Source organism: Magnolia sinica, chromosome 4 (genome assembly GCF_029962835.1).
Source record: "Magnolia sinica isolate HGM2019 chromosome 4, MsV1, whole genome shotgun sequence".
Classification (NCBI taxonomy): Eukaryota; Viridiplantae; Streptophyta; class Magnoliopsida; order Magnoliales; family Magnoliaceae; genus Magnolia; species Magnolia sinica.
Window position 1 is genome coordinate 92,937,876 of NC_080576.1, and position 72,089 is coordinate 93,009,964.

At 39.0% G+C, this 72,089-nt stretch overlaps 1 protein-coding gene across 1 annotated transcript; it reads left to right on the forward strand.

Annotated features, from left to right (window-relative positions):
- Nucleotides 1-9,200: 9,200 nt before the first annotated feature.
- LOC131243390 (protein FMP32, mitochondrial-like) lies at nucleotides 9,201-32,054 on the forward strand. The gene is made up of 7 exons (XM_058242727.1): nucleotides 9,201-9,731; nucleotides 10,149-10,280; nucleotides 10,519-10,578; nucleotides 30,516-30,592; nucleotides 30,714-30,770; nucleotides 31,527-31,593; nucleotides 31,683-32,054. Exons 1-7 carry the CDS (start codon nucleotides 9,495-9,497, stop codon nucleotides 31,800-31,802), a joined length of 750 nt encoding a protein of 249 aa, XP_058098710.1. The 5' UTR covers nucleotides 9,201-9,494; the 3' UTR covers nucleotides 31,803-32,054.
- Nucleotides 32,055-72,089: the final 40,035 nt, after the last annotated feature.

A 72,089-nucleotide genomic window follows, 5' to 3' on the forward strand; every position in this document is an offset into this window, starting at 1 on the left:
TAAGCTTCAAAATGTATGTGCGCTAGCGCGTTTTACTAATAGGCTTTTCAGCCTAAGCTCGCTAGCTTCAAAGCCCTAGTCCCCCCGTTGCAGCGCGAGAGCCTTCTATTGATAAGGCACCCCTATTAGAAAGGCTCTTCTAGATAGCTGCAAAGCAACTCCACTCGTTCATAAGCACGGAGCGAGGCTTTACGACACTCGCTTGGGGACTAGCTGCTTTACCTATGGTTTTCCCGATTTGTTCCAATGCTTCCTCCCTCCGGAAGGGAAATGGGAGAAATGGGAGCTTCACCCAGGGACACAGATTTCATTTTCCCTCCTTGGCTCGAAATCAGGTTCCCATTTCTTCCATGCAAGCCCACTGGACCCAGGGGTGAAAGGCTCTGGATGTGAAGCTTCTATGTTGTGGATGCTATTGTCATGATTGGAACCATTCAAACATGGGAAATATGGTCCATGATCATAATTGATTGAGACCCACATTTTTAATGGTACAACAACTAAGAAAGACCCCTTCATAGTGGCTAGGCTAGTATAACAGGCCAAATCGGGAGCTACTAGGAGGTTTTGGATCGACGGATGGGCTCTTGATCACCAGAGGGAATTGCCTCTATGTGCCCATGGTTAGAACCATCCATGGTATGGAATAGCTATGCGGGCCATGATAAAAAGAAAAGAAAAAAAAAAAGTTGAACAGGCGGTTTTGACCATCCACATCTACATTTTAATGGTAAGATGTTTAATTTGATATGCTAGTATATTAGTTGCAGGTGTTAACCTGATTAAACCCAAATTGGTTTGTTTCTTTTAAAAATTTGTTTTCATTTAGATAAGAAGCAGATCCTAATCATCTAACGTTGTATTTTAAAAAGTTTTACACTTAGATTTTTATTTTTATTTTTTTATCTCAACAACTTACCTGTCGGTTGAAAATGGCCAATTACAACCAATGGTTCACATCGGTTGGGAAAAAGGAGTAATGGACAATCCTCCACATAATTTTATACAGCTACCCTTTTCAGTTTCCCATAGGTGGACCTATAATTTCATTGGTCCAAACATTGATATGGACAAAAAAATCCAACACAGATAAATTGCACCCTTCAAATGGAGGTCAAAAAAGAAATGGACGAGAGAAGAGATATACTCAACAAATTCTTGTATTATAAGCTTATTCTACGAGGCTATTCACCTGCGCATAAAAAGCTACTCATCTGCATGTAATAGTCATTCAACTGTTTATTTACATCCTTATTCACTTGCTTGAAGACTTGCCTGACCTTGGCTTTCTTTGTTGTGAACATTTCATCTAACCCACGCATGACATACCCTCTGATGATGATTGTATACCCCAAAGCTAGGTCTATCTAATCATTAGGTGGGCCACATTGAATATAATGGATAACCACCCAACAAGCAACACCATACCACGCACCACACCACAGTGGACCCATAAGTAACAGTTAGAGTACAGCCAGGCCCAACTCATCCTCAAGAGCAGTCCACCCAAGGCCCAATGTAACATTAAATGCAAACCAAGCTACCCAACCCAAGGTATTAAATAGGGTTATTAACAAAGTAGACCTAAGGTCTACCTTAATTAGGTAATTGAGCAGTTTTTTTGAAAGCTTTTTCTTTTTAGACCTTGGATAACTTTTAGAAAAAAGCTATGGACCAAAATGCCCCTGCTTCTTTTTCTTTCTTTTTAATTTTTTGGTAAAAAATAAATTAGAAAAATATTGGTAATTATCTTCAATATTTTATTCTTTTATTCTTCTTCTTTAAAAGATAAAACAAAGTGAAAATAAAAATATCAAATAAATAAAACAATTTACCTTCTTTTATTCTTTTTTTTTTTTTTTTTTTGGAATAAGATATAAAAAAAAATCATAAAAATATACTTTCAATATCTTCTTCTTCTTCTTTTTTAGAGAATGAAAAGAGAACAAAAATAAAAATATTAAATAAATAAAACAACTTACCTATTTTTAATTTTTCTTTCTTTTTTCTGAAAAAAAAAATAAATAAGAAAATAAACTAATAAACAGAAAAAATATTTTTAATCTTCTTAAATAAAAAATAAAATAAAAATATCGAATAAATAAAACAATGTACCTTTGTCTTCTCGTTCTTCGTCTTTTTTTTTTTTTTTGAAAATTGAGACCCTAATAATTAATAGAGAACTAAGACCCTAATGGTTAACAAAGAACTTAGACATCGTGGATGCTGGATCACGAGCGGATTGCACTCATGTGTGCCTTTTTATAGGTGTGTACTTTGTTTGATATGCAGGGGTGTGGGGGTAATATGTTTGACTGGAGTCGCTATTAGCCAATTACTCCCTTCAATAGTCAACTAGACCTTGTAGAAATGTTAGGAGATATAATCTGAATATTCTTGATCCTTAAATGACTCCTTGATATGCAATTGGAAATTTAAGATAAGAAACTACAATTACAAAGAAAAAAGGTGTTAGACACCCTCTTTGGTTGTACAAATGTATAATTTTTACTTCACAACAGGATTAAACAAACTATTAGCAATTAAGATTAGTTTGTGTATTGATTATGTAAAGGTGTGTGTAATGCTGTGTTAATGCACCATCTTTGCTAAGCGGTAGCCTGAGTGTGATATGTCTACCTTGACTCACCTACTTGCTAAAGTGGTTATTCTATCGATCAACTCGAGTTTTTTATTAGTAGGATTTGATGACTTAGCAAGTTACAAAGCATACACTTGAGTGGACTATGTGTGAAAATACTATGTATGAAATGTAATGCTAAAGTATGTGGTAAGAATGGGGGTTGAGAAGGGAATTGATATTGTACAATACTAATGGCAGTATGAATGAAGATGATCACAGTTAGATGATTGGGTGGACGAGCTTGTCATAAGGGTAAACTTAAATAGCTGGATTGGTGTTTTAGTGGCTCAAATGTCTGAAGGCTAGGCTCGACTAAGTGGACCTGGGCTGGAACTCCTTTCATGCTAATCTTATTTTCCTTGGTGGAGGGATGGAAGGGGAGATGTAAAAAGCGGTGTGTGGAGGATTACCAAAGGTGATGAGATGTTAAAGGATGGTTTGAAATGAGAGAGAAGGGGGTTATTTATAGCATTTTGGGTTGTTTTTTTTTTTGTTTTGTTTTGTAATTGTTGGGGAGTCTATGGTTGAAAAGGTTTTAATGGCTTAGATCTGAGATCACCACGTGGCGGAATGTGAGGATTCCGTGGTCTTTTCCCTTGTCCACACGCTTGTTGCTAAGCCAGGAGAACCTCACATGTTGTCCACCCTCTCCTACCAAAGAAGGAGAGGTGCAACGTGGTGGCCGACACCCTAGGCGCTGCTCACCATATGGAAGTGTGCCAAAGTTTGAAGGAGTGACGTTGTCACTTCACCTAACCGCTCTATAAAATTTGGCAAGGTTCCACGTGGCGGGCGGCACTTTGGGCACCACCCACCTCATGAATGAGCCCCAAAATTTGCAGGGGTGCTCTTAGGGTAGTGTGTTATCTCTGGTTCATTCGGATTTGCTTTATTGTCAGCCTAAATACTAATGGGCTTAGGTTTGGGCTTGAATTGGGCCTGGACTGAGCTTGGTTTCGGGCTTGAAATCAGGCCTGGTTTTGAGCTGATTGGGGTTGGCTGAGTTGACTAGGTTTGGATGGGGTTTGACTAAGTTGACCAGATTTAACTAAGTTAGATTGCATGCTCTTATCAGCTTATCGACCCCTAGGTGGGGTGTTTATAGAACCTATCTTTAGAAGGTTAATTGCGAAAATGGCCTTAACAGTGGACAGAAAACCGAGTCCCTCAACAAAGAACTGAGATGTTGTCCTAATAAGGGAAATTGCGAACTACGACCCAAATAGTCAACAGAGAATTGAAATCCCATCGTTAGGACAACAACCGCCTTCAAAATGAGAACTAAGAACCTCTACCAATGGGTAGGGTCTCGGTTCTCACTTTGAATATAATTGTTGTCCTACGGATAGGGTCTTAGTTCTTTGTTGGGTATGGTCACAATTTGAACTTATTCCTTATTAGCGTTACGGTTCCCAAGGACATTGTTTTAGTTCTCTTTTTACTGTTAGGGTTGCAGTTTCATTGCAGTTGTAAGGGTCTCGATTCTTACTTTGAAGGTGGCTATTATCCCAAGGACAAGGGCTCAATTCTCTATTGATTTTTGGGGCCGCAATTCGCAATTGCCCTTATAAGGACAAGGTCTCAATTCTCTGTTAGCTAATAGGGTCGTAGTTCACAATTTCGCTTGTAAGGACAATGTCTCAATTCTCTGTTAACTATTAGGGTTGTATTTTGCAGTTACCCTTGTAAGGACACGGTCTCAGTTCTTCGTTGATTGTTAGGGTCGCAGTTCGCAATTACCCTTATAAGAATGTAGTCTTAGTTCTCTGTTGACTATTAAGGTCTTAGGTTTTTTGTTTTTTGTTTTTTTTTTTTTTTTTAATGAGAAAGAAGAGAAAGAAGAAGAATGAGAAGACAAATGCATGTTATCTTATTATTTGTTGTTTTTATTCTCATTCTCTTTTTTATTCTCTCTCTTTCGTTTTTCTTTAAGAAGATTAAGAATATTATTATTATTTTTTGCTTATTAGTTAAATTCTCTCTCTCTCTCTCTCTCTCTCTCTCTCTCTCTTCCAGAAAAAAGAGAGAATGAAAAGAAGAACGAAAAAAAGAAAGTGACTTATTTTACTTATTTGATATTTAAAGAAGAAGAAGAATAAGTTATTGAATGTAATTACTGGTATAGGGTTCTTACTCTTACTCTAGTGGTAGACTCTTAGGAGTTTCAACACGTGGTTGAGGGTTCGAGTACCCATAGGTGGTGAAATCCCACCATGGCGTGAGTGTGTGGTGGTGTGTGTGCGTGTGTAAAAAAAAAATGTAATTACCGGTATTTTTTTCTGATTTATTTGCCATTTTTTTCAAAAAGACAAAAAAGCGGAAAAAGAAAATGAAGAATGAGTACGAGAAGCATGGGCATTTTCATTTAGAACTTTAAAAAAAAAACATTAGACGTCTAAAAGAAAAAGATATTAAAAGGCTGCTCATTTACCTAATTTTGGCAGACCTTTGGTCTATTTTGTTTATAAAGTTTATTAAATACTTGACCCCATCAAAATTCAGGTTGGGTTAGGTTAGATTTAGTTTGGTTGGATTAGGTCAAGTTGATTGGATTCACACTTGTAGCTGGTAAATTAATACATAAAATAAAATATTTAACCATATCAAATTACATGATTAAAATAACACATGCAATACTTGAAATAACACCAGAAAAATAAAGTCCATAATTACCCCTTATAAAAATAAAATTAAAAAATGGATGAGATAGTTGACAGGTACATGACATGGTTAACCCCAATCTTAGGTGTTGGGTGGAGTGTGCTGTGGATGATTCCAGCCTTTCCAATATAATCATGGCCGATGAATGCTCAACAAAAAGCAAATGGACGAAATCAATAAGCATGCAATTCAAACTTGCATGAGCTCTATTTTCAATCTACATTTGCATTATGCATATTAATCATAACTCGCGTCTATATGCATATTATGTATAAGGTCGGAGTTTGGGTTGGGTCAAGATGTGGAAGGCCTCAACTAAGACTCAACCCAACCTAAGTCCGAGTTTAGGATTTTCGACTCAGGCTCAAAGGCATAATGTGGCTTTGGTGGATCCCTAATTAGAGTTGTACATGAGTCGAACCGAGTCGAGCTTGCCACAACTCGATTCAGCTTGGCCAATAGCTGACCCCAGCTTGAACTCGGCTCGGCTCGGTCAGTAGCTTGGGCCAATTCGAGTTTGTGTGACATTTTCTCAAACACATAGAGTGCACTTTTAATTTGTCGTAGTATGCAAAACAACAACAACAATTAACAGATATTTCATCAAACACTTGGTGAGCAGCATCAAAATCAAGATACGAGAGTAGTTTTATCATGTAAAGTTTTTTTTTTTTTTTTTCCAGTGATTTGCTTCGTATCCATACCTTCCTTGCCACCAGCTAATCCCATGGAGAATGTATAAACACGAAACAACACTTCGTTGAGTCATTTCATTAAACACTCAGTGAGTAGCGTTAGTATCAAAATAACCAAGTCACTGAACTGATTCGATCTAAGTCTGATTCGAGTTGAGGTTCGATTTGAGTTGATTCGAGCTCGGACAAGCTCAAACTTTGCTTGAAATTTTTTCAAGCTCCAAAAATCAGCTCAACTTGGCTCGAACTCATTTTCGAACCGAGTTGAATCGAGCTTTTTTGAGTCGAGTCGAGCGAGTTAACCGAGCTCACTCGGTTCGTGTACAGCTCTATCCCTAAGTATAGGCCAACCGGATGCATGTTCCGTAAATCCAAAGTGTTTATCCATTTTGAAAGTCCATTTTAGGGCATGATTCAAAACTGAAGCATATTCAAATCTCAGGTGAGCCGCACCACAGCAAGCTGTGGTTGTCCTTACCAAAAATGAAGCAGGATAGCTGCACCACAGCAAGCTGAAGCATTTTTAAATTTCAGGTGGCCTGCACCACAGAAAATTGTGGTTGACGTTAACAAAAATAAAGTATATTCAAATCTCAGGTGAACCGTACCACAGAAAACTATGGTTGACCTTATTAATGTGTTTGATAGCAAATAAACATTACAGTGGCTCTAAGAAGTTTTCAATGGTGAGTTTTCAATGACCATTGTTTTCTTTTGGCGTGGTCCACCTAAAATTTGAATCGGGAGCATACTACTGTGGGGTCCTATTGTGATTATGTCACACCATACATCCAAATTGAAAGCTCATTTTAGGACATGATCTAAAAAATAATCTGTTCCAAATACCAAGTCCCAAAGGGGCCATAGTACAGGAGCAATGGATCCATCTGATATTTGTGTGGTCTCTTTATCTAGGTATTTGTGTGACTTTATCAACATGTTGGATGACAAATAAACATTCCTGTGGAATCCCATAAGTTTAATGGTAGGGATTCAATCACGACTGTTTCTATGGTGTGGTCTACCTAAGATTTGACTCAGTTTCGTTTTTTGGTATCATGCCCTAAAATGAGGCTTCAAAATGGTTAGACGGTGCAGATTTAAGGCACATACATCACTATGAGCCTCACGATTCAGGGTCTCACCTAATCCGCTCCCATTCAGATCTGCTTCATTTTTTGGCCCATGCCTTAAAATGAGCTGTCAAAACTGATGAACGGCCTAGATTTAAGGCAAATATATCACAGTGGGCCCCACAATTAAAAATCCACCGATCTTGGTAGATCTCAATGGAACGTGGCTCAAAGTTCGGGTTGGGCCAATCAAACTCTGGTTGACCCAACCCAAGTCGCAACCCTAGCAGCACATGTAGATTACTGGTCTCAGGAGAGAAAATACAACGGTCTGTATTCAATTCAACCAGAAAGTGGCCAAAGATACGGTGATAAGATCACCCAATCTGAGGTCTCTTTGGTGCATGGGCCATCCACGGTGGGCACCACCTTAGCAATCATTCAGATCAATGAACCATAAGGCCTTTAGTTTTGGGTGGATCCAGACCATTGGTTCGGTGCCTCCGAGATCTACCCATCTATCTTAGACTTTTTTTTTTAAAAAAAAAAAAATTCCGTTGAACTAGAAATGTAGCTGTACTTTCCTTCTTAACCGTTGGAAGGGATAGTGTTTATTGTATTCTATTTTAGCTTATTATCACACGTTTAAGAATAGATGGCTGAGAAAATAAATCAGCAATGGTCCAGTCCACCTTTGACCGAAGAAAGGTGATGGCTAATAACTTAGGAATCATGGACGGTGGTGGCGTACAAATTAAAAAAAGCCGAGCATCTGGACGCGGCTTCGGTGTATCCCCACATCCACCGAGGTCGGTGGATACTTGACTGCGGGGCCACTGTGATGTATGTGACTTATATCCACGCCGTCCATCCGTTTTGAAACATTATGTTAGGATAATGTTAAAAAAATGAAGCAGATACAAATCTCATATGGACCACACCACATGAAAGAGTTTTGATTTAATGGCCACCATTAAAAACTTCTTGGGGGCCACTGGAATGTTTATTTACCATCCAAACTGTTGATAAGGTCACAGAGATATGAATGAAGTGACCACACAAATATCATCTTGATCGAAACCTTTTGTGTCCCAAAGAAGTTTTTAATGGTGAGTGTTCAATCAAAACTATTTACTATGGCGTGGTCCATCTGAGATATATATCTGTTCCATGTTCGGGCCCATGCCCTAAGATAATATGAAGAAACGGATGGACGGCGTGGATATAATAGAAATACATCAAAGTGGACCCACATTCGGGGATCCACCTACCCCAACTAAGCCGCGTGGAAGGATATTGCGTCCTTCCAGGAAATGCATGGTTTGTTATCGACACAGTACATGACACGCGAACCGAGGCTCTGATCAGTCTACGTGGCGTCTCATCTCTGACAAGTGTGGCCCATTTTTCAGAAATCCATGCCACTCTTCTGTCGTGTCCCACTCTGGATGGACCATTCCCAAAATTATACTTTCATAGAACACTCATAACCTTATAAATATGTCCTATAAATAGACGGTTAAGAAAATCCAACTGAATAAAATCCAACGGTTGGTGCCAAGGATCTTCCAATATCAGAAATCTTTCAGGACTAGATACCATCCACGGTGATCCACAGCAACACAATGGTCTGGATTACCGAACCATAGGCCCCACTTTTCAGAATTGAAAACCCGTATATACTGTCAAATCCTCGGGCCGCACAATATAAGGATGGGAAGGTATTTGATACTCCGTCTCCACAGACGATTGATACGCAGGCACTTAGAGATGACACATGTGGCATAAAATAACTCAAATTAAACCGTCTAAATTGTCGAATGTACTGTATATAACTTACAGTAAAAAATTCATACTGGGCTCAAGACTTCTAACCTCTGATCTTGGGCACTTCTTTTTTGAAATAAGACCCTTCCACATTTTCATTTTGAACCGTCCAATGAAAATCTATCAATCTAATATTGGAACCAGAAAAAAAAAATAAGTTTTAAATCAGCGATACATCTAAACCATCACCCATATTTTGGACAATTTATTTTGAAATTTACTAAAATTTCTTAGTAATTTCGAACTGCCTGTGTATCATCCATCAAACCATCCAGAGTATCGAAGTCCTTTTTAAAGAAATTCCTCGTGGTGGTTTTGGGCAAGCAACCGTATGCCGTGGGGTGAAGAAGAAGAAGAGAGGTCCTCTCCGTGTTAGAGCCGTTGAAATCCGCTCTGTATCTGTTCTCCGAGAGAGGGAGAGGTCCGTTATCAATTTCTTGCAACCCAAGCTTCCATAAAGAAGAGAGATTTCTCCCTATTTCTGGAGGGATTTTCTGGTCTTCGTTTTGAAAAATTTCGGAGCCGATTTCGAACATAGGATGCAGAAGATTAGTTAATTAGGGTATTTTTTTGGGGGAGATTTTCGTGCTGCAAATGGCTACATCGGTTAGTAGACGGGTTGCGATTTCGATGACACGATGGTCGGCATTGCGATGTAACAATGGCGGGTCGTCGTTGGCTGTTGTGGACAGAGTCGGGCTCGAATCGTCTTCTTCCATCTGCTTTTCGGGTTCGGGTTTCCGGCATCACAGCAGAACCGACTTCCGGCAGATTTCTCAGCTTGTGAAATCCAACGGAAAGCGTGCGTTTCTCGTCGATACGTTAGCGCTGGTATTCGATCTTTAAACCTCTCTCTCTCTCTCTCTCTCTCTCTCTCTCTTTAAATTCTTGATTGATATTATGATCAATGAATGGAGAATCAAGCTATTGCTCATGGTGTTTGTATGTGCGGGGCCCATGAGTCATTGATCTAGACCATTGATCTGATGGGCCGTCATGCCACGAAAATATCCCAGATTGGAAAATCCTAAGCGTTTGGCCATTTTGAAGTCGAATGTGGAATTTTTGTGTACTTCTTGTTTTTTTGGTTATCGTTGGCATCTATATTCTAACAATGTAAGGGTTAGGATTGTTCATACATATAGTGGACCATTTTATCGATGGTCTTAATTTCTGAACCATGTATACACAGTGGTTGTTGATTGGTTATGCTTGCTTGAGTTTGAATGAGATGGCCTTGGTTTCTAGGTCAGAAGGTTAGAAGCACAAGGCATACCGTCCAAACAAGCCGAGGCTATAACTGCAGCCATTACTGAAGTTTTAAATGATAGCTTGGAAAATTCAGCTCAGACGTTTGTATCGAGATCGGAGATGCAGAAGGTAAGCATTTCTTCCTCTTCTTTTTTGTTCATATCATTTGGAGGAAATTGATATGTTTCACTTTGTATGTGCAATATGCATGCTCTATAGGACATTTTTCGATGGCCATCATTATCCATTGACTGCATTCATAGAAACTTGTTTACAGAAAGTCAGATCATGTATGATCTTTTCACAGCTTCTTCCTATGTATAGAACTATCTTTCCCATTCTCTGATTGTACTTCTCATTGGTGTAGATTGAAATGACTCAAGACTCAAACCTCTCTAAGTTCAAATCTGAAGTAAAAGCCTCCCAGGTATTGTATCTCTTTTCTTCTTTTCTCATTTAGCATTCTTGATACATGATACATTGACCAGGGCTCAAGAAATTCTCTGAGATTGATATAATGCTATGGGGAACATCCATAACCTTCTAGCTTCCTCATGGATGTCTACCGTGTGATGAATGGTTTGTTTTCCATTTGTTTGGAGATTAAAAAAAAAGAGAGTAATCAAATTTATAAGATTGTTGAGGCATGAAATCTAGCATAATAAACACCCACCATGACACACTTTACAAAAAGAAAAAAACCCCATGACACCCACGTACTCACACTCATAGACATACACACAAAAGAAAAAATGGACATTTTGCCAATGAGGAAGCAACTCAAGGGTATGCCATGCCTTTGGTGAAACTTGTGCAATTTAGAGGCTGAAGGAAATATCATCATCATCATCATCTAAGCCTTATATCAATTAATTGGGGTCGGATACATGAATCTTGTTCTAGCATTCCCCTCTATGAAAGGCCATAACTTCGGTTAGACCATAGGTCATCAAGTTTTTTCTCACTACCTCCACCCATGTCTTTTTGGGCCTTCCCTTGCCCTTTTAGAGCCTTCAACTTGTACCTCCATTGCACATGACCAAACCATCTAAGTTTACTTTCCCTTATCTTATTACCTATTGTTGCAACTTGTACCTCCATTGCACATGACCAAACTATCTAAGTTTACTTTCCCTCATCTTTTAGAGCCTTGAATGCATTCATTTTTAATTCCATCATTCCTCCTCTTTCTACTTATCCATCCCAACATCCTCATTTCAGCTACACTCATCCTATGAATTGTATGACACTCATCCTAAAGGAAACACGTGGCAAGGAAGTTCTATTACCCAGCTCCAGGCCGGACATAAGTGCTGGAGGAAACAATTTAGAATGAAGAGATGCGGGTATTGTAGTGCGAACCTAAAGATCTGGCATGTGTGCTAAAGCCATGGGACTTCATCGCATGTGCATGGGGTATATACAGTGTGTTACCCTGCTACTAGGATTTTGCTTCTCCATGAAATGAGAGTTAATCAAGAAAAATACAATAGCATACAGTTGACTTAAGATCAGTAGGAGCACCTATCTGGTTGGCCTTGTTAGCAAAATGCTTGAAGTCTAATGTGGAAAAGAATAACAGTTCTTTGTGAATGTCTGGCACACATCAAAGAATATGTTGCACACCGGAGATGCAACTTTCAAGAATCAATTTTGAACTAAATGGCCTCGTTAACATGGATGAGAGATCGTCAAGTTTTTTTGGGTTGATCAATTTAACAACACTTCTCTACAAATTATGAAATAGGGGAAGAAAGTGGGTCTTCTATTTGAGTTGGGAATTCAAAATTGTGTTTAGGAGGAGGATGCTCTTTTGTTGTAAATTGAGCCCATACCAAGAAATCAATTGCAAATTTTTGCTTTAATTACCTTCCCTCCAAGAAAATACATGAGGCTTTTGGGCATGGTGTTAAAAATGGTTGCATTATGGCCATCATGTAACGATAATGGTGGTGCTTGTTATGCCAATGCATTCCATAATGGTAATGGTGATTGTAATGGCTTCTGCCGTCACCATTACGATATGGGTCATAATGGCTATTACGCTCTTAAAAAAAAATAAAAATAAATCTGTTTTGGCGTTGTAAGTTTTTTTTTTTTTTTTTTGGATTATTACAAGCCATTTTTTCTGTAACAGCCGTTATGGCTGTTTTGACCTAGTAAATAATGTCCGTTACGTAACCATTTTGGCATACCCTGTGTTATTTGATATGGGGCTGTAATGCTCAATTTGGAAAAAAAAAGTATGGGGCTGTGATGGACTCATATAGGCCTTTAACAGGCCACTACTGGGGAGATATGGGCTTATACATACTTTCGTTTGAGTTTTTTTGACCATTATGGCCCTTATTGTAACAGCTGGCTGTTACAGCCATTGTTACCATTTTTGAATCCCTTGTTTTTGGGGTCAGTCATGTGGAATTTAGTTTGTGCTCCCTGTCGGGTCCCTTCTTTGCCATCAACATATACAGACACACTGATTGTTCAGGTTGAAAAATGAGACAAATATTGAGTGGTCATTGAGCCTTGGACAAATTTCAGGTTGAAAATTATAGCACTAAATGTCAAGTTTCTTGCATGGTGCTTGCCTTAGACAATTACAATACGTCAACATTAGAAAACCCTCAAAGTTGGGGTTTGAGTCCATAGCTCAATGGTAGACAAATTTCTTTTCAACATTGAGGTCTTGGGTTTCAAGTTGAGCTTCATCATCATCTAAGGCTTATCCCAATTAATTGGGGTTGGCTACATGAATCTTGTTTCACGATTCCACTTGCCATAGCTTCAATTAGACCATAGGTCATCAAGTCTCTTTCTTACTACCTCCATTCACGTCCTTTGGGCCTTCTCCTTGTCCTTTTGGAGCCTTCAACTTGTACCAAGTCACTCCTAACTGGTGCGGTGCTTGGTCTCAACTACACATGACGAAACCATCTAAGTCTACTTCCCCTCATCTTATTACCTATCGGCAAGGTATTCAATAATGGTAATAGTGGCCGTAATGGTAGAATTTCTTTTAAAAGGAAAAAGTGTATCGGCCCGTTATGGGCTTGCATTGCTTCATTAATGGTAGAAATTGTATGGGCTCAATGCTGACCCCTTGGTGCAAGCCTATAATAATTGGAACTCACTTGTCTCTCCACTAGTGGTCCTCACATTTGCTATCAATCCCTATGCATATCCTTAATCATGTCATTAGATCCTCTTTAAACTCCTAACTCCTTTCCTTCCCAACACCCACCATATTAACTGTTTAAGGTCCCTATCGAGCTTGCATTTAAAAAAAAGGAAAGAAAGAGAAAAGAATCTCTCAAAGATTTTTAACTAGCTTTGGGGAATGTTTAATTATATTTAAGGAAGAACAAACACAATGAACACACACAATGGAGATAGTTACATGAATAAGTACTTGGCTAAAGTACAAGTGCTACGGTCAAGTACAAGTTTGCAGCTTTTGTGGTGTTGGGTTTGTATTCTTTCGCTTGTGCGCTTTTTTAATAAAATTATTGTTACCTCTCAAAAAAAAAAAAAAAAAGAAAAAAGAAAAGAAAAGAAGAAAAAAGAGAGACACCTGTAGACAATAAAAAGCTAAGCCGATTTTAGCTAAAAAGGCGATGAAGAGAATAACAAATTTCATTCGCATGATCAGTTGCTGATTTGATATCACTTGTACTCAATCTAAGAAGATGTTCAAAGCAAGTTTTTGAATATGGCGTCGGGGGGCATATAGGCTAGGCTAAAAAAATACGATATGGGGTGCATAAGACTTGTTTCAGACGAGCTTTTTGGCCTTAGAAATCTCAAAAATTATTGGAAAAATAGGGAAAAAAATGTAATACACTAAATTGATCATTTTCTTTGTGTTTTTAACATGTATTTGGTGTATTAGACCATTCTATGATAAGAGTGCTATCTGTCAGGTTGACCTACCGAAAGTCAACTAAATAGGCCCTAGTTAAACACAAGTCAAACATGATTTAGTTGATAAGGGCCCATTACATTGAAATACAACAAAAAGATTAGAAAGAAAACAAAAAACAGAGGTTTACCCATGTTTCCGAGTTTTTTTGAAAATGGTCTATATTCCATTTCGATTCATCAAATCCCATTCAAATATCATGTTTTGATCCTCAAAAGTCAGAATAGGCTTTGATGTAGTGATGCAACCAAATGACCTCACAAGCCGATTGATCATGATTTGAAGAAAAGGCCCACATCTCACGTGTGCACGGTTCAGATCTTGGCTAACTAGGAATTCTATTTATAGATTCGATAGTTTTTATTGCATATTGTAAGGATTGATTATTTCTTTTTGAAAGGTGAGAAACACATACTACCACCCCACGCATGCATGGGTTCTCGAACCCTTGATCTCAGATATGAGACACACGGTGTCTACCACTAAGCCAAGAGAAGAGACCCGTAAGGACTGATTATGAATAAGATAAGTTGAATGATGTTCTCTTTTATGAAAAATTTTCTTATTTTCTCTACGTTAGTTATTAAAGGGAGTGATCTCTAGTTCAAGACCAGAGGACTGTTCACGGTCTTGCATTTGTGATCTCTAGCATTTGGATAGAGGATTGTTGGGTCTTTTCTCACAATCTCTTTCTTCTTTTCTTTGATCTATTTGCTTCCCCTTTCGGGGTTTGCATTATATTGGTATCAGAGCCAGGTTTTGCTTTTGGGAAACTTAAAGAAAGTAATTTTCTCATCTCAATCCTCTACCCTTTCGTCTTTCCCCTTCCTCAATCCTTTATTTTTCATTTTCTTTTCCTTTTCCCTTTTCAAAATCACGAAACCCTAAACCATACCTTTTTCTTTTTTACCCCCCAAACCCTTCGAACCCTAACCCTACCAAAAAAAGAAAAAAAAAAAGAAAAAAAAAGAAATCCCTATTTATATTCTCTTCCAACCCTAGCATATCCTAATTCCATTACAATCAAGGTGTTCTGTAACGATAATGGTGCCGTAACGGCCACCCCCGTTACTACGATACGGGTCGTAACGGCCGTTACGGTCTCTCTCTCTCTCTCTCTCTCTCTCTCTCTCTCTTTTTAATTGAAAAAAAAAGCCCTGAAAAACCTGTATTTGCCCTGTAATGTTGATTAAAAAGTATAAAAAACCTGTATCTGCCCCATAACAGACAATTACAGGGCTGTTATGGCCTTTATAGTGGACGTAACGTACCGTTAACGGCAATTACGGGTCATTTTTTCCATAATGGCTGTTACAGCCATTACAATCCCATAACGTGTAACGGTTGCCACCGTTACCTTTACCTAATGGCCTTACGACCCCGTAACGGCCTTTACGGCACACCATGATTCCAATCCATCAATTCCTTGCCCTTTCTCTTTTCCTTACAAAAAAAAAAAATAAAAAAATAAAAAAATCCCAAATCCCATAACCCTCATAACCTTAGATCTAGAATCCAAGCCTATAGTTTAGCTCACATTCTTGTTTGAAGATGTCGTGAATAGAAAGATGTTCATACGCCTCGTACAATTATCCCCATCCAAATTGTCCTGCTCGTCCATATCTATCGCATCATTCTTATCCGGCTCATTCTGACTATCACGATCATCACCCCTATCATCTCAAGTCTCACCCATCTTCATATGGATCTTCTAGAGAATCCTTTTAATGACCCTCTAGATGTCATGAGCAACAACAACCACATGTCGGCTACTCAAAAGCATCCCATAGCACGGAAATATCATTGATGGCCAATAATGTTCAAGAGACACAGGAAGAAAGTTTGAAGGAAGTTAAGAAGGAGATTAGAGCATTCAAGGAAGATGTTGCAAAAGAATTCAAGGAACTCAAGGAGGTGGTGAGAGCATACTTTGAGCCCTTGATTGAACATGAAAAATGCTTTGGGTTTCAATCTATTTTATCCGAACTTCCTAGAGATGATGTGGTGATCCAAGAGGAATCCTTATTTGGATTGCTTGATGGATCCATGGATGGGGATGGATCAATGGCCAAATCAAAAGAAGTTCAAGTCAAGCCAAAAGATCAGTTGATGGATGACCCAATTGAAGAGACCGAAGGTTTAACATATATGCACGATCCAATGGTCGAAGAGATTAATGCTTTCATGACACCATAATGCTATCTCAATTTTAATCAAGGCTCACTGATCGAAAGCTGATTGTGACGAAGGGACCACAATTGACGTTTAGAATGTGGAGGACCAACAAGAAGCAAAAGAAAAGATGGTGTGTGTTTCAACACCATATTATGCACAAGCTACCCATCACGTGTGTAGGTGTCCACCATCAACTGCTAGCGAAGCTGAAGAACACACGCTACAAATGATGATCTTTGCAGGAGATTATGACTACTAATTTAAACTCGAGGATGGGTTTATTCGAAGCCATATGGAATTGATGCAACCAAATAGCCACACAAGCCGATTGATCAAGATTTGAAGAAAAGGCCCACATCTCACGCATGCACGCTCTACACGTATGTACAAGAAATTAACTAATTTCCCCTTTTCGCCCACCACTACTTTCCTTTTCTTTCAAATCTCTACATTAGGAAATTTCCTGTTTCTTTCATATCTTTATATTAGGCAAGAAGTAATTTTAGAGGATTGTTGAGCTTGCTCACAGTTTTGTATTTGTGATCTCTAGCATTCGGCTAGAGGATTGTTGGGTCTTTTCCCACAATCTCTTTCTTCTTTTCTTTGACTTATTTGCTTCCCCTTTCAGGGTTTGCATTATGTAGTCTAAAATGTGTTTCTAAGCTTCTTCAATGGTTGAAATGAAGAAGTGGAAAGACGAGAGAAAATTGAAAATAAAAGAAATTTTTAAATGGGTCTTTTATGGCCGTATCAGCTTGTATTGGCCTTGTATCTGCACCAATACAGCCATACCCTTTCCTTGTACTGGACATGTTCACCCCTGCAGGCGTAACAAGGAAGGCTGATACAACCATGTCATAATCGATATTCAAATCCATGGTTCAAGGCTATAAGAAAGTTCCACAAATGATGTTTGCATGTCTAAAACGGGAGTTTAGTGAGAAGGCACTTGCACAAGACAAGGTTAGCAACTACAACTAGTGAGTAGTGACAATGATGATGCATTGGGTGGTGATAGTAGAAGGCATGCAGGAGGCTACCATGAACAATGTAGATTTCAACTTTTTTTTTTTTGGAAGGCCATGCAAATTTATTATGGAATGACCATGGAGATTACGAAAGGGCTTGGATTAGTTTTAGTGAGTGATGCTCGTCACTCCCTCGAAAGCAACTTTGATTGCACAATCACTAATGCCTTTATGGATCATATAACATTTCTCTTCCAAAGTAAGAATAAGATTGCAATTTGTAGGTTCAACAATTTGTAGATTTCATGCATTTGGATGAGTTTCATTTTGTGGAAAACTCTTTTGGTGGGAGCCAAGTTACCCAAAAATGGGGAAGATGAAAATGAGGTGGGAAGCGTATGGTGCAAAGTTTCAAGTAAGACAACTTATTCAGTCGTACGTGTGTGTCTCTCAGATGAGAGTGCATTTTGTACTTCTCTCTCTCACCTATTGTAAACCCTAGCAGCCGCTCTCTCCACCACCCCAACTGGAAACGTATCTCCATCTCATCCATCTCTCTCCATCGCCACATGCTATTGTTATCTCTCCTTCTCTCCATTTCTCTCTATCAACCCTACCTGAAATAAATTGATTCGACTACTGCAATTTCTCCTCTGGAGCTTCTTGTCGTTTTTTTTCCCCCAATCTCAATTGCGGAGGGAATTAATTTTCATCAATTTACGTTGTTCTCATGTATATCTGAAAAAAAGCCAATTCTACTGAATGATGCTTTTGGATTGATTTGTTTCGATTTCTAAAAGCAGATTCCTTTGATTTGAGTGATTTAGATCACTTGGTTTTAAGCTCCCCCTTGTGGATAGACCTGATCTTGATCACGTAAACATTTCCCTATGGTCCAATGATGTTGATCATCTAAACATTGGCCTGTGGTCCAATGATCTGAACTGTTGATCTAATGGGTTATTTAGTTTTAGTGTTGATATATTGAACAGATCTTGTTTGTCAGCCTCTTCTCAGAGAATATCTCACAAGGGAGATGATCTTGTGCAACTTCTTATATTGTGGTGCTACTCACATTGACACATGGACAGTCTAATTTTTAATGTGGACTGTACATTTTGTGGGCATCATCTTAGACTGCCAACTTCGTGAATTCAGCCTACTTAGTTAATTACCTTAAGGATTATGATCTTTTGCTTTTAATTTCCTAGCTCTTGCTGCTATCTCAGCAGTCTTTCTTTGTATTTCCTTTTTCTTTTATATAATCCCGTTATCTTAAAAAAATAAATAAATGAATTCAGCCTACTTGAACAGAAATATGAGCGATATGATCCCTGATCTGCAAATGGTCAGTTATAAGTTATAACAAGAGAAAAAGCCTGTGTTTAAAACATCCATTCACAGAAAACTTTTGGGATGGTAAGGGACTTAGGGTGCATGTGTGGCCCACCTGATGGGTGGACCACTTAGATTTCAGAAAAGGGTATAATCACGTTGAGAACCACTTCTTTGTTGGTTTTAATGTCTTAAATGTGTTTCGCATCTTGCATGTGCACAAGCCAATCATCCATTTTTATGAGTTCCAGGTCATTGACATCCAAACACAAAATCTCAGGTTCCATGTAACTTTTGAGTAGTCATCCAAACAATATTAACCCAGCTTCCCAAGAGTCTTCCTCCATTAACCTGACTTAGTGTTCTGACTGCACTTGTAAGTAGTAAGTTGACTTCCTGGCATCCAAACAACACCTTAGTCTCCTGAACACAAGATTGGATCTTCACGACTCCTTTGATAACAGTTATATCAAGGTATGAACCTTGCACATGCTTCAATGTAATTTTTCCATAAGAGTCTTGGATTGACCTAGCACAACCTTTCTCTAAGTGCATAAGTGTGACTCCAACTGGGTCCTTTTCCTTGCAAGCGCTAGAGAAGGCCCAAATCATCTCACCTTCCTTGTCCTTGAAATTCCTCCAATACCTACTTGATCGGGTTGCGATGAGTAATGAGTGTGACAGTTCATTTCCTTCCTTGGAAAGCTTCGCTATAAATTTTACCATTCAAGAGGAAAAAAAAGATGTACTATAAATTTTAGTTACTTACAATTACTGTGTGCTTGATTGTAATTGACCTATGTAATAGTATATTACATTAGTGTTTTGTGCTCAATTGCCTGTCTCAAGCACAGATAAAGGAGGGTTGCGCCAAGTTGGTGGGTGGTGTCAAACTTATGCTACCATAACTTCCATCATGAATCTGAATAGAGTGGAACAGCAGGACATGTTTCATGTAGCCAATCCCAATTAGTTAGGATAAGGCTTAGATGATGACAATGATGATGATGATGATGGGTGCTTATGGAGTTTGAAACCCTGGCAATTATGAGTTTCAAGTGTTGGGTAAGGGGAACCCTTATCCAAGTCTCTAAACATTGGATTCAAGTACTCTAGTTTTTTGAAGGATCCAAAAATCGAAGTTTATTAATTATACAATTTTGCATATATGATTATCAAATTTATAAAGACTTGAAATCTTTAAAAAAAAGACTCGACATTCTTGACCATGGATATTCTATTTTCTGAATATCGAGATTGAGAATAAGTCATGAGTGAAGGGGATTCTGTTTTTGCAAATTTCTTTGTGAAAATGTGAAGCTCTTGATTCAAACCATGTTACATGAGTGTATGAGCATGACCCTGTCAAGATTATCTCATGTGTCTGACAAGATAGGGCCTGGATTTGTTAAGGCAGAAGTGCGAATAGGCTTTCACAAACTAGGTAAAAAAGTGAGCCCTAGTTGGAAGAATCTAGCTTTGGAGTTTTGATACTGTCACTCTATTTTTCTCTCTTGCTTTGTCTCCCCCCTCCTTCGTCTCCCTCACTCATGATTCCAAAACCTTCTTGATAAAAGGAGGGTTCAATGAGTATAAAAGCCCCTTAATCGAGGGACCTTTTGGTAGGCTCCCAATGCGTTTGGAGTGATGGAATCATGGAAGCCCTCTATACTGGGGTTTCAACTATTGATGAAATCCCCTGTTTCATATTCCCAAAGTTGTTGCAATAGAGACAGCAAGATTGGGCAGTGGGCTGTGATGGTGGTATTGGTGATGACAGGTAATAGTGGCTACTAGCAATAATTGAGTAGGTGGGAGACGTTTTTGGTTGCACAAGAACAGTGATAATAATCATGGCGGTCATAGGGCAGATGGTTGAAAACAACATGTCAGGAGATGGGTAACGAACACTCATGATTGTGGCGGCAGCAACAATGATGATGATAATCATGGAAATCATAGAGCAGATGGTTGAAATTTAAAGGGGATAAAGCAACAAATGCTGGAAATACAACCAAGACATGCTGTTGAATAGGTATTTAACTAAATAATCATCCATTGTTTCATAGATATGGACTGTAGGCCTTTGTATAGGCCATGAACCATCCTTTAGAACATTCCAGATCTTTTCCACCATGAGATATTTCCCCTTCCACCTGGATAGTCTGTCTCCAGTCTTTCTGGTATAAGGTCCTAGAAGGACACCACTTTAGCATTATCCCCAAGTGGATGTTCCATATAGGTGCATGGAAGATTGGACTTTTTAGTCCCATCCACTCTGCAAACTCACTCATTGTCTTGTTGCAACCCTTAGTTGCATAGAAGAAGACTTGCAGAAAATCTATGTAACATATATGAATTGGAGATGAAATATCACTAATTTTGGATTCCCAACACCTAAGCCTCAGATAAGATCGATATTAGAGGCCGTGAATAAGCCAAGAACAACTCTTTGCCCCCTATGAAAAGAGGAAGATTTATAATGGGTTATTCTGCCAGAGACCTCTCAAACTAGAGAAGAAGCCTACCAGGGATCCATTGATTAAAATAGAGAACAATGCTGAAGAAATGCATTAATCCGACTGATCCATTTTGAACAAAAAATCATTCTATCTAGCAAATGAAGCAACTCTCAATCGACATGATCATATACTTTTTCCACATCGACTTTGAACTCAACTACTATTTCCACCACCACTACTCTTGAACCAATACATTCCTTTGTTGCAAGAATACCATCAGGAATCTGTCACTTCCAATCCAAGATTTTCAATAATGGTAATGGTGCCCATAACGGGCACTGCTGTTACCGTTACGGGTAACGACCATTATGGCCCCCGTAACGGTCAAATTTTTGTGTGCTAAAAAAAATCTGAAAAAATATGGGAAAATCCCATTTAATTAGAGGATTGCAATATGTATTCTTTTTTGATTTTTAACATGTTTATGATGGCTCAACGGTCTACTCTTTGGTAAGAATGCTATCTCAGGTTTGATAGTCTTCAATTGGTTGTAAAATTAATATATTTGATTTTCTAAATACATTTTATCAATGATACTGTATAAATAAAGATAATATTAGTATTAATTAGACAATTGCTGGATTATATTCAATTCATGAATGTAAATAGAAAAAAATAAGAAATATTATTATAATGTGATGTGATTATCCCAAATGTAATTATCCTTCAGATGAAATGAAATCAGTTTATATATATATATTTTTAAATATGTTCGATTTTCAATTTACATAAATGGGACTCAGAGTTCCTTATATATATATATATAAATGTGATAATTTACAGAATTACAGATATAGTACACCGTTTGTGTGAATCACACAGTCATGGACTTACAGGCTTACATTACTTGCATACATACCAATAATAATCTAATCACCACCAGAAAGAAAACCTTGCTCCCTGTGGTTGATCAACCTCTGTGTCGTCGTTGTCATCATCTTGATGCGGCTGTAGCTGTGTAGGAGCTACATATCCATGGTAACAACCAAGACCAGATCTTAGGGGGGAGACTGTATCAAGGAATCCCGAGGATGACTGACTACGATCCTCACTACCACTAGGCATTTGTTGTGTGTACTCTGGGCAAGAGTAAGTGCTAGATGACGACCCATGTTCACCATATCCATAAATATAACCCCGCTCCTGGCCTTGGTATTGCTCATACTGGGACTGTGAGTGAGATTGGGACGATGTTGAGCTTGGAATTGGATGATCCAGATATCTGTATCCCATATATTGATCGTATGCTCGAACAGGACTAGTCCAATATGAATGACTCGCAATAGGATTTGTATATCCATATGACTCATCATATTCATATCCATAAGTAGTAGCTGTCTGATGTTCTCCAGCTCCATCTCCTGCTATGCCTGTGCCATTAGTGCCAACCTCTCCTTGATGCACCCCTTGTGCTCTTGGCTGGTCATATAGTGACTTAGTGCACTGGTACGTCCGGCCTCTAGTCCGTCGATGTTGATCGACCTCATTATGTGCAGACGATTGTGTGGTGGCAACACCAATAGTAGGACCAATAGCATCATCATCATCATTGTCGCCACTGTCATCCGTGTTGGTTTCTTCATTGTCGCCGCTGCTTATCTTCTCTTGAGGAGGTGGAGGAGACCTCTCTGGATCCAAGATAGATGCACGACTCTGTTCTTGTGCTACACATATTTCCGGATCATTGATCTCGATTTCTTCACTGTCATCTTCTACCTGTTTCTCTCTTACATCTAACCAAGGTAGTAGTGGGTCATCCTCATCATAAATGTGGTCTAAGTTTATTGGATAGAAGTCGCACTCTTCAACTAAATTCGCCACATGCCTTGAATTACGCAATCGCAACTTCATGTTGTAATGCATATAAACGAGCCGGTCCAATATCCTAATATGTATTCTATTTCTATTCTTTGTATGAATGAGCGCAAAACAATTCCATTTTCTCTCGCAGGTAGAGGAAGTTGTCTGGCTCAGAACTTTGATTGCAATTGACTTGAGAGTTGGTGCAGTCTCCCCATAATGCATCCACCAATCAGCTGTATAGGGGAAAAAAAAAAAAAAAAAACTTACATTGATTAGTTTGTAAACTATTAGGCTCTAATCTTAGAATGTATAATTTGTAGAATAATGCCAATATTAATAATAGCTCTAACCAATAAAAATATAACATGTCAATTTATTACCTAGAGTAGTCTGAAAGATTGCCTTTTGTGCAATGGCGTTGGAGAAACTACCCTATCGTAGTGTATATATTTCCAACTGTGTTGTGAACGATACATAATACATTACAAAGTTAAATACTTTAAACTTTAAAGTACAAAGATAATAAAATTAAAGACTAATAAGTAAAAGACTAAAGAGTAAAGACTTTCATAGCCACAGGTGTACTTCCTTTAACGCCCTTATTTGCCAATCTAAGTCGGGCTCTAATCCTTTTATCACATTCTTAAACCTGAGATGAACCTCCCCATCCTCAGTGTATGATTGAGCATATCTGTATCTTGGATTTAAAATGTATCCTACATTGTAAATTTGCAATAATGAAGTTAGATTTATTAACTTATTTAATGGGTCAAAGATGAGAAGAATAAGTGCATAACAAAGAGTTTACCTGCTGCATGAAGATGATGATGAAGCTGCTTTTTCCAACGCTTGTCGATCATCTTCCAGTAAATCATATAGTTTTTACAATCCTGCTGGATAGTAAGCTTCGCCTTATCCATGGCGTCGTAGAGGAAGCCCATAGTAGGTACTTCGTCCGATTTGACAAGATGAATGATTCTTATCAATGGTTCTATCACCTTGAGGATGTTTGCAACTTTTTTCCAGTAGTTGTTATCCCTTATAGTTGCCACAACATTGACCCGTGTCCCCGATGTCTTCTTGCTGCATTTTGTATTGAGCCAATCTTGTGAAGCAAACATTTCGGACAACTCTCCCCGATGCTCATATAATCTTTGAAGGGCTATAAAGTTTGTCGCGAATCTTGTTGGTGCAGGCCTAAGAAGCTCTCTCCCTCTTGTGTACTTCCTTATCATGGCAATGAGTAGGTTGTGGTTGTATAGGAATGTTGTTACTTCCTTTCCCCTTTCAACCAATGTTACGACACTCCTCTTTCCAATATCTTCTAATATGAGGTCAATGCAGTGCGCGACACATGGTGACCAGAACAAATTTGGTCTCTTCATCATCAATTTGCTTCCCGCTGCCTTGTTTGCTTCATTGTTGGTCACAATTTGTACTACATTTGCCTTTCCAATCTCATCCACCATCTTATCCATAAGGATGAATATATAATTTGCATCCTTGATTTCAGTCAATGCATCAATCGATTTATGGAATATTGTACCGAAGTGACAATACACCATGAAATTGACCATGCCACGTTTGGCTGTTCCACTCCAACCATCACACATAATGGTGCATCTTCTTGTTTGCCATATGGGTCTAAAGGTGTTGACATATGCTTTCACATCTTCATATTTTGCATCCGTCTACTTCCCCCTAATTTCATGAGTTGTGGGAGCCTTCACTCCTTCGCTTGCCTCCATTGCTGCATCAATCACCACTTGCCCGTATGGGGAGTTGGCAACATTTGGAGATATGTTGCCATGTATAAATAGCTCGGCCGCTGCCCTCCCAAGCTTCTCTACTGTAGTTCTCGTCCACATTTGTTTGATTTTTTTCTTCCTCTATTTTGTCATTTCCTTCCTAAAGAGAATTGGATCACATGACGGCCTTTTGGGCTCTACAACATCATCCACAGAAACATGTCGTGATTCCTTTTGGCTAAATGCATGCTTTAAATCACTAAACACACCCCCACTTCCACCACCCCTCACACTCGCACTCTCACTGCCACTCCTACTCCCTCCCCCTACATCACGTACAGACCCCCTATCACCAAACATGCATGGACGCTGCTCATCTTCATGAACTCAGCGTATGCTCTCTCTCCTTGCTAATGTGACCTCCTGATGAGAATCATCATCAGACTGAACAATATCATATGGACTAACACCCATGTAGTCAGGTCCTAGTCCAAACACCTATTGTCGGGCCGCATCAAGAGCATTCTTTTTTTTTGTTTCACCTCTTGTAAATTGTGCTGCATCAATAACATTTCTTTTGGTACACCAAGGCACCCCGCAACTTGTCCTTTTTGATGTGCCAAATGTTGCTTCACTCATGTGATTCCTCTAGTTATTACTCGGCCATAGTAGTTGCACTTCATGGTGTGCCTACCCCATTTACTCTCTCACAATGCTGCCATCCAATATCATCACCTTTCGTGTTGGCCAGCCCCTCCCGCCATCTTCTAAAAAATTTAAAATTTAAAATTACAAGACTTAAACTAATGCTCAACCTACAACTACAAGTTACCCTTACAAGTTACAACTTTTACAAGTACGACTCCAAGTTCCAACTTACAACTCACAACTCCAAATCCAATCTAAATTGCAAATGAACAAGTTACAAACTTAGAATTTAAAATACAATTCTAGATGCCCATTCCTACACAAGAAATTGAAATTATAAAAAAAAGAGATAAAAATAAAAGAATGCAGTAAATACTATACACACACATATATATATATAGAGTCATGCTCCCTTGCGCACCTACACACGTGCGCACTTTGCACACGTGTCATGGGTGTCTAATCTGAACGGTCCATGTGATGCGGAATCCCATGAAACCCCATGTGACAAATTTTCACCCTGATCTAAAATTCTGGTGGGCCATAGCAAAGAGAAATGCAAATCAAGGGAGGAAACTGTTTTCATTTTTAATGGCCCATAAAAGTTTTAGATCAAAGTAAAACTTGGTCCCGGGGGGTTTCACGAGGTGCTGCTTCACATGAACGGTTCAGATTTTGGATCCACATCACGTATGATGGGTTCTCAAAAAAGTTTGTATGTAGTACGTACGAACTGGTTCGCAGGTGAGCATTTCCGTGTGTGTGTGTGTGTGTGTGTGTGTGTGTATTTTGAAAGAAGCATACAAACATCATTCAAATCTAATATTGCATTCTAAATTTCTATTTTTCCATGCAATTCTAGCTACCCATTCAAATCAGAAAAAAAATAACCAACTTTTTCTAATTTTTCATAAATCACCAATAAATGTTGCGAAGATACAAATAAATAAATAAATAAATGCAAAATGCATACAAACATCATATCTATTATTGCATTCTAACATTCCATGCATTTCTAACCTTAACCCTTTAAAATTAGCTTTTAAAAAAAACCAAAATTTTCTAATTTTTTGCATTTTTCATAAATCGCCAATAAATGTGCGAAAATACAAAAAAATAATTTTCTTTTTGAAAAAAGCATACAAACATCAGATCTATTATTGCATTCTATCATTCCATGCGTTTCTAACCTTAACCATTTAAAATCTGCAAAAAAAAACCAACTTCACAAATGCCTATGCGAATATATATATATATATATATATATATATATATATATATATATATATATATATATAAACATCATATCTATTATTGCCATCTAACATTCCATGCATTTCTAACCTTAACCTTGTAAAATCCTCGAGAAAAAAACCAAAATTTTCTAATCGTTTGCATTTTTCATAAATCACTAATAAATGTGCAAAAATACAAAAAATTTGAAAAAAGCATACAAACATCAGATCTATTATTGCATTCTAAAATTCCTTTCAAATTAGCAAAAAAAAAAAAAACATATTTTTCTAATTTTTTCCTAAATCGCCAATAAATGGTGAGAAAATGCCAAAAAAAAAAGCAAGAAAAATTCATAAATTTCAGCAACACCATGCTGATTAGGTGTTTCATCGCTTGTTTTCATCAATTTTAGCAAGAAATTAGAAGAAAAGCATCTACTAAACTTTATTTCGAAAATCCCCAAAATGGCCGACTACTCACTTGAGCTTCGATTTGTCGAAACTTATTTGATTTGAAGTTTTAATCTTTAAAAGTATGGTAAAATCACCTGAAATCAATATAGAATCTACTTGAGAACAAAGAAAATCAAAGAGAAGTGTAAAAAATCAACAAATGTTGCCCCTAAAAAACGAAAGAGCCGTTTTTTGACTGTTATGGGTCCTGTTTTCAGCCTAGCCCGTTTTTGACCCTGTAATGCATAACAGCTTGTGCCATTATTGTTACGTCACGGGCGTTACGCCCGTAACATAACCGTAACGCTCGTTACGTAACCGTTTTTGAATACCTTGGTCACTTCTTAACAAAAGCTTCTTAAGATGAAGATCAAGATATTTCGTATCGGTAATGGTGGCTGTAACGATCACCACCATTACCGATATGTGTATCGGCCGATATGGGGGCGTAACAACCGTTACGAACCCCACAACGATTGAAAATTTTCTTTTGCCAGAAAAATTCTGAAAAAAATATTTAAAGAGTCCAGAATAATGTAAATATTCCAAATATGTATTCATTTTCTATTTTGAACATGTTTATGGTAGTGTAATGGTCAACTCTTTGGTGAGAGTGTTGTATCGGGCTCTCTAGTGAATTTGTGAATATGAATATGTCTCTAATGTTTACATGTCATAATCAAGCGTTATAACTAGAAACTAGGAAAAAGGCATAAATACTAATTTTTTTTAATTTTTTGAAATACAGCCCTTGGAGTTTCTATTCGCTCAAATCATGTAAGAGTGGTCGAAATCTATTGTAAAATAATATAAGATAGTTTTTTGAACGAGAAACGTGAAAAAATGAGAAGAAAAATGGATTTATATAGGAAAAAAGTGGTCGTTTTTAGACTGTTACGGGATAACAGTCATTATGCCCTGTAACGGCCTTTATGGCCACCATAACGGCTGATACGGTCCCAAAAAACCAACTGCCCCGTTTTACCCCTGTATCGTGTAATGGTCATGACCGTTACCTATGTGTATCGGCCTTTATGGGCGTATCGTAACGGATACGGAACACCTATTGAAGATACAATGTACCCCCATCACATCTTTGAGCCTTACAACCAAGACCTTCACAAGAATTTTGTAGACACCGCTCACAAGGTTGATTGGCCAAAAATCTTTTATTTCTAAAACCTCTTCAATTTTGGAACAATAAATGTAGCATTCAGCCCTTTGGTCATCACTGATCTCTCATAAAACTCATTCATAAAACACATAATATCTTCTTTCAATACCTCCCATCATGATTGAAAAGAAGGTTATAGAAAAGACATCAGGCCCAGGCACTTTATCCTTATGCATGTCCTCGACAATTTTCTTGACTTCTTCCTCTTCAAATCTTCTTTTGAGCCAATCTACTTTATTTGCAAGAATGCCTTTGAAGTCAGCCCAACTAGCATTGGCCTCACAATATGCTCTTTGGAGTAATGCTTGAAGTAGTAAATCTATAATCAGCTCCTGAATTTCATCCGGGCTTTAATGAGTTCGTTGTGAACATGCAACATGTGAATATAATTCATTCCGCGTCAAACATCTTCCATTCTATGATAAAAACTGCATTTATGTTTGCAAGTCCTGATCTCGCTTAAGATTTCATTTTTCTTCTTCTCATTAGACCCCAACTTATCTCTACTCCAATTTCTCAGCGTAGCCTTGATCATTTGAAGTTTTTTCAATACATCGAAGTTAACCCATCCCTCAACCGTACATATTGACCATGCTGCAATCATACACGCCCACCATGCTTCAATCATCTGAACAGAACGTGCTTAAATTTTTTTATTTTATTTTATTTTATTATTTTTTAATGCTAAAAACAACATCAAATTGGTCCTGTGGGTCCCCCAATCAATCCAACTGCTGAAATAGTCCAGAATCCTGTTAGGACCATTGATTGAGTTATGATCTTTGATCAGATCAATATGGAACCTCAAAGTTGTCTAGATCTTCAATCCAGCATTTAGACGGTCCATATATCAAATTTGATAGTTGGATTTGTTAGATTTTTAAGGAATATTGAATGGGCTTGATGTACAATCTGATGGCCCAATCTTTGATTATCCAGCAATAGGGCCACTTTGTGGTCTCTCGTTGAATGATCAGACGATCCCGCATCACCTTGCTTGAAAGCTTGTAGTTGCTCATGTGGAGATGTTATGCATGAGTGGATGACTGATCTTGGGAGTAATATAACTGGAGATTTAAAGGTTTTGCATCATAGAAACATTATATTGAGTATATATGGGCCTGCATATATCAAACTTCAAGTTGGCGAGCTCTCATATAGATGATTAGTTGTAAAGATTTCCTGTATGAAATCTTGGACTAAGATTCGTGAATCCTTCTCTTGTTGAATGCATTTACATTAACTTCAACTTCTCTATAAAATCTGTTGTTTCCAATATGGCAATCTATTATAACCCTTTTCAAACGCTGACTCCCACGTCAAGTATACTTACTGAGAGCAGAGTAGGTTTTGTACTTGCTTGGCACCTAATTCTCATGGTACGAGGAATGATATTTAATATTTTAGTAATTTTATTGTTGTAAACCTGGAATGTGTTTTTATTAAATTGTTTATTTATTATTAAGTTTATTTATTTTTTCTAATATAAAATATTTAAGGGTAAGCTATATCTGAATTAGATTCCAGATCCATACATTTATCACATGGGTATGTGAGGGAATTGAAGGATCTGGGTATTATTTGCCACTACTATGCCATTCCTTTTTTTCTTTTTCTTTTTCTGAAATGTGCCACTAATAGCCATTCGACACCCCCACACACACCCCATACAAAGAAGACCACTACTACGATTTTTTGTACAGAGACTGAGTACATTACATTTAGCACAATATTGTCATGAGACATACGCCTGCTCCAAATAGTTGGGAGAGGGCTATGACGATGGTATGGAGGTTCAGTCCAGTTACATGACAACTGAGTTTACGTCCTCCCAAATCAGCAACCATACCTTCTTAAGTACCCCCGCCCCCACCCCACCCCCAAAAAAAAAAAAAAAAAAATGGATGCTTATCTGAAGCGCCATCTGTTTGGAGCAGTTAGGAAAGTGGTAACAACATTAGGCACAATGTCATTTTTCTCCACAAATCAACATCCACTATGCTTCTGTTGGAACTAGAATATAGCAAATGTAGATTTGATCAGAAAATCTTGCTGCTTTTGGACTCCAAGCACACCCTACTTAGAGTGACTTTGACTTCCAGTTAAGCATTATCCATACTTAAAATAAATTATCTATTCCTCTCAAATATTTCAGATTTTTACAAAATATAATCGCGTTTGTTCCTGAAAAATTGTATGAATGCTTATTTCCATACATTTTTCAAAATTTACTATGATTAGTTGGCCCAAGAAAAGTTCTTGTTTTTTTTCATGTAAACTGGCTACTTTAGGCATTAAATGCACTTGTCTTGAAAATGTATGTGAAAAGTTGTGATATGGCAAAGTAGCCGCTTACCATTTTAAGTTACGTATTCTTGATGCAGGAGCACCATTTTTCGGTGTTACAACGTGAGACTGAAAAACTCCGAACTGATATTGAAAGGATGCGCAGTGAGTTGAGGTCTGTGTTTTATAATAGTAACAAATGACAGTGATTCTCAATAATCCGCATGATTTTGATGCCTTATTTTCCAAACCTTCAGAGTGAAAACTTAATTTCTTTTTTTTTTTTCTTGACATAGGTATGAGATTGACAAAGTTACGGCCGGACAGCGTTTGGATCTAAACCTTGAAAGAGGGTAAGACAAACTACGATCTATTGACTTGTCATCTTTTCTAGGTTTTAGTTTGCATGGCTTGGCTTTTGCTCTGCTGTCTCAATCAGACACCTCCATCCTTTTGCTTCTTGCTAGCAATTTATGAAGCACGGTTATGTTGCTCAATCATTTATTGCATGCTTCTTTGGGTCGGTTAAATTCAAAATGGTTGTGGGAACTAAAAGGACAAAAATAAGAGAGTTTTGTCTATCCTATGAATTTAATGAATAGATGGGGCTGCTTTTTCACTATGCGATCTTCATGGTGGGGCCAACCTATTGGAAGGGTTGATTTCACATGCACTTAACAGGTTGGAAGTTCTCTGCTGGGTGGACCGGACCATGTGGTCCAACCTGTTGGACTTGAGACCTGCAATTTAATTCTCTTCATAAGATCAAAAATTGTCCAAAGGCGAATTGACTCACCTGAGTTGACCAGGTTCATCTTGATATTGCCCCAAGTTGCCTGCTTGAAACATTTATATTTTCTGGATGAGTCACATGAGTCTAGGTTGTTTTTGGTCGAGGTGAAGCAAGCTTTAATTGGTCCCTTTGTGAGTTGTATTCCAAATCTGAGTTTTAATTCCTAGGCATGCTTGGAGTATGAAACATGTCAATGTAATATAAATATGATGACTTTACTGGCATGGAAGCTTCCTTAGTACCTATCTGATAGTTAACAGTGCAAGATCTGTGTTTTGCCACTATTCCACTTCAACACTATAATTGATGGGTGCAGGCGGATAAGGGACGAACTAGCCAATCAGAATGCAGAAACCTCCAACCTCACCAACAAGCTCGATAGGGTGAGGGTTAAGATGTCTGGGAAAAGCTTATAATTTTGCAATTGGTTATGCACCAGCACCATCTAATCTGTGCGCATTCTTATTTACAGGAAATTCATTCGTTGCGGGCCCAACTGGAAGCAGCAAAGTATGACGTGATTAAATACTGCATAGGTACCCTTGTCTCCATCTCTGCCGTCGGTCTTGCTATAATCCGCATTCTAATGTAAAAGCATTTTTTTTTAAAAAAAACTCGGGAAAGTAAAAGGAGAGCGACAGAAAGGAATTCATTTATTTTCATTTTTCCACTGAGGTACTGATGCCGAAAAGTCGTAAAAAAAGGTGGCATTTATCACCATGGTTGGACATCGTGCCTCAAGGAAGCATTGCAATCAATGGACGTAATCTTTTGTATGGACTGTGTTGTCCCAGTTGCTTTTGTATTTATTTACTAACTATTTATCAGTTCATTCACTTTTGTATGGACTGTGTCGCCCCAATTGCTTTTGTATCTGTTTACTTGCTATTTATTAGTTCATTCACTTGTGCGTCTCATCACAGCCGTTGTTGGTATATCATGTGGCTAAGTTCCGTTGTCTAATTTCTGCCTGATAGGAGGAAATGATCTGTCATTAATGGGGTATGAGGTGAAAGAGTAATAATAAGATCCTTGAACTGAAGGACGTGTGCTGTATTCTCCATGTCTTCTGTTTGTGTGAGTGGGTCCCAAGGTTGAATGATCGAGATTGTTGATCTGTGGGCCCCACCTTGATTGGAAAATTTGAACCTTTCAGTTTGTCTCTGCAGATGGATGGTTATTTGATAGGGGATTCCTTTGATCTGTGGTGCTGTGCATCATGTCAACACTAGCATCCTCGAGACACCCAAAACATAATGAATCTGGGAGCTTGGGATGATTGAAACCAACCGTTTCTGAAAATATCCCTCTTTTTGCTTCTTGTTATTGGGCCTCCAACTCTCTTTGACCCAAAAGATGTGTGTTTGTGGCGTAAGAGCTGGGTTTGTTTGTTGTCGTAGGTTGAATGGGAGCTGGTTTCTTGTCTGTTGTATCTGGTCAGGTCGAGTTTGGTTTAAGACAGGCATGATGATAGGAGGCCTGGGCCTGGATGGAGATGGTCCAACTTCTGCAGACCTGAGCTGATTTAGAATCTATGAAGAGTGAACCCAATCTGATATGCAGGTTCCCTGTTTTTTACTTGTAGTATATATTTCACATGGCCCAGTTGAACACAACCGTCCTAATGGCTGATGGTGTTGACCCCTATCTAGCCCCACAAGTATTGTGGCACGATCTTTTAGAACTGACCCAACCCAATCCACCAGGCGCAGGAGTCTAGTAGAGTTTAGGCCCGAAGACCCAATGATTCATTGACGTTTTCAAAACCTTCTGGACATGGCAATTAACATAGTAACAAATGTTCATGTCGGGAGTTTCTGGGGAGATTCTCAATTTCTTGGGGTTTTAATTATATTTAATTAAAAATCAATTAATAATTTTGAAATTTTAAATATGCAATTATATAATGATTTAGTTACAATTTTAAATAAAAATCGTGATTACTTTGTGATAAACAACTGCCAACATTTTGAAAATCCCATCTTATAATCTCGTAGGTACCTGTCAAATTGGCATGTGACGAGTTCAATCTCTCGCTGGCAAGCAAAAGCCAATTGCTGAATTAAGAAATCTCTATAATTCGTCCACTCTGGCTACTTGCTCAAACGTCCAACACACGACAGACTACCCAATCAGCATTTCATTTGCATATGGTATAGTTTGCCAAGCTATCAAACTATCAGTCATATCTAAATTTTTAGACTGATAACGTAGTCATCGTGACTCTTATTATTATTTTTTGAAACGTTGTTGTCCGACACGCTTAAAGCCATCTTCATATTCAATCAGATTCTATAATTTACTCAAGCAACATCCACTTGATGAGATATGAAGCTTTAGGAGCCACTCCAAAATGGGTTTGTTTATGAGTTTTTCTCCAACTGGCCAAACAGGTGATGTCATTCCAACTTGTAATGACACGTGAAGATTGTGTCCATCCTTGTGGCCCACCCTTGCACATGAGTGAGTAGAGCTGTACAGGAGCTGAACCGAGTCAAGCTCGGCCCAGCTCGGCTCGGGCAGCAGGCTACCCCAGCTCGAACTCAGTTCGGCTCTGCCCTTGAGCCTGACTTGCCAGCTCGGCTCAGCCAACAGCTCAGGCCAGCTCGAGTTGAGCTTGAGCTCTATCTTTCCAACTGAGTTTGAGTTGGAGCCTACAAGCTAAGTTCAACTATAGATTTTAGGGTTTTTAATGTATATAATATATATAATATATAATATATAATATATAATTTATTTAAATATAAATACTTACAAAATATTTATATTAATTGAACCTGATCCGAGTCGAATCGATTAGTACTGAGTCAAGTTCGAGTCGAGCTTGGACTAGCTTGGACTCTGGCTCGAAATTTTTTTGAGCTCAAAAAATCAGCTTGACCCGGATCGAACCCAGCTTTGAGCCGAGTCTAATATAGCTTTTCTGAGCCGATTCGAGCGAATTAACTGAGCTAACTCGGTTCTGTACAGCTCTATGTGTTAGAGGTGATAAGTCATCGCCTCCAGCCCAGTGATAGAAAAATTGTTGAGAAAACAGTTTTGAGCACTCCAGCTACACCATAAGAAGGCCGAATCTGTCAAGTTGGATCACCACCTTGGATGGCTTCAGTAGTAGTATCTGTACATTCATCTCGAGGTGCATCTTCATCCAGACCTCTGGAGGTTCAAGTACTGTTGCTGTCCATTTCTTCGGCCAGCTGAGAAGAATTCAGAACTTAAACAAGAAATGTAATTGAAAACATGATGAGAACAGAGGCTGGTTATAACCTTGAACATCGGTATCTGGATATAAATCAGGAACAAAGGTTGGTTCTTCCTTCACCGGTATAATCGCGATATTCTATATTAATGTTGGTGCGTTTGGTCATAATTTTGTGATATCTTGAATTATCTCTCAACAACCTACCTTACCAGATCTCCTATAAATTCTGTGGGTAAATCACCAATTAGAGAGAGACAATTGTCATCCTAAAAGCACTTTGCTTTAGGGAAAAATATATATTTAAAAACTGAATTTTGGTCCGACAGGGAAGGAGTAATGTCTTTGTCATAAAAGGACTGGTGACATGGACAAGCAGGCCCACATGATCAGACGAGATCAGAGTCCAAAAAAAATGTGGATTCTTCTGGGTTTTCAGCTACACACCTCATCTACCTAGAAATGCACCTCATCGGCCAACAACTGATGTTACAGCTAAGCGTTTAAGTGACAATTTATGTAGTCTAAGTTCTTAAGCAAGTTATAACTGAGGTTGTCTCCTTCCATTGGATAATTGTAACTTGGAAGAAGGGAGTGACAAAACTGATAGCTACTGCTTAGCTTTTTAGAGAACGTGATACCTGATGGGGTATGATGCTTGGTACACGTGTGCTCATAAATTACGCATGTGACACTCATTAATTAAACTTAAACCGATTGATTTGTGGGCCCCACTCGCGGATTGATAATCGCAAAATCATATTAGTAAAAAATAATCCTGAACATTGATTTATGGACACTTTTATGTTAAAATAAAACAATGGGAAATTATTCATTTATAACCATCCAATAACCATCTACTAATTAGGCTGTTGGATGATTAAATAAGATAATTTGAAAATTCGATTTGATTTACCTGTAATGCCACGTGTGATTAAAAAAAATAATTCCAGGTGCCTCTGTGTCATTTACCACAACAATTTGTTAGAGTATCAAAGTTTTCCCATAAGGGCTGCTTTGTTGTCTGGATGTCTTCAATCTGTATATAAAACAAGGGTCTTGAGTGATTGACTAGCCTGCTCGATCGATTGGATGAGTTCATTGAGACTTGAATATTGTATATTTATCCTCTCAATTGCATTAGTTTCTAATGATTTTAAATGCTTAATTGATATATTAATATATGTTTTTTTGCATGTGAGGTAATTCGAGAATCAAAAATGAATATGTACTTAAAAAGGAGGAATTAAAGCTCAAAGAAAGCTATGATGAAGAGTTGAAGATTTGGATGAATAGAACAAGGATTTGAAGATTTAAAGACCTGAAGAAATCAAGTTCAAAGTAGTGAAATCTTAAGTCAGTTCAGAATTTTCTTATTTAAAGAGGTGTAAGCATTCTAGGCACAAATTAAGTTAAAGGGAAGGCTCTAGAGAAGGTAAAGCTTATTCAGTATCGTTCATCTTATTCAATTCATCGATTTGAGTTTGTTTTTCTTTTAAGATGTTAGCTATGTTAGGCTAATCTTTTAGCTAAGGATACAGGATAAATCTTTTGATCAATATTTGATATTTAATTCATTTTTAATGAGAGTTATTAGTTTTTTTATATGTGAAATTGTGATTAGATGTGATTGAATTCCTAGATTGAAGAAGGAATCAATTTGTAAAATCGATTGATATATTGTAGCTTCTGAGTACAATAAATGCTTCTGATTCTCATCAATTTCTTGTGGAATGATCTCAGTCTTACCGAGTTTATTACTATAGCACAATCCTATACTTGGGATTGCCTAACAACTTTTTGACGTTGTTATTGGGGAAAAATGCGCTGAGAATATTTAGGATTAGATTAGGTTTTGTTTTCTAGTCGCACATAAAGTTTTAGTTTTAGAAATTTTATTTAGATTTTTTTTACAAGATTTTTTTCTAAAACACTAACAATTTTATTTTTGTTTTGCAGAATTTTCTAACTCTAGTTTTTCTAAACTGGTAACTTCCTTCCCCACTTTTCTAGTTGTTTCCTAGATTTCTTAATTGCTTTTTAGTTAGTCAATTACTTTAGAATTTAAATTTTTGCTACAAGATTTATTTATTAGGTTTAGGTTTAGAACCTAGTTTTCTATGCGTGGTTCATGCCTAAGTGAGTAAGGGACCATGCACAATGACTTCTATGTGAAGTAGGTTTAGTTGATGGGCTCTCCATCCATCGTTGAGTTAGAAAATATCTGAGTACTCCTATGTCATCCCAAACTATGACCGTGAATGCTCCAAAATGACTGTGTAAGAGCTACACTTTGATGAGAACGTTAATGTTGAACCTGATATGCCACCGGCTAGGATGGTGCGTGATGAGAACGAGGCAAACTATGTTCCTCCGGTCAGAACTCTAAGGGGTTATCTACAACCGGCAAGAACAACCTCACCATCTTACATGATTTTTCCAATTAATGCAAGTAACCTAGATTTCAAACTGGAAGTGATACAACTCCTTCCCAAATTCCATGGACTTGATTCGGAAAGTCTATATTTACATCTTAAGGAATTTGATGAGATTGTAGCAACCTTGCATTACAACAACGTCTCTCAAGACATCATTAGACTCAAGTTGTTTCCCTTCTCTCTAAAGGGGTGTTTGACATGTGGAATTAGATGGGATTAAGTGGGATGGAATTAATTTTTGCAATGATGACATGGTGTCAGAGTTTGTCTACAAATTTCATGGTTTAATAGATATTATATCTTATGTTTGGATTGTAAATATTGAAAATTTAAATCCTGGCGTTGATTTGAAATTATGTTTGGATTGGTACGTGGACTTAGCAAAACCCACCATCCACAAAATGCACTGTTTGAAAATATAGTGGACTTTTCCTATTGTGTTGACTTCAACAAGTTATGTGGACCCCACTGTGATGTATGTGTTATATCCACATCATCCATCCTTTTCGCGTGATCGTTTTATGGTATGGGCCAAAAAATGAAGAAGATCCAAAGCTTACATGGACCACATTAGAAAACAATAAAGATAATGATGTTGATAGTTGAAACCTTCTTAGGGCCCACTGTGATGTATTTTTACCCATCAAATCTGTTCATAAGATCAGATAGACTTGGATGAAGGGAAAACACTAATATCAGCTTGATCCAAAACTTCTGTGGCCCCTAAGAAGTTTTCAACGGTAGGCATTCAATCTCCATTGCTTTATGTGGTGTGGTCCATGTGAGCTTTTGATCTGCTTGATTTTTGTGCTCATGTCCTAAAATGATCTTGAAAAATGGATGGATGGTTTGGATATAGTCCATATATCATGGTGGGACCCATAGAACTTACTGACATCAACGTACTCATCAATTGGATCCACATAGTGCACGGGTGGGATGGCCTGCTACATTTCAAATTTCCAACGGATTTGAAAAGCCTTTGCTACAAATCCCATGTTTTAAATGGATACTTCATAATCCTTCTCAATACATGGTTCATTTTCCAAAGCATATATACAAATCTCAATTGTTAAAGAAAACAAAAATGGTGTGGGATTTAAATGGTGGTATTTTCAATTCCATTCCATTTAATCCCTCTAATTCCATGCGCCAAACTCCCCCCTAAAGGAAAGAGCCAAGTCATGACTCAAATCTTTGAGACCGAGATCTATAGGCACATGACTTGAGATGACTTTCGAGTTCCTTAAAAAGTTCTCGGTTCTTAAGATGAACTCATTAAGGCATGCCATTATGAATTTCTCCCAACAAAGGATGAGACATTTTTTCAATGTTGTGAGAGATTCAAGGAACTCTTACTTGCATGTCCACACCATGGTTATGAAATTGGACGAGTAATTAGTTTTTTTCGTAATGGACTAAACTTCTATATGCACCAATTTGTCGAGATGATTTGTAATGGCGAGTTCATGACCAAGGATGTCGAAGAGGCATGATATTACTTTGAGAGGTTAGCTGAAAATGCATAATCATGGGACACCACCAACAAATCAAGTAATATCAAGCCAACATCTAAAGAGAAATGAGGAATATACGTCCTTAAGGAAGATGATGATGTTAATGCTAAAATTGTGGGTCTCATTAAAAAAGTTGAGGCCATATAACTCAGGAAGATAGAAGCAGTCTAACCCACCAATGCGGTTGATGAAAGTGCTTGTGACATATGTGAGAGCGATGTATAAATTACAAAGGATTGTTCCACAATCCCAGCTTTTCAGGACATATTACAAACTCAAGTAAATGCCATGAATGCTTAACAACGCCCATTTAATGTGGCTAATTCTAACACATACAATTCTAATTGATGGAATCATCTTAATATTAGTTGAAAAAATGGGCCGCTAATGCGAGCACTCCTCCCTAAGGGCCTCCCCCTGCACCTCAAAGCACACCACAAGTGTAACCACAAAAGAGGACCATTGAAGACATGTTGCAAGCATTCATGCAAAGGACAAATGCAATTCAACCAAACCACCATGCAGGCCATAAATGATCTTAAAGCGTCAGTTTCGAGAATTAAATTGTACTTGAATATTAGGGAGAAAGGGATATTTCTAGCTCAACCTTAACCTAACCCACAAGGACAATATGATGTGAGTGACTCTAATACTCCTAACCCACAGTGGAACAAGCTAAGTCCATCACCACTCTTAAAAGTGGAAAAAAGATTAATAAGACTATTCCAATGAAGGCCGGCACACCTAAGGATTTTGATAAATCTAAGAAGATAATGGTCCTAATACCACTCCACATGATAAAGAGCCGATGCATGAGTATAAGGCTGCGACTTCGTTTTCCCAATTCCTTATCTCATCAAAACCCCCATCTAAGAACCAGGACATCTTAGAAATTTTTCAACAAGTCAAAATAAATATTCCCTAATTGGATATGATCAAACAAATTCTATCTTATGCCAAGTTTCCTAAGGACCTTTGCATGGTTAAATGCAAATTAAATGTGTAAAAGAAGGCATTTTGATGGAACAAGTGGGCATTATTATTAAACAAAATGCTCCCCTCAAATATAAAGACCCGGGTAGCTCTACATTCTAATGCATTATAGGAAATTTCCAAATTGAACAAGCCTTGCTAGACTTGTGGGCAAGCGTTAACCTCATTACTTATTTGGTGTACGAAAAATTGAGGCTTGGTGAATTAAAACCCACCAAGAGAACCTTCCAACTTGCTAATCATTCTATTCGTATACCGAGAGGGGTACTTGAGGATGTGATAGTCCAAGTTGATAAGTTTTACTACCCAATAGACTTTATTGTCTTGGATACATGGCCGATTATAAATGCAAGCAATCAAATTTCGATCATTCTAGGGCATCTATTCCTAGCTACTTCAAATGCAATAATCAATTGTCGTAATGGAGTGATGAAGTTATCCTTTGGAAACATAACATTGGTGATGAGTACAATCTTCGATCACTTGGAAGCCTATCTCACTCACTTTATGGTTTTATATGATCACATGATTTTGGATATAGTGAGCAAATTGCTAGATTCTTCACCGGTACTCAAAACGAACTGGTGGAGGCCATGCTTTGAAAAATTGTCCCTCACCAACTCAAAGCCTCTATCATCTAGCATTGAGACACTGAAGCTTGACCTAAAACCATTGCCATTTGAGTAAAAATACACTTATTTAGGTAGAGGAGATACATATCCATGGTAATTATTTCTTCCCATTTGGATGATGGGCAAGAGTGCAAGCTAATTGCTACTCTTAAGAATTCTAAGAGTGCCAAAGGATGGACCATTATGGACCTTAAGAAAATTGATCTCCTGATTTGCACTCACTAAATACACATAGAGGAAAATGTTAAACATCTAGGCAACCACAATGCCAATTAAATCCAAACATAAGGGATATGGTTAAGGCGGAGGTGTTGAAACTCTTAGATGTGGGTATCATCTACCCTACATTTGATAGTTAGTTGGTAAGTCCAACTTAGGTGGTGCCTAAGAAGTTCAGAATCACCTTCATAACCAATGCCAATAATGAACTTGTGCCAACTAGAGTTACCACTGGTTGGAGAATGTGGATTGACTATAAGAAATTGAATACCGTCACGAGGAAAGACTACTTTATTTTACCTTTTGTTGATCAAATTTTGGAAAGGTTGGACGGTCATTCCTACTATTTCTTTTTAGATAGTTATTCAGCTACACCAAGATTGAGATAGCCTCGAAAGATTAGGAGAATACTACATTTACATGCTCCTTTGGCACCTTTGCTTATTGAAGGCTGCCATACAAACTATGTAATGATCCTGTGACATTTCATAAATGCACACTTAGTATTTTCTCAGATATTGTAAGGTCCGTATTCTAATCCGTACCGTTCCTTAGACTCCCAAGATCCTCCTTGTCGAATTCCGGCAACCCGCGACCTGTAATCGACATTTGCGGGCGACCCTAAGTCGCATCCCGTAGATTTGAGTTGACTCAACCTGAGACTTGTACCAGTACCGTCGTCGCATCTTGTGTACCGATGCAATTCCCAGGCCAGGAGTTGTGGGCCCACGTTTATTTCAAGGAAAACGCCGTGTATTGCGAATCCCGAGAGAATCTCTACCATCTATCACATCAATTAATCAAGTCAAGTCAAGTACACATCCCATTACAACCCATCTCTCTTACACAAGCCATCCCCAAAGTCAACCCTCATGTCACTCACACCTATCACTCACACCCATCACTCACCCATCCCTTTTCATCCCATCACACCCTCTCTCTCCCTCTCATTCTCTCCACCATTTTTCAAGCAACCAAGAGAGGACTGTCCAAGCTTCCAAGAGAGCCAAGTGTGGCCCACTTCCTACCCCCTCATCTCTCATCCTAGCCCTTCAATCTCCATCATCCTCCATCAAAGAAGAAGCCAAGGAGCTTAACATTCCAAGGAGCTTAGAAGATTAGCAATCAGTAGGTGTTTTTATAGGATTTGATTGTATTTTGATGATGGGCCAAGTGGGGCTTACCGATTGATGGTATGGATCTCATTTTGGACCCTAGGTGTGGCCGATGGCCCACCACGGTTCATATGATCATCCCATGTTGGGGCCATTCTCCATAGACCCCATCATGATGTGTATTTTTCTCATTTATGGAAAGGTCATCTAGACCTTGCATCTTTTGGTGGGAAGGGATCCCCACCGTTGATTTTTATGATTTAGGGCCCATATGATTTGGGACCCATTTTGACGTATGTATTGTAGTTACATGGCCCACCTAGGGAGGGCTCATAGTGGCAGAGCCCCTCCCCTCCATCACACGTTTCTGTCTGTCTGTCTGTCTGTCTCTCTCTCTCTCTCTTTTTCTCTCTCTCTCTTTCCCATGTGTTGTGGACCCCACTGTGATGTATGTACCCACACTGTCCAGCAGTGGGCCGCCCACTGTCCAATAGCAGAGGCCCACCTTACTGCTGGCTGGCCTAGATGAGGGAGAAAACAAATAACAGCTTGATCCAAACACGTGTGGCCCACCCACGTGGGACTAACGTGATGCATGTGATTTATCCACACCATCTAGCTTGCTGGACTGTGTGACCCACCTTATTGTATGTATCTTGCATCCAGGCCGTTCATCCAGGGCATGGACGTTGGAGCTTTAAAAAAAAATACAAATAATATATTATATTATATGTGGTGGGTCCCACGTGGGACCCACATGCTGTGAAGTAGACTGGCTGGAGTACCTTCACCAGCTACATAGCTGTATTGACATCAGCGAGTTCTGTGGGTCCCACCAGCTATCTAGCTGCTGTATTGACGTCAACAACTTTTGTGGGCTTGATCGTGAGGTATGTGTTATATCCACACCATCCAATTTGCTGGACGGTGGGACTCACCTCATGTATGTATTATCGGCACCGTCCATCTGTGTGGACCCCGTGTGATGTGTGGGTTTTATCTGCACTGTCCATCACCTGGACGGTGGAAATCCCACCCTGATGTATTACCCATATGGTCCAGTGATCAGGGGTCTGGACGGAGGCAAATACAAATATCTGCTTGATTCAAAACTATTGGTGGACCACACGTGTCGACCCACCAGATGTGTGCGTTTCATCCCTGCCATCCATACCGTCCATGTGGGACATGGGGCCACCATAATGTATGTGTTGTGCATCCACGCCGTCCACATGGGACGTGGGGCCACCATAATGTAAGTGTTTCATCTATACCATCCACGCGTGGGACGTAGGACCCACGTGATGCATGTACCTTATATCCTCATCGTCCAGCTATCTAGATGGTGGAAATCATCGTAACATATGTGTTTTTTCCTCGTTGTCCACACCTGCTGCACTTGTGGCATCCACACCGTCCACCTGGGACAGCGGGATCCATGGTGATTTATGTGTTATATATCCACACCATTCGTCCACTTTGCTGGGCGCAAGGCCACCTGTTGGTTATACAGGGCCCATCTGCTGTGCAGGGTCAATTGTGATGCATTTAAGACCCAGGTGGTGAGGCCCATTGTGATGTATATGAGGCCTGTGAGTGAGGCCCATTGTGATGTATTTGCAGCCCATGTATGAGACCCATTATGTTGCATATGCGGCCCGTGTATGAGGCCCATTGTGATGTACATGCGGCCCGTGTATGAGGTCCATTATGATGTATTTGAGGCCCATGGATGTGGCCCAATTGTGATGTATTTGAGGCCCATAGATGTGACTCATTGTGATGTGTATGAGGCCCTTGAACGAGGCCCATTGAGATGTATGTGAGGCCCTTGTGTGAGGCCCGATGTGATGTATGCGAGGCCCTTATATATGAGGCCCAATTATGATGAGTGATTCCACCACGATGTATGTGTTATATTCACACCATTCATCCATTTCTCTAAGGCCGTGGGCCCCATTGACTTGAGAGGCCCACCCTGATTTATGAGCTATATGCCCACCATGGGGCTGCCTTATGAGACCCACCATGATGTATGTGTTACATACACGATGTCCATCCATTTCCCTGATTTGTATAAGGGTCATGGGCCCTATAGAGAGTTAGATTCAAATGGCAAGTGGACCACATACTAGGAGACAATAGTGGTTAAATATCCACTGTTGAAATCCTCCCTAGGGCCTGTTGTTAAGCCCATTACCTTGGGAGCAATGATAGTTAAATGTCCACATTGTAGTTTCCCTAAGGTCTATTGTTAGGCCCATTCTCATCTCCTCGTATTGGGCTTACCCCAAACCGTTGGGCACCCATTGATGATTATATTACATCTTTCCCTTGATTAGGCTATCCCAATCCATTGGGCCCCCATTTGATGATGGTGTTTTCCACCATACCTTGTAGGATTATCCAAACCTTGGAGCCCATCTTGTTTTCATATTGGGCCTTCCATAGAAGATGTGGCCCACCTAGATACATGTGACTACCCAAAGTTTAGTGTCTATACCCAAGGGCCACTCAGATGATGGGTGAACTACCGACCCATTTGTAAGGACACAGTCCTAGATGTATGGACCCTACCGAGGCCCGCCTTGTATTTATATTGGGCCCCATGCGAAAGGAAAGCCCACTTGTTGTATACCTACTTGACTCGCCCCATGAGACATATCTTCTCCTTGTATCCAGTTGCCAGGACCTTTGTGTAATGTATATATCATCCACATCGTCCAAGTGTGAGGCCTATCCTTGACGTTAGTACACCATCACCTCTTGCTGTATATGGGAGAATTTGTAGTACTAGATTTAGTATATCAACTGTGTAGAGCCTATTTCGATGTATGGGTTAGACCCGCTGTCCTTCTAGTGGACCCCGTCTTGGGATATATGATATATTAGTGCCTTGGGAGGCTAATGTTAGTCTAACATAGGACATACCACATGGACTCCAATTTTTATTCGAAGGGGGCATGTCGTGATATACTGGTGATGGTCAATTGTAGATTATTGTTGTCTACCCTATTAGATAATCATGCCTATGTACTTTATTACATCATGATATATGCCCATACGCATCATATGTATGCTTGTTATGAAGAGTGATTGATCATAGCATATGCCATTGGGTTGGTTTATTATGAGACTCCTTGTGAGACGGATGTTGAGGGTCAAATATTGCATATTAGACCCTAGTTATTACGTGATTTTATGAACATGATATTGTTTAACGGCATGTTTTAATCGTGTTTATGATGCAAGGTGAATTTCGGAGCCTGGACTGAAAAAGGGTATTAAAAGCATATATTTAACGCTCAGAAGTCACCAAGGTAAGGGACGGACTCCAGGGGACCGAGATCAAAGAATTTACATGCCAAAGATCCGAGAAAACTCAGCGATTGAAGTTAAAAGGGGTTGAAAATTGTCCTGAATGCAAGATCACAGGGTTCTCACCATCCGTTTGGCTCAAAACTTTATATCTGGCCTGAAGACCCTAAATTAACTGTATACGTCAAATGTTAGCTATTGGATCTTTGTGGAAGTGGCCCAACGGATAGATCTGCCCATAAATCATTGTCCTGGGGCCCACCTGATCTTTGGATAGGCCTCAATTTTGGACTCAAGCCCTATAATTAGATGGGAAAACAATTGGACTGTGGATGCCTTTAGAACAGTACCATGGACACTGCAATATATATGTCCTACCACTAATCACTTCAGAAAACCACCTTGCATTCGTCCATTTATAAAACTGACAGTACAATCACCCAGATACATGACTAGAATACCAACCATCAAGTCTTCCTATTTTTAGCATGTCATCTGACCCTCCATCATATGTGGATCCCCCAAACGGGCCACCCAAATATCATAGTAAATCGATCATTTCGAAGATCTTAGGGTGTATTCCAAGACTACCGGCTAACTTCCCTATCAGGTGTATAAAACATTATTTTTAAACTTCGGAGTGGTATTGTCCGTTAAAAAGACATCTGAGGCATCTATGAGTGATCAAGGCTCAAACTTAGGATTTAGAGCGTGAAAAATAACAAGTACTGGTAAAATTTTGTCTCATTTGCATGGTGCAGTCAGAAGATACAGACGACATAAGATTTGACAAAAGAAATGATAGAATTGTAATTAAGGGGGATGCCAAGTGCATGACACTATTTGACGATTTCAATGGAAGTTTTAACAGTGAGTATTCTCGCTACTTGGTGGGACCTTGCGGTCCACCTAATTAACTAAACCATTTCGTTTTTGACAGAGTTTCCTAAAATGGCATGACAAACTGGATAGACAGAACAGATCTTCAGAATAAACATGTACGTGGACCCACATGATACCACAGCCAATTACGTAACTTTGTTACATGGCTTCAGGAATGTGTAACGGTTGTTAGGAAACGCCTACTTATCACATGGATTGTGGCCCACCTAGAACTTAGATCTGCCCCATCTTTTGGGCCATGGCCTAAAATGACCCTATGAAAGCGGTGAAAGGTATGGATTCCCTGAGAGACCATCACAAGTGGACTCCACCTAAACCAACTAATAAACTAAAGTCAACAAACTTTATGTAAACTTTCCGTATAGCGACCAAACCGAGTAGGTTTCACTGCGCCTTCATGCTTCGTTTGTGGGCCACCTGATCAATAGATTCACTCCAACTTTTGGCCCATGTCCCAACACAACTGCCTCATGCTAATGCAGGGAGTGGATTTTCCCAAGCAACGATGATTGTGGACCCCACCGATTACGCAATCCATCCGCGACCGATGCTCTCTATGTTTCGCTACGCAGGAAGCAGAGCTGCGTAAGCTCAACTGAGCATGCAATCCAACAACACCGACTCCCTCCATATCCTTATATAAGAGAGAGAGAACATGGAGCAAGTGATCTTGGAAGTGAAGAATCGAGACGTGGGAGAAAGCTGGCCAACTAGGGATTTTTTTCTCTCTCCTTCTTCTTAGTTTTTTCTACTTCTTTTCCTTTCAGGTTTTTCTTGGGTTTTAGCATGAGCATGTCTAGCTAAACCTCTTAGCTAGGGCTAAGAGGTGAAGCTTGTAGTGTGATGGGAGACTTTTCTTTATGCCTTTTGATTCAGGTCTGAGTTGAACTGATTTTGATTCTAGTTTGATTATAAGGAATGCCTTTAGTTTTTAATGGTTTGTTGTGACTTAAATTACAATGGATCGGCGATATCTTTGAGTATTTTCTATGCATGTATGGAGGTTATGGTCGTAGGAATCCCATTGTTCACCATCGCCTCACGAGCATGGTTGGACGATGAAATCCTTCCTAACATTCATAACTCTCTTAGATTGGATGTGGATTGGCTAAATTCTGTTGTTTGCTTTGTCTCATAGGCATGATTTTGTGATGGAATCAATTCTAATTCTCATACCTCTCATCTCTTGAAAACTAGATCAAAGGAAGTTCAGATTTGGATTTTTAATAATATATCTTTCAACTGGATGAAGATGGGACTCTAAATCCAGTTGTGTTTATGAATCAAGCGTAGATCTCCCTGATCTCTACAAGTGGATCCTTAGCACCCTAGTTTCCCACCTTTGAATTTTATAAGTTTTAGTTTAATATTTCACCATCATTCTCTTAAATTTCCCTGATTTAGATTACATCTTCTCCTAGTTCTAGTTCAAGTTACTTTTAGATTACGTACAAAGTTCAGTCCCTGTAGATTCGACCTCGGTTTTACTGAGATTATTACTACATCACAACCTTATACTTGGGGTGGTGAACAATGGAGTTGCCCCACATGAGCGCCCGGTACGTGCAAGTTTGATGCATGACTGGATGATATGACTCATGCATCTCGCATTTTTTGATATGACCACCATATGCCTTGGTGGTCGTACCCTCCATAGACATATCGTGGATTGCCAGGTAGGACACCAATAATCTTTTTTTTTTTATACATGGGACGCGATAGATGTCCCTGGGTAAAATTTTTTAAACCATCATGGTGCCTAAGGATGCTCCAACGTCTAGACCGAGTGAATATACATGAGTGCATGAGGGCTGTATACTATTACGCCGCATCTCCAACTGTGTCATGGTCGGTTAGAAGGGGGTGTGGCCTTACCCGCCTGCGGGAGTAGGCGATTGTTAGGCTGAGTCTGACCAGCTTGAGGAATGGGTCCACTATTGACGAGCCGGGCTGATATTGGTAGGCGGATAGTGAGGTCTCTTCCACTTACCCAATTGTGCGCTTGATGGGGTGGCAAGCTGGCGTAGAGTGTACTAGACCCTGGTGATGATCCCAAAGATGTACGGTACTGATATGTGGACTTACTGAGTAGGAGTTACATACTTAACATTTTATTTATTCATTCATTCAATATCCACTCGGGCTAGTGGTGCGTAACTAATTTGTTATATGTACCTTTGCAATGGCCAGGATTTCGGTTGGGCACGCACCAACCTGAGATTAGGAGTTTACCACATTGAGTCTAGCTATCCAAATTTAGGTATAGGACTTATTTAGATAGAAGTCCTTTGTGATGGACCCCACAGCTTGCGATACTACATACTATCATCCCGACTCCATACTCTAGCTTGGTCATTTTATTCGCACTGCATATTGTATTGCATCCTCAGCATATAGCATTTGGTTTACTATGCTCATGTTTTGCATAACCTGAATAAGGTTGATGGTATTATGGACTTGCCAGGATCTGCATATTGCATTACATCCACGGCATATGACAGATGGGTTGCTATGTTTATGCATTTATATGGCCTAGATGAGGATGATGGTATTCATGGCTCGTCAGAATTATATATTGTATTGCATTCTGGTATCTGATATTTGCCTCATTATGACTCCGCCTTGCATAGCCGATTTGCATTGCATACTCTGATATTAAATGACTTATGGACTTGCCAGTATTTCCACTTACTCTAATAATCATATGCTTGTCACATGCATTGCATACATATACACCACCCTTTAAGCTTCTTGTAAGATTATGCACGACCGTTGCGTGCATGTGACGTTAGGTCGTAGTAGCATTGAGGCAGGAGCGTGGAGGCTGAGCTTTGTGGAGATTTTATTATATTCATGTATTTTCTTTAAGCATTGTAATCAACTATTTATATTAGTGGATATGTTATGATGATGTTGCTCTTGTGATTTGGGTACACTTATGGTTATGCTCATTTACAAAAAAATAAAATAAAATTCATACTAAAATCTTCCTTGTAGGATCTCAGTATCAAAATCTGGTGTATGGACACTGGAAGCCGAGAATGGGGTACTACGGAGGCTATCAGCGCTAGATTTGGCGATCGAAAATTTTGTGAGCCCGATTTTTGAGTTTAGTGCATGACTGTTATGGTTAGACATTTTCTGGAAGTGTTCATGGATGACTTCTCCATTTTCGATAGTTTACTTGATGAGTGCCTTAAGCATTTAAATTTGGTCTTGATAAGGTGTGAAGAGAAAAATCTTATTTTGAATTGAAAAAAATGTCACTTTATGGTTCAAAAGGGAATTGTTCTTAGGCATGTGATATCATCCAATAGAATTGAAGTGGACAAGGCTAAAATACACTTGATTGCCAATTTTCTAGCACCTAAAAGCATACGTGACATTCGTTTCTTTCTAGGTTATGTAGGATTCTATGGAGGGTTCATTAAGGACTTCAGTCGGATTTATAGGCCATTGAATAACCTCCTCCAAAAGGATGTCCCATTTGAGTGGACTCTAAGAGACTTTTAGAAAACTTAAGGATATGTCGACATCCTTACCAATCATGCAACCACCTAATTGGAGCGTTCCTTGTGAAATCATGTGTGATACTAGCGATTGTGCAATTGGGGTTGTGCTAGGCCAAATGAAGGATAAGAAGTCATGTGTTATCTACTACGCAAGTAGAATGCTGAATGGTGCCAAGATAAATTATTCAACAATGGAAAAGGAACTCCTTACTGTAGTTTTTACTCTGGACAAATTTAGGTCCTATTTGACCGAGTTCAAAATCATAATATTTATTGATCATTTGACACTCAAGTATCTTCTTTCAAAGAAGGATGATAATCCTCGTCTTTTGAGATGGATCCTCCTACTTTAAGAGTTTGACTTAGAGATACGCGATAAGAAAGGAGTAGAGAATGTAGTGGTGGACCGTTTGTCCCCTTGTCCTATCCGATTCCATTGAAACCACACTGATTAAAGATACATTATTGGATGAACATTTATTTTTTGTTTCCCAATTACCTTGGTACAATGACATAGCTAACTATCTCGTCATAGGTAAATTGCCAATCCATTAGACGTCACAAGATAAGAAGAGATTTTTAGCTGAGGTACGTAGCTTTTTCTAGGATGACACATATTTGTTTAAATATTGTCCAGATCAAATCATTAGGAGATGTGTCCCGAATAATGAACAAACTAGTGTCATCTCCTTTTGTCACTCACAAGCTTGAGGTGGTCACTATTTGACAAAGCAAACCATTGCCAAAATTTTATAATGTGATTTTTATTGGCCAACAATGTTCAAGGATACCCATGAGTTTTATAAAGCATATATGCGATGTCAAAAATTAAGAGGAATATCTTGTCGAGACGCAATGCCCTTAAACCCGATCTTAATTGTAAAATTTTTTAACTACTAGGGTATTAATTTTATAGGACTCTTTCCTTCATCTTTTGGACACCTTTATATCCTCCTAATTGTGGATTATGTTTCAAAATGGGTAGAGGCGATTCCATGCATGACTAATGGCTACAAAACAGTTTTACGAATTCTAAAAGAAAATATTTTGTCAAGATTCGAAACGCCTGGAGCCATCATAAGTGATGGTGGCTCCCACTTCTATAACAGGCCATTTGGGAACCTTATGAAGAAATATGGCATAATTCACAAAGTTGGTACATCATATCACTCATAGACAAGTGGACAAGCTGAGAGAGGAAATGGGGAAATTAAATATATTTTAGAAAAAAATAATAAATCCGGAATGTAAGGATTGGTCTTTATGGCTAATCGATGCATTGTTGGCTTACATGACCTCATTTAAGAACCTTATTGGTATGTCTCCCTACAGACTTGTTTATGGGAAAGCTTATCACTTTCTAATGGAGTTGGAACATAAGGCAAACTGGGCAATTAAGAAGTTTAATTTTGATTTGGATAAAGCTAACATGCTTTGCCAGCTTCAGCTTGTGGAATTGGAAGAAATTAGGAAAGATGCATATGAAAATGTTAAAATATACAAAGAATGCATGAAAGTGTTCTATGACAAGAACATTTTCAGAAAGACATTTGAGCCAAATTAGTAAGTTCTATTGTATAACTCTCATCTCCATCTCTTTCTTTCCTGACAAATTGAGATCCATATGGATCGACTGTTTCATTGTGAAGAATGTTTATTCTTATGGGGCCGTGGAAGTTGAGAATCCCGTAAACGATAATCCGTTTAAAGTGCATGGTCAACGATTGAAACCATTTATGAAAAAAATTTCTTCTGATGATGAGTCCATACCTTTAGAAGATCCTGTGTATTAGGATTGATCTCCTAGTCTGATGGAGATCATTTCCCTTACTTTCTTAGGAATTCATTTTCTCTTGTAGAGTAGGATGTTTTGCTTGTTTGGTTTTAGTTTTAGTTTTTAGTTTGCTGAAGCAACGATCGATGAAGTTCTCTCTTGTACATGTCATTTTTTAGGTACTTTTGACCCACTCCTCTTTATTTTGTTGCTCTCATGTTGTTTATATTGAATATATTTAATACATTGAGGATAATACAGACTTTAGATTGGGGGGTGGGGTTTCCTTCGGAAAATCTTCAAATTGTGTGGAATTGTGAATTTTTGAGTTGAATTTGTTGAAATTTTTAGAAGTTTATTTCTATAATCTCAGGTGTTTTTGAAGATAACCTCATGTTTAGAATGATAAGATACCTAATATTAAGGATTTTTGAAGCCTAGATTCTAGTTACTTGATATATTTTAAGGTTGAGTTCAAGTTTTTAATTTTTAATTGGGAAGTTCAAACATTGATTGAATCATGAATATAATATGTCATATATAGCTTGTACTATGAAAAGTTTCAGTTTGATACTTAGCGCTATCTTGATGATTATTGAGAATGCTAGGAACAAAGCTAGGGGAATTTGGCCATTATGTTCAATGAAATGAGAAAAAAAGGAAAAGAATTGAGAAAAAAAATATCCATTTTAAAAAATAGTTATCGAAAAGGGCTACCTATTGAATTGTCTATGAAAAGATTATTTGAAACAAAAAAGAGAAGGTAAAATAGTGTGAAAGCTGTCAATGGAAAAAAAAAATCAAAAGTTGGAAGAGTGAAGTGTTGAACTGTAAGGCAGGTTTTGGTTTAGGCCTTGGTTGATCTGACCATTCCCTTAATTATCATTGTGAACATGAAAGCAGAAGAACTGAACTTGTAATTGTGGTAAGACTAGATTACATGGTGCATTTATGAACAATCAATGTTGGGATTTATTTAATTATATAATTATTACTATGAACTTAACTAGGAATTTCACTAAGTACCAGAGTTTAGGTAGATGTTATGCTTAATATTAGTGTACTAGGTTTTCCTCTAGATTGGATTAGTTTTGAGAATTACTTAAGATTACAGAATTGTTTTTCCGAGAGTTTGTTTTTAGATTCAAAATCTTTCGCATGTTTTGCTAAGGACTATCAAAATGCTGGTTGGGGTGTGTTGAGACTCAAATATTACATATTTATTCTCTCAATTATACTAGTTTCCAATCAATTTAAGTGCTTAATTGATATATTAACATATGTTTTCTATATGCGAGGTAATTCGAGAACCAAGAATAAATATGTGCTTAAAAAGGAGGAATTAAAGCTCAAATGAAGTTATGATGAAGAGTTGAAGATTTGGATGAAGGGAATGAGAATTTGAAGATTTAAAGACCTTAAGCAATCAAGTATCAAAGTGGTGAAAGCAATTGAAATCAAGTAGTGAAGATTTGAAGTAACCAATAGAGTTTAAATCGATCGAACTCAGGGTTCGATCAATTAAGGATGTATCAAGCTGTCTCGAACGATCCGCTTGAGCGATTGGTGGAAATTCGAATTTTAGTAGAAACTCTCTAGACAATTTTTGGAATGATTGATCGATCGACAGCTAGGTACGATCAATGGAAATTTAGAAATTTGACAAAAGCTTGCTGGACACTTTTTGATGAGATCAATCGTTTGATCGACCACAATGTTGAAATTTGAAGATCGGTTACTAGACTTTATTGGAAGACGAAAGATTGATCGATGACATACGTAACTGTGTAAATCTTACGTTAGTTCAAAATTTTTCTATTTAAAGAGGTGTTTCTAGGCATTCTACACACAAATTAGGTTAGAGGGAAAGCTCTAGAGAAGGCTAATCTTGTCTAACATCATCTTCTTCTTCAATTCATCAATTTGAGTTTTTTTTTTTTCTTTTAAGATGTTAGCTATGCTAGGCTAATCTCTTAGCTAAGGCTAAGGGATAAATATTTTGATAAATATTTGATATTTAATTTGTAATGAAAGTTATTAGTTTTTTTTTTAATGTTGAATTGTGATGATTTGTAATAAAAGGCTAAGGGATAAATATTTGATACTTAATTTGTAATGAAAGCTATTAGTTTTTTTAATGTTGAATTGTGATTATATGTGATTGAATTCCTAGATTGGAGAAGGAATCAATTTGTTAAATTGATTAATCTATTGTGGCTTTTGAGTACAATAGATGTTTTTGATTTCCTATGATTGATTGCCGAAATCTTTATGAGAGATCAAGCCTATCACAATTCTGGATATTTATGATTAAATTTATTGCTATATCTTCTGACTAGAACGGATTGGAATCCAGTTCTAGTTGATTTATCAACATGAGAAGACGAATTAAGTTCTAGTTCTATTAATTGAGGATTCATGGATCCTTAGTTGCTTTTATTACTTGTTTAAACCAGTTACTTAAGTTTTCGCTGGATTAAAAGTCAGAAAACTCTTTAGCTTTCATTGTGTTCTCATCAATTCCCTATGGAGCAATCTCGATCTTACCAAGTTTATTACTACAGCGCAGTCCTATACTTGGGATTGCCTAACAACCCTGAATTATACAAATTAGTCTCTGGATAGTTTTGGACAGGTTCGGTTGATCAACCTAGGAGGTTCGAATGATTGACTATTTTCGAAAAATACTTGTAAACTCTCTTAGCCCTTTTTAGCATGTTCGAGCGATTGAATATGTGACTACCGATCAATCGAGGGTTGCTCGATCGATTCTTAGATCAATGTCACACATGATTTAACGTAATTGCACGGATTATTTCATATTTAAGGTGTAATACTATATATGGGTGTAATGCGGGATTGGGGTATGATTAAGATAGCTTAAACATTTCTAAGAGAGTTTTGGAGGGAATGTAGAGTTTTCTAGAGGATTTCACATTTGTAAGTTCATCTAATTTATTGTAATTCGTTCTTTATAGTGGATTTTCTTGTCACTTCTGCCATGATTTTTTTCCTGTAAGGGTTTTTCATATAAAATCGTGAGTTCTTGTGTATACTTTGTTGGGTTTATCTTTCTCGTGTTTTATTTAGATTCGGGGTTTTCTTCCGTGATCCCCAACAAGTAGTATCAGAGATATACATTGGGTTTTCGAGTTTGAATCTTAAAGATGTTGATGAAAGGATTGAACGTTAAGTATGAAACTAAGAAGTTCACTAGTAAAAAATAATTTTGAACCATGGAAGGTGAAGATGAGAGGCCTTCTAATTTAACAAGGATTGAGGTCTTCTAGTTTAACAATGATTACAATAGGTGCTCCTTGGTGTAGCGAAGTGTCTTGTGACTATGAGCGATGAAGTTGGAAAGAACTAGATGAAAGAACAAAAACCTTGATTCAACTATGCCTATCTGATGAGGTCCTTTAAAATGTCCTTGATTAAAAGACCACCGCGGGGCCTTAGAAGAAGTTAGAAGGCTTGTACATCATGAAATCTTCAACGAATCATCTGTATCTGAAGTAGTTCTATAATATGAAGATGATGGAGGGGTATGATATTAATGAATACATCAATGCATTTAATCAGTTACTCTGCAAATTGACGAGTGTCGAAGTGACGATTGATGAGGAATATCAAGCCTAATTATGTTGAATTCCCTTCGAAAGTCTTATAAAAGTCTTGTAGATACTACGTGCCATGGTAGGGAGACCATCGACATCGAAACTGTCATAGCACCCTTTATTCAAAGTAGTTGAGAAATAAGGACAGTGGCGGTGGTTCCTTTCGGATGGGTTGGTAGCCAGTGGAAGAAATTATGAGTGGGAGACAGGAAACTTGTGATCTCGGTCCAAGTCTAAGGGTAAGGGGAAGATGAAGTGTTAGAATTGTGGGAGACAGGGACATATGAAGATGGATTGTTGGAATCCTAAAACCTAGAAAGGAGAAAAATCAGATTACGCGTCAAAAGAGGTAAAGATAACAAAATTCAGTGAGGAGGTGGATGGTGGTGACGTTATGACTGTATCTAAATTCGTGTATCTCAACAATGGATGGATTTTGGATTTGGGTATACTACATGACTTTTCAACGGAGTTGGTTCACCAGTTACAACGAGTGTGATGGTGGTCAGGTGTTTATGGCAATAACATTGCCTATACGGTTGTTGGAATCAGATCAGTGCGCATTAAGACATTTGATAGAATGGGGCATATCATGACGGATGTGAGATCGTTATTGAGCCAAGGAAGAATCTGATTTCTTTGGGGACTCTCGATGCACTTGGATGCAAGTTCACCAGATTTGTTCGTGTCCTAAAAGTTTCAAAGGGGGCACTCATTGTGATGAAAGCATAATAGAGCGATAATCTTTACAAGTTGATCAGGAATACCGTATCGGGTGGAGCTGCAATGTCTGTAGCGGAAGTTGCATTGCGGCACAAGTTGGAATGTCAAGCTTGCCACAAGCACAAGTTGGAAAATCAAGCTTGTTGCAATCTAATTGGGTCACATCATCACACACTGCATTTAATGAAGTAGTGTTGATAAAGTGATGTAAAGTGGGTCGTGGACACTTTCATGTCCAAGATGGACCAGAGAAGGCCTGATCGGAGGCAGAAGTCATCAAGACCATCAGGACCTTAAAACAAGCATATCTCGTTAACCGAAATGAGTTACTCGACATAACATATATGATTTTGGGGTAGGACGAGCTGCTTTAGCCAACCAACATAGAGAAGCGGGGTTGCCCATTCCGAATTTTCAAGATTCCTTCAGATCAATAGTTGAATTCCCTGTTTATTTTGATTTTTACTATTTTTAGTAAGTTTTGGTTTGATTATAACTTTTCATCCATTGGGCTTTAAGAGTTGTGTCCAACATGAAAAGTGCTTAGAATAATTAGGAGAATAATGTGGTCAAGTCAAATAGGGCACTTACTATAAATAGTAAATTTACTATTTATAGTAAGTTACTAATTTTAGGGAGTATTAGTTGTAGTTTAATTTCGAAACTTCTTCCAAGGCATCATATCCCTATTTAAAGGGTTGTAGACTCGTTTATTTCAATCTATCAATCAATTTATTATGAATTTTCTAGAATTATTCTATTTTCTTATTTTTTCTCGTGAATTTGAGGTATCTCTGTGAGGAGTCCAGAGAAGTTTCGTGAATTTAGAATAATTATCCCCTTGAGGAAGACGGTGCTCGACCTTATCACGTTCATCCCTACATCATTTTGGTATCAGAGAGAGGACTCTCCTCGAGTTGATGGCAAACAACGAAGGTATGGACCAAAATCCTATGGACAATGATCCAGAGATTCGTTATCTTTCAGGAAAAATGGAAGCTTTCTATTGGGAGAGTTAGTTGACCATATAAGGGCTGCAGGCAACACTCGACCATCTTGCAGATACGCTGATTCCACCCTGAGCTCAAGGCGATATTCAACCACACACAGTTGTTGTACAACATAACCCTGTTTCTGTAGACCACTGTTGAAATTGCGATAAATACCGCTTTAGTAGAAGTGGGAATATGTCAAAGTGTCTTAGAGGGGGGTGAATAGGACTTTATAAAAATTTTATGATGATTTAAAATCCTATTATCACAACCCTGATTTAACAAACTCCTATGATGATATTTCCAATTTAACTCTAATGGCTTTCAAGCCAATTAGAGGATCCACTCATAAGACTTTTCAAAACATAAACAAAATGAAGAACATAGTTCATGATGGATGTGACTGTGTATGAGATGCGATTCTAATTAGTTCTAGGTAATCATGTAAGCATGCATTATGAGAACATTCAGAGAAATCACACAAGTATTAAAAGTAAATAGTAATCCCAAACACAGTCATTTTTATAATGGTTCGACTATGTGTTTACTCCACTTCCGGCGGATGCACTCAACCCTTGAGTGTACCGGATCTCACTAATGGAGGTTTTAAATCAAGTTCACCTCTAACCTTTACAACCTATAGAAGGTTGACTCTAGGACCTACAAAAGGAACCTAGACGTGTCTCCGCGAGACGCAAGTTTATGCCCCACACAGGAGCAAAGGTCAACACACAACACCCGGGTTTTAGGCCACATAGGCCAATGATCCACACGAGGAACCTAAAGTTTATGCCCTACATAAGAGCAAAGGTCAACACACAACACCTAGGGTTTTAGGCCACATAGGCCAAGGATCCACATAAGGAACCTAAAGTTTATGCCTTATACAAGAGCAAAGGTCAACACACAACACCTAGAGTTTTAGGCCACACAGGCCAAGGATCCACACAAGGAACCTAAAGTTTATGCTCACCAAGAGCAAGGGTCAACACACAACACCGATACATATTCTCCCGTCGGAGGCCTCCTATGAGGACTTGAAAGGGGTGAGAATCACCTGTGACCCAATCCTACACAAAGGAATGATCAGCAGGGTCTTAGACTCTAATGACTTACAAATAAGTAGATGAGCCCCATTAAGCACGTTGATGAAGAACTCCTTCTTTGTTAATGAAGAATCTTCAAGTCCCTTAATCCGCAACACTTATGATGCTCCGATGTAAGGTGATGGGTTGGGTTAAGGTTATGTTGGTAATTACTCTATTAAATGATTAATCATTGGAGTGACAGAGTAATACCACGATCTATGCATTCAAGGAATCTCAGCTCAATGATTTTCCATTAAGGTGATAGCTGAAGGATCCTTGAATGCAGAAGTTCATTCACCAATCCACTCTGTTGAATATCAATGATGAGGGTGGATTGAGGAATAAAATCCCTTGTGAGAAAAGGTCTTAGGGTAGGTTATCTGAATTAAACACTCAAAAGCTTTATCTATTTTCTCTCAAAACAACCTAAGGCAAACTCTCATTAAATAGGCAAAAAGTTCCAACGGAAATAAAACAGTTATATTTTTTAACAGAGTTCGATATCTCAAGCAGGCTTCGATATCATTGAGCGTATACTCTCGATAACATCGAATGACCACTCGATGACACAAACTCAATCTGTCAAACGCTTTTGAACCTTTTTGCCAACTGATTGATGATATCGAACACGCTTTGATGTCATCAGATTTTGAACTCTGATTTCATCGACCCATAGATCAATTCCTCGATATTTAAAAACATGAGAGCAGACTTGCCTTTGGAACTGAATAGGCATCGATATGATTGAGCATTCCTTAATATCATCTGGTTTTGAATATCGATGATATCAATACCAGTTTCGATTCATCGATTTTTTCAAGGAATTTTCCTATAAACTCGCTGGACAGTTTTGTGTCTCAATTCGATGACATTGACCTGGTCTCGATATGATCGATCTTTGAATATCGATATCATTAAGTGATTCTCGATACCTCAAACATTTAAAAGAATTTACCTGAAAGCTTGCTGACAGATTTGTGTCCCAATCCGATATCATTGAAGGTCCATCGATATCATCAAGATTTGAAATTCGAAGATATTGAGTCTCTCTTTCAGTCATCGAAAATCACATGATTTCCCTTAACTGCTTATTGGACACAAACTGACCAAATGTCGATTTTATTAAGCTGTTTCGATGAACTCGAGATTTGAAAGTCGATGATATCGATCCTTTCATCGATTCATCGAGAATTCAGCCTAAGATTCATTTTGGTTGCTAGACACCTGAAGTCCTCATTTCGATAACATCGAGTGAGTTTCGAGGACATTGATAACAGAGTCCGATTTCATCGAAACACTATCGATAAATCGACAAAGGCTGAAAATTTAGAGATTTTCATGATTTTGCAAAACAGTTTTCACACCTTAAACCCTATGTTGTTCTAACAATTTTAAGGGTTTTATATACCTAGTGTTTTAGGACATGAGATGTGAGGCTAAGTTTACCTTTGACGAGTTCGGGGCACACATCTAGTTGAGGCAGCTGCTTGAATGATCTTCTTATTGGGCTCACTTGTCTTGCTAACTCAACACTCACGCTAATTGACAAACCAGGGCACTTTCAATCTCCCCCTTTGTCAATTATGTGGCAAAACACCTGAAATCGTAGAACAACGTCTAGACCAACACCCTAAATTGTGTATATAAGAACTTTACACAATTTTACAAATATGCTATTTGTGTTCACACACAAGATTGTAACATGCAGTAGTAGCTGCTCCCTCTATCTTCTTACAACTGCTCCCCCTAACACCTGCACCACCATACATACATAGATACACACAATTTTCTCCATGGTGAGATTTGTTCTCCCCTTTTTTTGTCAGTCATTGGCAAAGGGCAATATATCAATATGAGTTGACGGAAGTTGAAGCATATAGACATGGGAGAATCAAGGCTAAAGGAGAGTTGTGATTTCTCAACAATAGATAGTAGGATATCTTTAAACATTAAAAATCACAATCTAGTTCTCAATCTTAATGGATATTTAGTAGAAAGCAATCACAATTGATACCAACATTCCATATAGATTAGTGAATAATTGAGAGCAGATAGTCATGGCAACAAATATATATAAATTATCAATCAACCATCAAAAATATCCAAAATAAAAACTGCCCAAGCTTGGCAGCATTTCAACATCCATCCCAAAACAACCAAACCACAGCTCCGGCCCAACCAAGGGCACATTAAAATAAAGTATTTTCCTCTCCTAGAGGATGAACAACCCCAAAATGTTTCAATTCATCATAAGAAAATCATGCGGTCTCTAAAAAGAAATCAGCCGTAATGTCCAGATATAGCCTCATCTATACCAATCCTTTCTTTAGCACTTAAGGTGCTCGAGTTTCACCATCGGTTAGTAAGTCGACTACTTGCTGGGTGCTATGCTGGAGGGCTTCAATTTTGTCCTCAATTGCTGTTAGACGTCTTTTGCAGTTGGAAAGAAGCTTGTCAATACTAGCCAGACCATTCAGCAGATGACGTTCAAGTTGGTGGTCCCGGCGATTTGTGATTGACTCAGGACTATGCAATGGCATACGATTTGATCCCTATGGCATGGGCAGATACGAGAGATGATCATTTTTTATGCCAGGAGTCTGTGCAGGAGGACTACTCGGTTGGAGGGATAAAGTTAGGCATAGCTGCTGTGCATGTTGGACTACATTTCGATCGAACCATACTTCAGGATGAACAACATCAGACGTAGCTGGTAGGCCCACATAGTGAGCAAGTTTGCATATGAGTGAGGGAAATGGCAGTGTATCCCGATGGTCTCCTCTGATTATATGAGTGAGCTGCCCTAGGATAAGAGATGGAAGGCATACTTGGACCTCTTGATAAACATCATATAAGACATTGAGCACGGAGGGAGTAAGATAACTTTCCTTTGCATCACATGGATACACATTAGTCCCAAAGATACTGTGAAGAATTTTGAAGGAGGGTCCAAGGTGATTGACATGAAGAGTGTTTTCATCATTCCTAGGAACCGTGGTGCCATGACACAGTGCTCGTGTTATCTCACCCCATACACCTAACCCATTTAGATTGCGTTCCGTTACTGGGATTCGAGTTACTTCTAGGTTTAGGAGACAGCCAAGTATGATTGGAAATAAAGAATCCAGATCCTTTGCTTGCCACAAGCACAAGTTGGAAAATCAAGCTTGTTGCAATCTAATTGGGTCACATCATCACACACTGCATTTAATGAAGTAGTGTTGATAAAGTGATGTAAAGTGGGTCGTGGACACTTTCATGTCCAAGATGGACCTAAGAAGGCCCGATCGGAGGCAGAAGTCATCAAGACCATCAGGACCTTAAAACAAGCATATCTCGTTAACCGAAATGAGTTACTCGACATAACATATATGATTTTGGGGTAGGACGAGCTACTTTAGCCAACCAACTTGATGATGTGACCCAATTAGATTGCAACAAGCTTGATTTTCCAACTTGTCCCTGGACGTTGGACGAACAGCGTGAGTATATATATCATCAAGGTGGCTCCCACGTGTGGGGACCATGGTTGGTGGGTCTCATGTGGACGTGGTCCACTTGATATGAATCAATCTGATACATATGTTTTCACATCATCCAGAGGGTAGGGCCCACATGACTTGGATGGTTTGGATAAGACATTCATCAAGATGGGGTTCATTCGGGTGGGCCACACAGCCACATCATCACACCAAAATATTGAAAGAGAGAGGGGGAGAGAGAGAAAGAAGCACCCACCTCTCATCATTCTTCCTCCCTAGCCTTCTAATGCTCCAAACGTGCTCCTTCAACGGTGGAGATGATGATCCAAGGGTGGAGATGGGAGATAGGGTGGTAGGGAGTGGGCCACACATGGCTCTTCTCATGGAGAACTTGGACGTTTTCTCTCCTTGGGAGTTGCTTGGGAGAGTGAGAAATGAGAGAGACAGAGGAGTGGTGATGGAGTGGAAAGGGATGAGTTCTTTTGACTTTTGTAAGAAAAGAATGGGCTAAGCATGGGTTGCATTGACTTTGGGTAAGGAGAGGTAAGGGTGAGTGATGGCTTTTGATGGGATGTACTTGACTTATGATTGATGTAATGGATGAGACATCGTAGAGATTCTATCAGAATTCGCAAAGCGTGGCATTTTTCTCAAATTGAACGCGGGCCCACATCTCCTAGCCCAGGCATCGCCTCACTGTGCGAGATGCGCTATTAGAACCGCGGCGACGGTGCGGTCGCACTGGTACAAGTCTTGGGTCAAGCCAACTTTGATATACAGGACACGTCTCAGGATCGCACGCAAATGCTGATAATAGATCGCGGGTTGCCAGAATTTGACAGGGAGGACCACAGAGACATATGAAATGGTACGGGCTAAGATACGGGTCTTACACCGACAGTTAAGACCTTGTATTCCCAGGAGCCGCCGATGTGTTCGAGACCTGTTCGATTTCATTGAGTATGAAGGAGAATTGAAAAATATTTCTCTTAAAGTGCAGAATATGGTTAAGATATAAAGATATACCAATATAGTACACGTTTAACCATACAAAAATAAGGACATAGTCCTCAGATATGCCAATTCGGCTCATGTTTGACTTTGACTTGTCATCAAATTGCACATACTCCAATTGATTTCTGAAGGTTGCTAAACCGGTTTGCATCTAGCGGTTTAGTTAGTATGTCAGCAAGTTGATTTTCTCTAGACACATAGTCCAACACTATGATCTTTTCCTCAACAAGCTCTCGGATAAAATGATGTCTAATGTCAATATGCTTGGTCCGAGAATGTTGAACGAGATTTTTTGAAATATTGATAGCACTAGTGTTGTCACAAAGAGAGACATAGTTGACTGCTCAATCTCATAATCCAGTAGCATCTGTTTCATCCAAAGGAGTTGAACACAGCAACTGCTTGCAGCAATGTATTCGGCTTCAGTAGTGGACAGGGATATCGAATTCTGTTTCTTACTCTGCCAAGACACTAAACAATTTTCAATATAAAAACATCCGCCACTGGTTGACTTGCGATCATCTAAATTTCCAGCCCAGTCGGCGTCTAAGTATCCAATAATGATGGTAGATGTTTCGAATGGATACCATAGACCAAAGACGGTTGTTCCAGCCACATACTTGATGATTTTTTTAATTGCTGTTAGGTGAGATTCCTTGGGATTAGCTTGATATCGCGCACATGCTCCTACGCTAAATGATATGTCTGGATGACTTGCAGTTAGATATAATAGGCTTCCTATCATGCTACAATATAGGTGTTGATCCACACCTTTCCCATTTATATCTTTGGAGAGTTTGAGTGTGGTGCTCATGGGAGTATGATAGGTACGACTAGATTCAAGTCCAAATCTTTTAACTAGGTCTTTTGTGTATTTGCTCTGACATATAAAGATCCCATTATGCAATTGCTTCACTTGTAGGCCTAAGAAGAAGTTCAACTCACCAATTATGCTCATTTCAAATTCAGACTTCATGAGATCAGCGAAGTTATGAGCACTATCTTCACATGTAGAGCCAAAGACTATATTATCCACATAAATCTGGGCAATGAGCAATGAATTCTCTGACTTTTGAGTTAATAGTGTTTTATCTAAACTACCCCTGCAGAATTTGTGGTTCAGAAGAAATTGCGTCAGATGTTCATACCAAGCACGTGGTGCTTGTTAGAGACCATAAAGTGCTTTGCTCAATCGATAAACATGTTGAAGATACTTGGGGTTTGAAAATCCCTTAGGTTGTTCTACATAGACTTCTTCATCAAGTACTCCATTGAGAAATGCACTTTTGATATCCATTTGAAATAGTTTGAATTTCAATTTACATGCAATTGACATGAGAATCCTGATTGACTCAAGGCGAGCTACAGGAGCAAATGTTTCATTAAAGTCAATACCTTTAATTTGTGAGTATCCTTGAGCTACCAATCTTGCTTTATTCCTAATCATATTTCCAGATTCATAGAATTTATTCTTGAAGATCCATTTGGTTCTAATGATATTTGTATCAGATGGTCAAGGAACCAGTTGCCATACCTCATTTCTTTGAAATTGTTGAAGTTCTTCTTGCATAGCATTTGTCAAATATTCATCTTGAAGAGCTTCCACAATAATTTTAGGCTCAATCTTTACGATAAAGAGGAAATGACTATAGATACTTTCTATTTGACATTGAGTTCTTACACCATCATTATGATCTCCAATGATTTGATTGATGGGGTGATCTTTAATGATGGGTATGTTAGACGATGGTTGAGGTTCATTAGATGTGGGTATGTTACACCATCATTGTTATCTGATTTACCTAGAATGCATGAATCCACATCATCTCCCAATTCGTTCAAGGAACTCTCTTCTTCATGAGGTTGGTCATCAACCACCACATTAACTGATTCTTGAATGGTGAGGGTTTTTAGATTGTATACTCTATAGGCATGACTATTCAAGGTGTATCCTAAAAAAATGCCCTCATCACTTTTAGATTCAAACTTACCTAGGTGTTCTCTGTCCTTCAGGATATAACATTTGTCACACCCCAAACTCGGAAACCGGGCTCACAAAATTTCCGATCGCTGAATCCGGTGTTGACAGCCTCCATAGTACCTCATTCTCGGCTCCTAGCGTCCATACGCCAGATTTCGATCCTGGGATCCTACAAGTAGGATTTTTCAATGTACATTTAACTCATAATAAGCATAACCACAAGTTTACCCAAGTCACAAAGGCAACATCATCACCACATATCCATTAATATAAACAGTTGAATACATTGCTGAAAGGGAAATACACATGTCAAAATTCAAAGCTCCATAAGTCCGCTGCACGCTCCAAGCTCAATGTTGTTGCAACCTGACGCCACCTGCACGCATCTATCGTGCATAAGCTTATAGAAAGCTTAGTGAGTGGTGAAAGTGTGTGCACAAGGTAAGTGCCAAGTAAGCAATATTAGAGTAAGCGGAATTATTGACAAGTCCATGAGTCATACAATATCAGAGTACACAATGTAAATCAGTTATACAAATGAGGAGTCAAAGCGAGCGAAATATTAGAAGCCGAGGATATAATGCCATAAATCATACAATATCGAAATAAGTAAAAATATATTGATAAGTCTATGGGTGTCATCAGCCGTACCAAGGCTATGCGATGCAGGGCATGAATACTAATGGCCATATTAATGCAGAAACATGGCAACCCAAAACATTAAGTACTGTGCAATGTAATATGCGGTGTGAATGAAATGACCAAGTTGGAGTGAAATCGGGATGATAGTACGTAATCGCAAGCTATATAAAATCCATTACAAGGGACTTCTAATCCAAACCACTCATACCTAAATTTGGAATAGTCGGACATCATATGTGGATGAACTCTATCTCGGGTTAGTCGTGCGCCTCATCCCGAAATTCCGGCCATGCGAAGGTACACTTTAATGCAAATAGTTAGCAACCAACATCTGAAGTGGCATATGTAAATGAACGTGAATGAATATGACAATTGACGTAATAAGTCCATATATCGATACGGTATCGCTCATATGGGATCATCATCGGGTCTAGTACACTCACACCTACCGCCTCATCAAGCGCACAACTGAGTAAGTGATAGAGACCTCACTATCCACGACGTTAATACCTACTCGGCTCGTCTATAGCGGACTCATTCCTCAAGTCGGGTCAAACTCGGTCTAGCTATGCCTACTCCCTCGAGGCGAGTAATGAGCCGATACATCCCGCTCTCCAACGACCACGTCCATAGTAGGAGACGCGGTTCCTCGGTATTCGGATCATCTCGGGCTCATAGTACATCACTCGGTCTCAACATTGGGAGGTCCTCATAGCGCAAGAGGGATTTAAGAAATTGTTCACCCAGGCTATCTATGGCACCGATGCAGTCGAACCAAACATATTCTCGGCTCGTCCCATACGGTCTCATCTACCTCATATGCCTGTCAGGTTCGGCCACTGATGTACCCTAGGGCGTATAGGCCTACATCCACAACACCACAATGCAGAGATGCTTGAATCATACAATCTATTCATGCACTAATCCTGCCTGCACATGTCGTGCGCCATGTGAGATAACCTTCGCCAATATGAGGGAGTCTCATAACAACTTTCCCAATGGACATATGCAATGTCAACCACATCTCATAACAAATCTGAGGTACACACATGATCGCATATGGGCGATGTAATCATCATCACATGCAGATGCTGAACATACATCATAATCGATATCACATAACCGTGCCATTGACATCAACCTCGAAAATGTGGACATTTAACCAACATTGCCCCAGAGGAATGACCACACATAGAGCCTAACATACAAATGGACTCATGGCCATCATCACCGAGGGCATATGCGGCACATGGAGCTCACTTAATCGAGCTTAATACACATCACGATGGGCCTCACTTAATGGGCCACATATACATCAATGTCGTTGGGCCTCACCATATGAGCTGAAAATATATCACAATGGGCTCAATCTCACACATGGGCCTCGAATACATCGAAAGGGGGTCTCGACAATCGAATCGACACTCGGAATCGGCCTTTACACTCAGAATCAGCCTCGACAATCGAAATCAGCAAATCGGTCACGACAATCGGAATCGATCGATAATCGGAATCGACAAATCGGTCACGTTAATCAGAAATCGGTCACGATAATCGGCCTCGATTGCTAATCGACAATCGGCCACGACAATCGAAATCGGTCAAAAATTGGAATCGACAAATCAGTCACGTCAATCGAAATCGACAATCGGTCATGATAATCGGCCTCGATTGCTAATCGACAATCGGCCACAACAATCAGAATCGGTCAAAAATCAGAATTGACAAATCGGTCACGTCAATTGGAATCGGCAATCGGTCATGATAAACGGCCTCGATCGCTAATTGGCAATCGGTCAAGTCAATTGGAATTGGCAATCGGTCACGACAATCGAAATTGGCAAATCAGTCACGACAATCGGGCTCGATCACTAATCGACAATCAGCATCGATATCAATAGATAAACAAAGCGGGGTTCATAAGTGATCAACCGATCAACCATAGTATAAAGATCGGTACTCAGCTGTGGTTATATCAATTAGATAGCATGGAGCCATCCGTCTACGGTGAATAGGGCCCACTTATTTGGGTTAACCCACTAAGGGAATGATGAGAAGGGCCTAACAAGGCCTAAGGGAAGGTCACAATGTGGACATCCAACCATCATTGCCCATCAATGTGGACATCAAACCAACATTGCTCCCAAGGAGTGGCCTACATAAGGAATTCATACACAATGTAACGGCCACACATACATCACATTGGGCCTCTCTCATGGGCCTCACATATATTGCATCGGGTCGATTGAGTGGGCCACTTAAATGGGCCAAACCAAATGGGCCGCTTTAAATGGATCGAGTTAAATGGGCCACGTCAAATGGGCCAAATGTATTTCAAATCGGGCCCACCCTTATGTATTTTGAGATCCGACCTATTCATAAGTTAACATAGAGATAAATGAAGTGAAAATAATTGTCAGCTTTAATTGGAACTACTGCGGCCCTTAGAAGTTTGAACGGTGGATGTCACGGTCCACTATTTAAATGGTGGGGTCCACTTGAACTTTAGATTTGACCCATTCTTTTGCTCACACCATAAAATGATATTTCAAATGGTTGGACGGTTTGTATACAACACATGTATCATGGTGGGTCCCATAGATAAACGGCGTGGATGGAATAGGTGGGACCCACAGAGATTGCTGCCGTGTGCAGTGACTGGTGGTGGAGCCCACTCTCCTGTATAAATATAAAATATATAATGTATATAATACATGTATTTTATAGTTGTTGCAACTGCAGCTTGCATTTAAAGGCAGAGGTGGTCCCACGTAGGGCCCACCCTTTTATATATATATATATATAATATAATATATAATATATATAATATATAATATATATAATATATAAAATATAAAATGCATAGCTGCTGAAGTGCAACTCTCAGCATTAAAAGGGGACCCACCACAACATTAAAGATATAATATTATTTTATATTATAATAAACTATATAATATATTAATATTATATTAAAATATAGACAACGTCCAGGCCTTGGATGGCCTGGACGATCACATGCATTAAGGGAGGCCCACACGTGGGGTGGGTCCCACCGTCTAGGGACGGTGGAGACCACACACACAGCACGGTGTGGCCCATCAATGTGAATGGATGGCGTGGGTGGGTCCCATGGACCCCACCGACCACAACTTTGAAATGAGGTATCTTTCACTCCCTGGCAGCCACCTGCACTTGAAATAAATGCCAAGACGTTAGCGTTGAAATGAGGTATTTTTCACTCCGTCTACCAGTTGAGCCGTGGATATGGGTCCCACCGTCTGGACGGTCTGGATCTCACGTGGGACTTGCAAAAAAAACTGCTGACGTCAAATGGCAGATGGGTCCCACCATCTAGACGGCTTGGATGTTGACGCCAAGAGGGGCAATGCCCTGCTGCTGGTCGTCCATGTATATAAAAGAAATGGATGAATGGTGTGAGTAAGACCCATACACCACGTGTGGTCCCCACACCTCGTGAGATGCTGGGTCCCACCAGATAGATGGACAGCGTGGGATCACTCCCATGCACAAAAGCTGCTAGTGGGTGGGTCCCACGCAGCAGTGGCCCACCCATTTAATATAAGATATTATATAATATATAATATATGGAATATATACTATCTGTATGGTATATACACATATAAGTACATGTGTGTGTGTGTTAAAGCAAGTGGCACCGTCCAGCATCCAAGGACGCTTGACGGCCTGGGTGAAAGGGGCTCACTTGTCAAGTAAGCCCCACATGAATGGATAGTTTGGATGGCCTTTCCCAACACGGTGGCCCCATGTTAGGTGGGCCACACGCTTGGATCAAACTGATATTGGTGTTTTCCTTCATTTGGGCTCGTCCAAACGGACTTCCATGTGGGCTACTCAGTGGACGACATGGATAAAATACATATATCATAGGTGGACCACGATCATAGAGAGAGAGAGAGAAGAACGTGTAGGGGAGGGACCCCGCCACTATTGGGCCCTCCCATGAACAATACATACAACAAGTGGGTCCCACAACAAGTGGACCCTTAAATCACAAAAAAAAAATAAGGATGAGGGTCCAAAATCACCCACCATCTTCTTCTTGCTCCCTTAGCTTCCTTTGCTCCTTAGCCTCGATCCTAACGGAGGAGATGGAATTTTGATGGTTGAGATGAGAGATGAGAGAGTGGGAAAGTGGGCCACACACAAAGTTCTCTTAGAGGTTAGAAAATGCTTAGATGTGTGATCTTTTGGGGTTGCTTGGGAAAATGGTTTGAGAATGAGAGAGAGAGAGAGGGTTGTAAAGAGAGGGAGAGAGAGATGGGTGATAGATGTGGTGAGTGATGGGTGTGTAAGAGCTTTTTGACTTTTGAGGTAATTTGTGTAAGAAATGTATGGGGTCTGTAAGGCTTTATTGACTTATGGGGTTGCTTGGGGATGGGTGTGAGGTGATGTGTGCTTGACATGTACTTGACCCTTGATGGGATTGATTGATGGATTGAGGTGACAAGTCGTAGAGATTCTCTTCGATTTTGCAACGCGCGGTGTTTTTCTCGAACTGAACATGAGTCCACATCTCCTGGCCAGGGTATCGGATCAGTGTGTAAGACGCGGCGTTGGAACCGCGGCGACGGTATGATCGCACAAGTACAAGTCTCGGATTGAATCAACTGAGGTTTGTAGGACTCAGCTTAAGATCGCGGGCAAACGTCAGATAAAGGTCAAAGGTTGCCGGAATTCGACCGAGAGGACCGCAGAAGTTGATGGAATAATACGAACTAGGATACGGGCCTTACACATTTACTGCAAAGACACGGAAGTGTTTCACACTAACTTATTTTTCATACCATTGAAAGTACCCTGGTTTGTCAATTAGCGTGAGTGTTGAGTCAGCTAGATAGAGGAGCCCCATAAGAAGATTGATCAAGCGTCTGCCTCAACCGTAAGTGTGCCAGAACTCGCCACAGGTAAATCTTAGCCTCACATCCCATGTCCCAAAAATACCAGGTACTTAAATCTCTTAAAATTGAATAGAACACCCTAAGTTTTTATGGTTAGAAAACTTTCCCAAACTTCAGGAAAATCTTTAAGTTTTCTACGTTTATTGATTTATCGATACATGGTTCGATGAAATCAATCATTGTTATCGATGTCCTCGAAAGCTTACTCGATATTATCGAAATGAGGACATAAGATGTCCAGCAACCGCAAAGATCTCTGGACAGAATTATTGATGTATCGATAGATGGTTCGATATCATTAAAATTTGAATCTCGAGTCTATCGAGTAGACTCGATAAAATCAACATTAGGTCTGTTGTGTCTAAAGTTTTGCTAAAGCAACTAATGTAATCTTTGATATATCGAAGAGCTCCTCGATTTCCTCAAAATTTAAAATTCGATGATATCAGAAGCCCTTCGATGATATCGGTTTGGACACATATTTATCCAACAATTTTTTCAGGTGGTTTTTTCTTAGATCAAGGGTCACTCGATAAAATCGATATTCAAATATCGAGCATATCGAGACATGGTCGATATCATCGAATGTGGACACAAATTATCTACCAAGCTTATAGGAAAATTCTTTGAAATTATCGATGAATAGACACTACCCTCGATATCATTGATATTCAAATTTCGATGATATCAAGTGATGCTCGATCATATCTTATACCTAAAATATTTCAAAGGTAATTGCTCTTACATTTTCAAATGTTGAGGAATCGAACCTTGTGTCGATGAAATCGAAGTTCGAAATCCGATGACATTGACGCACGTTCGATTTCCTCGATCAGCTAGCAAAAGATTTCAAAAGCGTTTGACATTTGAGTTTGTGTCATCGAGCGGCCAGTCAATGCTATCGAGAGTAAGCGCTCGATGATATCGACCCTGCTCGATGATATTGAACTCTGTAAAAAATGTAACCGTTTTATATCCGTTGGAAGCTTTTGCCTATTTAATGAGAGCTTGCCCTTGGTTGTTAGATAGAGAAAATAGAGAGTGCTTTTGAGTGTTTAACCTTAGATCATATACCCTAAAGCCTTTTCTCTTATGGAAGTTCATCCTCCAATCCACCCTCATCATTGACATTCAATAGAGTAGATTGGGGAATGAACTTCCGCATTCAAGGATCTTGTAGCTACCACCTTAATGGCAAATCATTAAGGTGGGATGCCTTGAATGCATAGATGATTGGAATTGCTCTATCTCCCTTATAGGAAAATATTTAATAGAGTAGGATTTCATCATTACCTTGACCTAACCCGTCGCCATGTATTGGTACATCTGAGTTACGGTTCAAGGAAGCAGAAGATTCTTCATCAACAAAGGAGGAGATCTTCGACAACGCACTGAATGGGGCTCATCTACTTATCTGTAAGTCATTAGAGTGCAGAGGACCCTTGTGATCACTTCTTTTGTAGGATTGGGTCTAAGGTGTTTCTCACTCCTTGTAAGTCCTCATAGGAGGCCTCCGGTGGGAGTGTACGTGGGGGTGCTTTGTGTTGACCCTTACTCTATGGAGAGCATAAACTGGTTAAAGGTGAACCTGTTTAAAACCTCTGGTTAGAGGTAAACCTGTTGTGAAACCTCCGTTAGGCTCATTGTGTAGACCTTTGGTCAGTGGGGCCTAAAAGTCGGGTGCTGTGTGTTGACTCTTGCTCATAGGAGCATAAATTGTGTCATGTAGACATGTTGTGTTAGCCTAAGTGTAGGTTGTACTGGTTAGAGGTGAACCTGATTTAAAACCTCCGGTTTGAGGTGAACCTATTGTGAAACCTCCTTTAGTGAGATCCGGTAGACTCAAGGGTTGAGTGCGTCTGCCGGAAGTGGAGTAGACAAGTAGTCGAACCACTATAAAAATGACTGTATTTGAGATTGATATTTATCTTCCATTACCTATGTGATTTCCTTAAATGCTTTCATATTTGATTATCTGAGATCACACCTCACGCACAGTCACATCCATCATAAACTATGATTTGCATCTTATTTACCTATCAATTAGTTTTATGATTGGATCCTCTATTTGGGTTGGAAGCCATTAGAGTTAGTCTGAAGAAATCCTGATGCATGCACATTTATTTCGGATTAGAGTGATAAGATTTATAATAACCACAAAATATTAAAAAGTCCTATTCAACCCCTCTAGGACATATTGGCATATTTCCACTTCAACTAAAGCGGTCATTACCACAATTTCAATTAGTATCAAAGCGGGTCTCTCTTAAGGGCTTCATCGCCTAGAGAGTGATCTTGAGTGAAGTTGGTAATGTGGCCAAAAGAGGGGGCTCATCGATCACTAGACCTCCAATATTTGATGGATCAAATTATACATACTGGAAGGCTAGAATGCATTACTTTCTGAGATCTTTGAATCATGATGTTTGGGATATAGTTAAAAGAGGATATGTGCCATCAACCGAACAGGTAGTACTTGAAAATGGCACAGCTATCACCAAACCAAAATCCAAAGAAATGTGGACAACATTCGATAAAGAAAAATAAACATCTGAAGCTAAAGCTATGAATGCTATCGAATGTGCTGTGTCCCAAGACATTTTCAATCAAATCAGTATGTGTGGGATAGCCAAAGAAGCATGGGATTTGTTGGAAAAAACCCATGAAGGAACAAGGACTATGAAGAGATCCAAACTGTAACCCCTAACATCACAGTTTGAAAGTCTCAAAATGGAAGAGCATGAGACCTTCATGGAGTTTTTCACAAAACTAAACATCAT

What these genes read in the sequence shown, in the direction of transcription:
- LOC131243390 (XM_058242727.1), top strand. Translation starts at nt 9,495, where the DNA reads ATGGCTACATCGGTTAGTAGACGGGTTGCGATTTCGATGACACGATGG. An exon ending in CGAGATCGGAGATGCAGAAG is followed by an intron (nt 10,281 to 10,518) that starts GTAAGCATTTCT and finishes TCATTGGTGTAG; the next exon opens with ATTGAAATGACTCAAGACTC. An exon ending in TCACCAACAAGCTCGATAGG is followed by an intron (nt 31,594 to 31,682) that starts GTGAGGGTTAAG and finishes TCTTATTTACAG; the next exon opens with GAAATTCATTCGTTGCGGGC.